At 44.8% G+C, this 72,089-nt stretch overlaps 1 protein-coding gene across 1 annotated transcript; it reads left to right on the top strand.

Annotated features, from left to right (window-relative positions):
* The first annotated feature begins 28,127 nt into the window (after positions 1 to 28,127).
* Positions 28,128 to 41,460, top strand: Grp (gastrin releasing peptide). Its single transcript, XM_059246683.1, has 3 exons — positions 28,128 to 28,355; positions 34,552 to 34,778; positions 41,214 to 41,460. Exons 1-3 carry the CDS (start codon positions 28,211 to 28,213, stop codon positions 41,265 to 41,267), a joined length of 426 nt encoding a protein of 141 aa, XP_059102666.1. The 5' UTR covers positions 28,128 to 28,210; the 3' UTR covers positions 41,268 to 41,460.
* The last annotated feature ends 30,629 nt before the right edge of the window (positions 41,461 to 72,089 follow it).

Genomic DNA, 72,089 nt, shown 5'->3' on the forward strand with positions numbered 1-72,089 from the left:
GTGTTTGTATTTTTTATTTCTGTGAGTGAAATGTATATGAAGGAATTAAAAGAAAAATATGCTACGGATCAAAGCATTTTGAAGTGGAGAGGGAAATCCTGTCCACCCACCCACAGCCGGGATGTCTTTTATAGTGTCCCTGACAGGAGGGTGACAGGTGTGCTCAGTCTTTCATGGAGCACTGTGTTCTATGGAACAGTGTGGAAAGTGCCCACCTCCTGCTGAGCGGAAGTCCCCGTGACTCTCACCCACGGAACTCTGCTTCCAAAGCAATACATAAAAAGTTTACTCACTTTCTACATGACAGCCCTTCAAGTGTTTGAAAACAGCAATCTGGTCTCTTTTTAGACTCTCTTTTCCTGGGAACACATCCTCAATTCCTTGAGGAAGGGAAGAATCTGCAGCTCTCAACAGTGTGCTATGAACACCAGGTGCTTGTCTGCATCTGATTTTCTGTCATCTCCAAGCTTCCTGCCATTATCCACTTCACAACCAGGAGAATGGGGGCTCCTGGGACTGAAGTCATCCATCCTAAGCAACCTGGGCTGGGAAAGCAGAAAGCTAGTGGTTGTGACGAAGTCCGTGCTGTCTGTGGGTGTGGAGTCCACGGGACACCAAAGCCCTCCTGTTTTTCAACTCTCCCTGTGTGATTTACCCTGATTCTGAGACATGATGTGCTGTGATGATTTACGATCACTCTTTGGGATATTCCCGTGTCTATGATTCTCTCTCTTTTTCAGGTACGCAAGGAATGCATGAGAACGTGCCTTCCTTGCTACATATTACAGACTAGGAAACCGAGGCTTAGGAGGGCGGACATGTGGACAAGCCAGTCAATCACTCAATGGAAACACAAATCTTCACGTGCCTTCAAGATGTCTTTCCAAGACCCAGCATCTTATCAGCCCCATAAGAGTTCTCTTGGACATGGCTGTCAGGGAACACAACCTCAGCCGGCCTTGGCTTGCTTGGTGGCCTTAGCTTGTTTAACTAAGACATTATTACATTACATAGATTCTTTTAGTGAGTTCTATCCCAAGCTCTCTCTTTTTTTTTTCACAAAAATTTCTGCCATAGGGCCAGCAAAATGGCTCAGTGGGTCCCTTCTCTAGGTCAAAGGACCGGAGTTTGATCCCCAGGATCCTCATCATGGAAGGAGGGAACCAACATCCGAAAGTTAGCTTCTGATCACACACACACACACACACACACACACACACACACACACACACACACCATGGCGTACATGAACGCCCACACATACAAATAGACAAATAAGTGTCATACAATTAATTTAAAATAAGCAAATAAAAACTTCTGGGATGGGACTGGGGAGATGGTCCAGCGGGCAGGCAAAGGTATCTGCTGCCAAGCCTGACATGCTTTGTCCCAGGGATCCAGGAAGTGAAAGGAGAGAACCGACTTTCTCAAGGTGTCCTCTGACCTCCACATGAATGTTATGTCAAATAAATCAAAATGTAATAAAAAACACTTTCAAAAAACACCTTGCGGGACATCCCGTGTTCTCCTGTAAGCCGAATTTGCACTTACCCTTGTAAACTCCTTTCTCCCACCTTCTGTGCTGGCTCCCCAAGGTACCAGTGCAGGAAGGTCATTGGAACGATTACTTTTTCAACAATGGTGGTGACTCTTTCTGTTAGAATTGGTCGCCATAACCCTTGATATGCGTGGGCTTGAGCTATCATGCTGTTATTGCTAATGGCTGGACTCATGGACTAGAGATGGAGCACTGTGGTGTAGATTTCAAGTCCTATGTCCTGAGGCAATCTTATGGTGGAGAGGGAAGCCAATAGATGCTCAGATGCCAGAACTGTGCCATGCGATAGCCATAGGCATGGGAAGTGGAGCAACATGCATCCCACTCTCCTGGAGGTAACAGCTTCCAAACAGTAGGAGGAGGCTGATGGCTTTGGAAGGAATGAGTCATGTGTGAGGACATTCCCCCATTTCTATCTGTCATAAACTGCTATTCAGATCCATTACAAACTGTATAACATTCCAGTGAATGTTATTCAAACCATTGATCTTTCCTATCTCTACCTCAGTGATACGATTCAAGCTGCATGGAAAAAATCCCATTGCCGTGTTCTTTATTGTGAAGCTCTCTCTCTCTCTTGACTGAAGCAGATCTTTCCCTCTGAATGAACACACACACACACACACACACACACACACACACACACACGCACATACATAGAGAGGGACACACACAGAAAAAGAGAGAGGGACAGACAGAGACTACACAGATGCACATACGTAGCTTGCTTCTCTCTAATTGCTTAGCACCCTCTCCTTATCCTGTTACCATTTTCTCCCAAACAGATGGTGTTTGTAGACAGGAAAGAAATTTGAGTTATTCAGCTGTAAGTCTGATAATCAATACCCAGAAACCTCTGAAGATGTTAGCCCACAGAGGCACCAAGGATTACAGCAATTGAGAAATACCCAAGCAGAGGTCAATCAATGTGCTTGGCCTGACCTAGTCCCGGGACAGGGTGACACCTTGGATATTATAACTGTCTGTTCAATGTCATGCATCTATATGCCCAGACAGTTGCCCTCTTCCCTGTGGACTTCAGGCCTGTATGTGAGTTCTGTGTCCCCGCAGCATCCAGTAGCAAGCAGAGACCTGCTTTCCCTGAACCATGACAGTTCTTGCTGCTGCGAGGAATTATGGAGCACTTGCTAAGGTTTCCCCATTCTTCTCTCTACTTGCTGCTGTGGGAGACCCAGGGACAGGTGCTGAGACCCTGAGGCAGATGAGGAGCTTGCTCTGTCATGGTTCGTGTCCCTCCGGAAGTGTCCTGGCAAAGGTAAGTTTAACATGAAAATCAGCAAGGGACACGAGGGACAGTCTGCATTGGTATGTGGGGGAACCATGGGAATACAAACCCATTCTCTGGTTCTCACAGATGGCCATGTCCTTCAGTATCTGAGGCTAGTCTGTGCCAGGTATCTCAGCCCGTGCCTTTGGAAATGGTCACAGCTAGCCACCCTGTTGTAAACTGAACGATGACAAATAGGTGGCAGTTTTAATCTTATTTTTGCCATTTTCAGAATTCTACTTTCATGGCAAAGCAATGGACCCCGGGTTTCAATGCTTTCCTGTCCCCAGTATCCACTGGATTATTTTTGTCTGAGGCTGGAAATGGATCGGAATAAACCAGCAAGCCCTCCTCTTCCTTTGAAATAGGTCTTCCTATTTTAAAGGTCAATTAAAATTAGTTTATCTGGTTTCTTTAGAAGATAACAAAGTTAAAACATGATGAGGATGACCCAAATGAAAGAATTCACTCATGATTCAACCTGCTTAGTTAGGATATTTAAGTCCTTGGATAAAAAATAAAATCCAGATACTAAGGGGGGATTAGTGGCTGATTTGTGATTAAACCCACACCTGTGTTCATAAATTATAGATGGTAATTGGGATCCCTTTGTGCCACACCAAAAACCAATTTGATCCCTCCCACTCTGCTCATAGAGACTAACAGTTAATTTGCTCCAGAAATTTCAATACAGCCAGGTACTGTGGAGGTGCCCCAGGGAGCCCCCCAGCCACACTACAACCTCCACACTAATTTGCTAGAAGCCATTAACCAGCTTAGCCTGAGACCTCAGGTAAAAGTAAATCAAGCTAGGCCTTACCAGCCCCTAGGCACACAACAATATTTAAAACTGTCCCATGGGTCATTTTAAAATGACCAGCGAAAATCTAAATGCACACGAGTTTCTGTACAGTGATTCCAGCTTCAGCATCAGACCCTGTAGAGATATGGACAAATATGCACAAAAATCACGTGATGTGGATGCTCATCACAACTCCGTTTGTAATATCAGGAAGTACGCAATAACTTCCCTAAATTGCCATCATTAGGGAACAGGTTGGAAAAGTCTGTCTTTGCAAAGGGGTAAAGTTCCTTTGAAAGAGTGAGGGGGATTTATGTATGGGTAAGAAAACATCCTTGGCTTATTGTTTAGTAGATAAAGCAAGCTGGCTCCCTAGTCTCCTCCCCCTGGGGGGGAAAAACCATGAAAATGAAAATGAAAGCGTCCAAGTGGTTTACATTGGTCACTTTTTTTTTTCTTTTGTGACAGAATTCCCAAGAGAAATAGCTCCAAAAATGTCTGGGACAAAGTACTTAGAGCACAGGAGTGAGACCTAATTTTGAATCCATCTGTGATCCTACAGGTGTGGTGGTGTTCATCTGTGATCCTACAGGTGTGATGGTGCCCATCTGTGATCCTACAGGTGTGATGGTGCCCATCTGTGATCCTTCAGATGTGATGGTACCCATCTGTGATCTTCTAGGTATGGTGGTGCCCATCTGTGGTCCTACAGGTGTGGTTTGTGCCCATCTGTGGTCCTACAGGTGTGATGGTGCCCATCTGTGATCCTACAGGTGTGATGGTACCCATCTGTGATCCTACAGGTGTGGTGGTGCCCATCTGTGATCCTACAGGTGTGGTGGTACCCATCTGTGATCCTACAGGTGTGGTGGTGCCCATCTGTGATCCTACAGGTGTGGTGGTACCCATCTGTGATCCTACAGGTGTGATGGTTCCCATCTGTGATCCTACAGGTGTGATGATACCCATCTGTGATCTTCTAGGTGTGTTGGTGCCCATCTGTGATCCTACAGGTGTGATGGTTCCCATTTGTGATCCTACAGATGTGGTGGTACCCATCTGTGATCCTACAGGTGTGATGGTGCCCATCTGTGATCTTATAGGTGTGGTGGTGCCCATCTGTGATCCTACAGGTGTGGTTTGTACCCATCTGTGATCCTACAGGTGTGGTGGTTCCCATTTGTGATCCTACAGGTGTGATGGTTCCCATCTGTGGTCCTACAGGTGTGATGGTTCCCATTTGTGATCCTACAGGTGTGGTGGTACCCATCTGTGATCCTACAAGTGTGATGGTGCCCATCTGTGATCCTTCAGATGTGATGGTACCCATCTGTGATCTTCTAGGTATGGTGGTGCCCATCTGTGGTCCTACAGGTGTGGTTTGTGCCCATCTGTGGTCCTACAGGTGTGATGGTTCCCATCTGTGATCCTACAGGTGTGATGGTACCCATCTGTGATCCTACAGGTGTGGTGGTGCCCATCTGTGATCCTACAGGTGTGGTGGTACCCATCTGTGATCCTACAGGTGTGGTGGTGCCCATCTGTGATCCTACAGGTGTGGTGGTACCCATCTGTGATCCTACAGGTGTGATGGTTCCCATCTGTGATCCTACAGGTGTGATGATACCCATCTGTGATCTTCTAGGTGTGTTGGTGCCCATCTGTGATCCTACAGGTGTGATGGTTCCCATTTGTGATCCTACAGATGTGGTGGTACCCATCTGTGATCCTACAGGTGTGATGGTGCCCATCTGTGATCTTATAGGTGTGGTGGTGCCCATCTGTGATCCTACAGGTGTGGTTTGTACCCATCTGTGATCCTACAGGTGTGGTGGTTCCCATTTGTGATCCTACAGGTGTGATGTTTCCCATCTGTGGTCCTACAGGTGTGATGGTTCCCATTTGTGATCCTACAGGTGTGGTGGTACCCATCTGTGATCCTACAGGTGTGATGGTGCCCATCTGTGATCCTTCAGATGTGATGGTACCCATCTGTGATCTTCTAGGTATGGTGGTGCCCATCTGTGGTCCTACAGGTGTGGTTTGTGCCCATCTGTGATCCTACAGGTGTGGTGGTGCCCATCTGTGATCCTACAGGTGTGATGGTACCCATCTGTGATCCTACAGGTGTGGTGGTGCCCATCTGTGATCCTACAGGTGTGGTGGTGCCCATCTGTGGTCCTACAGGTGTGGTGGTACCCATCTGTGAGCCTACAGGTGTGATGGTGCCCATCTGTGGTCCTACAGGTGTGGTGGTACCCATCTGTGAGCCTACTGCTTGCTTCTATGGAGAGATGGGAGATGGGGATCAGGAAATCAGAAGCTCATTGGCTAGCTAGCCTGGTACCCTCAGTGGTAAATGATGAGATCCTGTTTCAAATGAGGTAGGTGAGGACCAATTCCCACTGATGCACACACAAGTGCCGTGGCATGAGAATACAAGATGCCAAAATGGTTTTTAAAAGGTAGAAAGATTCTGGCTCTCAGTTTCAGAGATTTAGGTTCCCTGTATGCTGGCTCCATGTTTCTGGGCCAGTGACAAAGAAGGACTTCTGGGAGTGCTGGATGTCAGCAGCTTGCCTCCCTGCAGTCAGGAAGCAGAGGCCAGCATGCCTGAGTTAGGCTCCATCTTTCCCTTTGTTACATCCTGGTCTCCGGCCATGGGATGATGCATTTGGGGCAGGTCTTTTCCCCAGAGCCCATCTTCTCCTCAAACGTCTTCTCTGATATACCAAGAGATATATTCACCAATCTCCAGGGCCTTCTCAAGACAGAGGAGTTGACAGGCAAGCTTAACTGTCACATGCCTTGATGCATCAGGACATGTATTCTTCAGGCAGACTGCCCCGGTTCCAGGTCAGGCTATAGTACCTACTAGCCGGTTACCATAGGAATATGAAGGAGGCCTTGGGTTCCCATTCTGTAAAATGAGACTAATGAGAACCTTCTCAGAGGCACATGATGAATTCTTATAAAATCAGACAAACCATTAACTGTCAACCCTGGAGAGCTGGGCTTGAAGGAAAAAGAGAACTTTAATTTTATAATAGTTCCTTCCCGACTACTTTGTATTTTTGATGAGACCACTTTGATGGACTTAAAAAATCTTTTCATCCATGTGTGTATGGATGGATCTATATGAATGCCCCATGGCCTTCCCGGGATTCTTCTGCTTCTGCCTCTTATCTCCTTATAGGAACACCAAAATAACAGATCAGTGAGTTGCCACAGTTGGCTTTCTCATGGGTTCTAAGGATACAGACCTGTGTCCTTGCTGAGTCTCAACTAAACTATCTCCTCAGGCTCTGAGTAGATATTTTAAAAAGATGTTTTCTGGCCGGGCAGTGGTGGTGCGTGCCTTTAATCCCAGCACTCGGGAGGCAGAGGTAGTCGGATCTCTGTGAGTACAAGGCCAGCCTGGGCTACAGAGTGAGTTCCAGGGCAGGCTCCAAAGCTACACAGAGAAACCCTGTCTCGAAAAACCAAACCAAACCAAACCAAAACAAAACAAACAAACAAACAAAAAACCCAAAAACCAAGAAACAAAACAAAACAACAACAAAAAAGATGTTTTCTGGGCTGGGGTTGTAGCTGAGTGGAAAATCCCTTGCCCAGCATGCTCAATGCACAGCACTATAAAAACAATATAACATTTCCCCCCTCTGAAGGAGAATTTGTGTATTAGTAGATGATAACCATTGCCATTCCCTCAGTAGATGGGGAATATCCGTAAACTCTGGCACCCAATAAAAACCACTCTTCAGTGTATACAGACACTCTTCCCAGGGGAGGGAGGACCACAAAAAAGTGATTCCTGCCTGGAAAGAGAACTCTATCCACAGGAGGCCAGGGCCCACCACAAACTGCAAAACCCTTGGCACAAATGACGACTTCCAATGAACCCACACTTAGAGACTTGACAAAGCACCATGGCTTTTGTCAGCCGGAAACTGTGTCCCTGGAATGATGGAGACTGTGTCCCCGGAATGATCCTTTCAAAGCTTGAGCATTGTCAAAAGAAACATTGTTTGTTCCGGTTGAAACCTGATTACAGGTCCCTGGTCTCCTTTTCTCACAATGGTTATTTCACAAAGTTCAAGTCTGAGACCTTGCTCTGCCTGCTTTGAAAAGCAGGTCTTTCTCCAACAACAATGGTGGCAACAACGTTTCGTGGCAGCCACCTCTTTTCAAAGCAAACAAGCATAGGCTAGCCCCCTGATTTCCTCGTCTCTATGGGAAAAGTCTAACCTGGGTTAGCTACCTTACTTCAAATTGAAAAAAAAAATGACCTCTTAGCAAAACCATAGGAGAAGGAAGACGCAGTGATAAATACCTAAATTCCTACCAGGGATGGAGGCAGGAGGATTGCAGGTCAAGATCTGCCTATGCTAGGTGCTGCACTGTGTATTGTCAGGTGACCTGTCTCTGTTCCTCCCTGCTTGAAGCTGGTAGTATTGCCGTTGGACATTCCAGGGGTGACAACCAAAAATATCTCTGAGCATTGTCAAATGTCCCTTAGGAGTGGGGTGTGGTAAGAGTGAGTGGGCAAACTTGTTAAAGATGGAGAAAATTTTGATTAGAAGATAATGTTATAGCTGGCCACTAACTAGTTAAGGGGTATCTAGAATTCCGTTCTCACACAGAAGTGGGGCGTTTCAGGCTCTCATCACTCAAAGCCATGATGGCACTTGCTGAAGACACAATAGGACCCTAGGACCTGGCATACTTCCAAACTTGAGACACAGGAGAAGATTAATAAATACAGGGACTCAGGAAATGAATGTTGTCTTGGTCATCCTGCTATTCCAGGTAAGAAGTTAAGAAATTTAATAAGAAAATTGATCTCTACGCACATGGCAAAAGAGAATCTAATGAGCAACAAGCCAGGCAGATTCAAAGCCTCCAATTATTCTCCCTAATATAGGCTCGACCATTTTTGAACACAATTATAGACTTGAAACCCCACAGGGGAATTCAGTGGAAATCATTTAAACATTTATTTGATGTGAAATCTCTGACCCAAGCAATTCATAGAGCAATTAAAAAAGTGGAGCCTGGAAGATTTGACAGTAACATCATTTTGGGTTTTGTTGACAAATGGTCAATATAAATAATCACCGGCGGCATCTTAAATTAGATCCGAATTCGAATAAGAACGGAGAAAGCTCCCAGAGGGCGCAAGACCGGAAACTGTATTATCCAATATACAGTGCTCATTACCAACCTGAAAGTGAATTTGACTTTGATTAAATTTGTAGATAAGACAAAAGCAAGTGAGAAATGGAAAATACAGGATGTAAATTAAAGTTAAAATGATTGAGTCCAAAATATTTGAGAACTTTGATCAGAATTCAGTCGGGTGAACTTTAATGTGAGAAGAGCAAAGGATTCCATAGTTAGGGTTGGTTACTCGTGAGCGCCTTAGTAATCGGATAGCGCACACTGGGGGAAGCTGGGTGGAGGTGGGATAAGCACCAGGGAGCCTTGCTATCCCACCCACGCACCTTGGAAGGTGGATTAATAACAGCAGATCGTGTTGAAGGAGGTTTTGTAGCAGAGGAAGTAAGAAGTGGCAGATCAAATTCGCTATTTCTGAAATCCTCAGTGAGAGCCAAGTTTTGCTTCAAGAAAATGGAAACGCCGGTGACGCCGGTGTCCTAGTGTGGCTACAAGACAACACGATGCTTTGCCAACTACCCTTTCTTCCTCCCCACCTCCCCCGCCCCACCATCAACCTCACCTACTGAGTTTCCACACACAGGCAAAAGAAAAATACCGTTTTGCTTTTAAATTTCCCCTTTAGCTCTTCGCAGCAACTATTTTCGCCCACCCTTTCCACACGAAGAAACTGGAATGCAAAGAGGTTGAGAACTTTGTCCAAGATCCCACAGTCAGTGGCAGAGGATTACCAACTGTATTCTTTGGGAAACAGCCTGCAGCATAAGGAACTTGGAGGAAAACCTCGGAGATTTCAAGAGATTTGAGAAGTGGTGAATTCTATTTGTAGACAACGCCGTCCGAGTCAAGGAGGAGGATATTTGTTTTCCATCTGCTCCAACCTTAGTTTTCAGAACCTCCCTGCATAATCTAGGAACCTATTTAGCGGCAGCAAAGACCTTTTAAACAGCGGCTTAGACGCGTAGGGGTTTGTTTGTCTCGTGTACCAAGAGAACAGAGTGGGACAGAAACCAGGGGTGCCCTTGCGTGTCAGCAAAGCCAAGCCTCTGCACGTTTCCAGCTGCGTCTTCTGCCAGAGCTCCGTTGGAGCACTCACATTCAAGGGAGTGAGCAAGGAGAAAGAGAATGTATTTTGTATCTTATCCCCTAGTCCAGTGGTTCTCAACCTTCCTAATGCTGCGACCCTTTAATACAGCTCCTCATGTTGTGGTGACCCCCCAACCATAAAAGCATTTTTGTTGCTATGTCATAACTGTAATTTTACTAGTTATGAATCGTAATGTAAATATCTGTGTTTTCTGATGGTCTTAGGTGACCCCTGTAAAAGGTCATTCAGCCCCCAAAGGAAAACAACCCACAGGTTGAGGACCATTGTCTCAGTCAGAAAGGCAAAGGCTTTCCCAGGAGGCACTGCGGTCTTACTTAAGTTCTTTGGGGAGCCATGGACAGCAGGAAGTGGGATGTTGCCATTGAGCATAGGCCTTTTCGCTATCTGAGCCTGGGTTTCAGGGTTTCTTTACAAGGATGAAAGAAGTGGAATATGTGGGTGCTGGGTAAGCTTATGATATCAACCACAGCTTCTTAATCCCCCACTTTAGCTGGGAAAGCTGAGTCCTTGATCTGAGCCCCAGCTGAAGCATGGTCCACAGAGAGCCGACTAGAACCATCTTTGTGGTTGACACTCAGTAGAGTGCAGTATAAAAAACTGAAGCTACAACTCCGGAGAATCAAGGACACCCCTTTCTGGAGCAGGAGTTTGAGTATTTACTGGAATAAGGACCTATCAACCGTTGCTATTTTACAAGCAATGCCAGAATCAGAAGTCTCCCCCAATATATGGGAATAAAGGGATGGATTCTTAAGGCAAGGAGAACAAACTTGTGTACCAGGAAGAGACTCTGGTCAATAATGACAAACAAACAAAAAACCAAAACAAAATCCAAATTTGAAAAAGTCTGGAAACAGCCCAGCTATCCATCAACTGGTGAATGAGTAGACACATTGAGGGAGAGCCACACCAGGGAATAGGACTTCAGAGGAAGGAACAAGCATCTGACACATTCGACAGTGTGTCTGAGTCTCCAAAGCATATGGCAAATGAAAGACGCCAGATGGGAAGGATTGTATACTGTAGAACACTGCTAATGTGGAATTCAAAACCCCAACTGGTCCTCTGTAGCACAAGCTGAAGCTGGAGGAACTATCTGAGGTGACAGGGAAGTTCAATGTCAACTGTGGTGATCATATACATTTGCAAAACTCAATGGGCGCGCTTTAAGATGCAAACCACACCTCAGCAATGTTGATCTGTGTTTTTTTGTTACTGCTGTTTTTGAAAGTTGTATTTAAAAATTTTTTTCATGCAATATGTTTTGGTCATGTTCTTTTCCTTCCTCCAACTACTCCTGGATTCTCCCTACCTCACCAACTTCATATTCCTTCTCTCTCAACAAAACAAAACAGCAACAAAAAATCCCCAAAGGAAATAAAAACAGACAAACTAAAAAACTACCAATAAGACAAAAAGCCATGCTCACACATGCACACGCACTCATACACACACAACCATGGAGTCTATTTTGTGTTGTCCAACTATCGGGCATGAAGCCTGCCCTAGAGTATGGTTGATATACCCAATGACGATCCATTGGGGAAAACTGATTTGCTCTTTCTCACCAGGTATCAATTGCAAATAGCTTCTTGGTTTGGGGTGAGACTTTGTGTCCACTGCCTTTTTGTAGTGCTGGGATTTTTCTGGTTTGAACCTGCGTAGATCTTGTGCATACTGTCAGTCTCTGTGAGTTCCTATGTGTATTCATCCTGTTGTGTCTGGAAGACACTGTTTCCTTGGAGTCATCTGCCACCTCTGGCTCTTAGAGTCTGTCTATCTTCTCTTCTGATGAGCCTTGAGAGGAGGGGTTTGATGAAGACATCCATTTAGGACTGAGTGCTCCACAGTCTCTCACTCTCTGCACATTGTCCCATTGTGTATATCTCCTTAATCGTTATCATCTACTGGAAAAAGAAGCTTCTCTGATGGGGGTTGAGCAATGCCCTGCTTTATGAGTATAACAATACATAAATAAGCATCATGCCAGTGCTATGTTCCTTTAGCAGAACAATAGAAGTAGATTTCCCCTAAGCCTATGACCTATCTAGTCTCAGGTTCTTGGTCACTTTTGCAGAATCGTGTATGGGTTCCATATCATACAGTGGGCCTTAAATCTGATTTTAAAATGGTTGGTTACTTCTATAACATTTGTGACACCATTGAACCAGTAAATCTTGCAGGCAGGTCACTGTTGAAGGTCTCAGGGTTTGTAGCTGGGTGATATTGATGATTGGTATTCTCCTCTAGTAACATGTCGAGTGCCTTCCAGCACCATGAACACTAGTCAGTAGAGGTGAAGCTTCACTTGGGCATCAGCTTGATTTCCTCATGTTTGATGACATAAGGAAGTTGTGCTTTCCGCAATATGACCTTAGATCAGGTTATAGAGAGTAACCAATGGTCTCGGCAATAGCCTGTGATGTTTGTGGGGTGGGAGTGGGGTCCATGGGACTCATTTGACAAATGACTCAACAAGTTGTAACCTATTCCTGGAACTGAAGGTTTTACCTGGTGACATAAGATGTCTGCTTGGGACATTGTCTCCCCTATTGTATGGTAACTCCATCTAAATTCCTTGCAGATATTTAAGTTTTCAAAAGTCCTTCAGTGTTAGTATTCTCTCCCATGTCCCTTTCTTTACATGGCCTTTCCTTCTCCTCCCTGCTTAATCCTATTCTACTTTCCTCTTTATCACTTTCTAAACACTATACTGTATTCCTTTTCTATTGAAGATTTCCCCCTCCCCCACTGATGCCTTAACCTCTGTGGTTATTTGTTTTGAAACTCATAAACCTAAACCTTGAAAGCTGACATCTACATATAAGAGAATCCATGCAATGCTTGCCTTTTTGGGTTACCTCGCTCAGGATGATTGTTTCTTGCTCCACCCACTTACCTGTGGATTTCAGCATTTTGTGTTATTGATTTTTAAACAGCTGAGTAATATTCCATTGTGTAAATGGACTACATTTTAATTATTCATTCATAGTTGAAGGACATCTAGCCTATTTCTAATTATGAATGGAGCAGCAATGAACAGGAAAGAGCAAGTGTCTCTGTTGTAAGATGTGGAGTCCTTTGGGTGAATGCCCAAGAGAAGTACAGCTGGATCTTGTGGTGGATCAACTTTAAACCTTTTGAGGATGCCCCAGAATGACTTCCATAGTGGCTATGCCAGTTTGCACTCCCACCAGCAATGAATATGTGTTTCCCTCTTCCAGCATATTCAACAGAATGAGCTATCATTTGTTTCATTGGTTTTGGCCATTCTGACTGGGTAAGATGAAATCTCAAAGTGGTTTTGATTTGTATTTTCCTGATGGATAAGGATGTTGAAAAACTTGAAAGTGTTTCTGAGCCATTTGTGTTTCGTCTTTTGAGAACTCTGTTTAGTTTTATATGCCATTTCTCAGTTTTCAGTTGTCTTCTTGATGCTCATTTTTTTTTTTTAGCATTTTATATTTACTTACTCTCTATCAGATGTGTAGTTGGTAAAGTTTTTTTTCCCCATTCTGTAGGCTGCCCCCTTTGCTCAAATGATGGTGAATTTTGCTGTCCAAAGCTTTTTAGCTTCGTGAGATCCTGTTTACTAATTGTTGGTCTTAATGCCTGTGCTCTTTAGTGTCCTGTTCAGAAAGTCCTTTCCTGTGCCAATGAGTGCAAGCCTGTTCCCTACTTTATCTTCTATGATGTTCAGAGTATCTAGTCTTATATTGAGGTCCTTGACTCACTTGGAGTTGAGTTTTGTGCAGGATGATAAATATGGATCTATTTGCATTCTTCTACATGCAGCCATCCAGTTTGACCAGCACCATGTGTTGAAGATGCTGTCTTTTTTTCCAGCATTCATTTCTAGCTTATTTGTAAAAAATCAGGTGTCCATAGGTGTGTGGAGTTATGTCTTGGTCTTTAATTCCATTCCATTGACCAACATGTCCATTCTTATACTGATACTATATTGTTTTTAATTACAATAGATCTGCAATATAACTTGAAATCTGGGATGGTGATACCTCCATCAGTTCTTTTATTATTCAGGATTACTTTAGCTATTCTGTTTTAGTTACTGTTGTTTGTGTTTCCATATGAAGTTGAAGATTGTTTTTATTTCCCATTTCTATAAAGAATTGTGTTGGATTTTTGATGGGAATTACACTGGATCTGTAGATTGCCTTTGGTAAGATGACATTTTCACATTATTCTTATCAGTCCATGAGCATGGGAGATCTTTTCATAATCTGGTGTCTTCTTCCATTTCTTTCTTTACTGTCTTAAAGTTCTTTATTATACAAGCTTTCACTTGCTTGATTAGAGTTATCCCAAGATATTTCTTTTTTTTTAAATTTTATTGTGCATAGTTTTGATTTCTTTCCCAATCCATTTGTCGTTCCTATATAGGAAAGCTACTGATCTCTACGTGTTTAGTTTGTGTTCTGCTGTTTTGCTGAAGGTGTTTCTCAGCTGCAGAAGAGTCCTGGCGGAGTCTTTAGAGTCTCCTGTGTAAAAAACCATATAATCTGAAAATAAAGATACTTTGGCCCCCTCCCTTCCTATTGTGTCCCTTTGGTCTTTTTCAGTTGTCTGATTGCTCTGGCTAGGACTTCAAGTACTGTGTTGAATAGGTATGGAGAGAATGGACATCCTTGTCTTGTTCCTGATTTTAGTGGAAATACTTGAGTTTTTCTCTGTTTAAGATTATTTTGACTGAGCTTTCTGGAAACTGCCTTTATTGTGTTGAGGTATGTCCCTTGTATCCCTAGATACTTCAAGACTTTTATCATGAAGGGATGTTGAGTTTTATCAAAGGTTTTTTTTTTTTTTTTTTGTATTTGATGAGATGATCACGTGGTTTTTGACTTCTAGTCTGTTTATATGATGGGTTATATTTATTGACTTAAATATGTCGAGCCATCTCTGTATATCTGGGATGAAGCCCACTTGACCATGGGGTAATCTTTTTGATATGTTCTTAAGTTCAATTTGCAAGTATTTTATTGAAAATGTTTGCATCTGTGTTCATAAGGGATATTGATTTGCAATTTTCTTTTTTGGATGGGTCTTTGTGTAGTTTTGGCACCAGGGTAATTGTGGCTTCATAAAAATAATTGGAAAATGATCCTCCAGTATCTACTATGGGAAATAGTTTGAGGAATATAGGATTAACTCTTCTTTGAAAGTCTCCTAGGATTCTTTGATGAATCATTTGGTGCTGGACATTCCTTGGTTAGGAGATTTCTAATTACTGCTTCTTCACTAAGGCTTATAGATCTTATTAGGTTGTTTATTTCATTTTGATTTAACTTTGGTAGGCTGTATATGTCAAGAAATTTATCCATTTCTTTGGAGTTTGCTAGTTTGGTTGAACAGAGATTTTTAAAATATGTCTTTATGATTCTCCAACTTTCCTCAGTGTCTGTTATAATATCTGTCTTTTCATCTGTAATTTATTAATTTGGATCTCCTCTTTTTGTCTTTTTGTTAATTTGGCTAGAAGCTTGCCAATCTTATTGATTGGCTCAAAGAATGAACTCTTCATTGATTCTTTTGTTTGTTTTTTGGTTTGTTTCTCTTTCATCCCTAATTTTCATTATTTCTTCCCATATACTCTTTGTAGGTATTATTTCTTCTTGTTTTTTAGAACTTTCAAATGTATCATTAAGTTATTAATATCTGATTTCACCAGGTTATTGTTTTGTTTTGTATGTGTAGGCACCTAGTGCTACGAATTTGCCTCTTAGAACTGCCTTCACTGTGTCCCAAAGGTTTGGGGATATTGTTTTTTCATTTTCATCCACTTCTAACAAAGTTTTAAATTTCCTTCTTGACCCAACTTCCATTCAGTAGTGAGTTGTTCAGCTTCCAATGAATTTCTACAATTTTTGTTGTTTCTATTGTTGTTGATATCCAGCTTTAATCCATGGTTATCAGACAGGATGAAGGATGTTATTTCATTTTTTTTTTTATATCTGTTGAAACCTGCTTTGTGTCCTAATATGTGGTCAGTTCTGGAGAGACTTCCATGAGCTGCTGAGAAGAAAATGTACCATTTAGTGTTTGGGTGTAATTTTCTGTAGATTCTGTTATGTTCATTTGATTTACAACATAATTTACCTCCAGAATATCTCTGTTTAGTTCATGTCTGGATGACTTGTCTATCGGTGAAAGTGGGGTACTGAGGTCACCCATTATCACTGTGTCAGGATTAACACGTGATTTTAGCTGTAGTAGTGTTTCTTTTATGAACATGGGTGCCTTCTGTTTGGTGCATAAATGCTTAGAATTGTGATATCCTCTGGGATTCTTCCTTTGATGAGTATGTAGTATCCTTAGAATTGTGATATCCTTTTGGGATTCCTCCTTTGATGAGTATGTAGTATCCTTCCCTGTCTCTCCTGATTTATACTCCTTTAAGAATCCCTGACAATTTACAGAACAGCTCTCTACCAGGAACCCACATCGGCCACATTTGGCTGGGACCCAGAACTACTCTTTACTGGGGACCCCACATCACCACACTTGGCTGTGACTCGGGGACCCTATAGCTGTCACACTTGGCTCAGACCCAGCTTGAGCAACAGCAGCCAAAGAACCCACCTAATTAAGGATGATACGAGCTACCTACACCAAGAAGCACCTTAAAAATCGTGACTCCAGATGCCTTCATCCACTTTCCATGTCTGACCAGTTGAGGGCTGAACAGACAAAGACTAACCTGTCCAAACAGGAGTGTATTTGGAAGCCTGACATTGGATTTAAACTGCAAATTAACTCTTCCCCAAGCCTCAGCTGCTGCTGTGCAGTTTGGTGGGCCTGATGTTTTAGTTAGGTTTCCATTGCTCTGATAAAACACCATGACCACAATTAGGGGAGGAAAAGTTTTATTTCAGCTTACGTTTCCAGGTAACAGTCCATCACCGAAAGAAGTTGTGGCAGGGAGTCAAGGCAGGAGCATGGAGTCAGGAACTGAAGCAAACGCCACAGAGGAGTGCTGCTTGCTGCCTCCTCCCTCATGGCTTGCTCAGACTGCTTGCTCATATACCCCAGCACTACCTACCCAACGGTGGCACCACCCACAATGAAGTAGACCTTTTCATGTCAGCTGTCAATCAAAAAATACCTTACAGGCTTGCCTACAGGTCAGTCTGATGGGGGCATTTTCTCTGCTGAGAGTCCCTCTTCCCAAATAACTCGTCATTTGTGTCAGCTGGTGTCACGTCGACAAAACACCAGCCAACACACTTGTCAAGTTTCCAAAAATCACTTGGGTCAGTTCCTTAAAATAAACTTTCCTCAAAACAGATATATGGATGAATAGATTATAGATAGATGTATGGTAGATAAAGATAGATACATATAGACATATAGACAGAAAATAGACATTCATTTCCTGTTGATTCTCTTCCTTTTAAAAAAAAGATTTATTTATTTTATGTGTGTGGATGTTTTCCTTGTGTGTATGTCTGTATACCATGCACATGCTCAAACTGGATTCCCTGGATATGGAATTACAGACAGTTGTTGGTCATTATCTGAGTGCTGGGAATTGAACCCAGGTCCTCTGGAAGAGCAGCCAGTATTCTCAATCACTGAGCACCTCTCTAGACCCCACCATTGATTCTTTTTCTCTTGGAGACCTGGAATAATTCAGAGAGGTTGAAACTAGACAGAGTAGTGAAGCTCTAGACAAGTAGTTCTCAACCTGTGGGTCGTGACCCTTTGGGGTGTTGAATATCCTTTCACAGGGGTTGCCTAAGACCTTCAGAAAACACAGATATTTACATTATGATTCATTACAGTAGCAAAATTACCGCTATGAAGTAGCAACAAAAATAATTTTGTGGTTGGGGGTCCCCACCGCATGAGGAACTGTATTAGAAGGTCTAGAACTGCTGCTCTATACCTTGCATGTGTAAATTGTCCCTCCAAAGTTTAGTGTCGAAGAGGAGTGGGTTGCACCTATAGGAGAGCCCAGTGGCCCCACCATTAACACAGACAGCTGAGAAAGGAACTATATCCCTCATGATTAAAAATTAAATTAGGCACCAAAACAATTCTGATTGCGCCATAAATGATAGTTGCCATCGGAAAGTGACTTACTCCAAGTTCCAGAGAGTTCATGAAACCTCCCTACTTCTAAACAATGCTCTGGATACCTACAGGTACCTCTGTTTTGTCTCAAATGACGACTGAAGTGGGTCGTACTACTGTGAACCTCAGAGGGCCAACACCAGTTTGAACTTGAGTTAAAATCCTGATGTTGGGGTTGAGGAGATAGATTTATTGGTGAAGTGCATACTGTGCAAGCTTGAGGACCTGAGTGTGATCCCCAGAACCCTTGAAAAAAAAAAGCCAGGTATGGTGGCGCTTATAATCCCAGCACTGGGGAAGGGGAGATGGGAGGAGCCATGTAGCCTGCTGTGCAGCTGCCCCCCCCCCCCCCCCCCCCCCGCTTGGGGAGTTGCTGGCTAACAATAGACCTTGTCTGCAAAAGGGGGAGGGGAGGTGGATCATGCCTGAGTAATGACACCTAAGATTGTCCTCTAGCCTACACACACACACACACACACACACACACACACACACACAATCATGCACATACCGACACCCACACACATATGTACACACATAAATAAAGATTCTGGTGTTGATGGGATGGACTGTTGAGCCGTTGCCAGATCGTGTGGGACAAAGGGTGGTTTTAAGTTGTTTTCTAATAGGTTGCTTGCACTGACCTTATTTGCTCTATCACCGCGGTAAGCAGGCTGGGAGAAAGCCTGTTCATACAACATGATGAGGCTTCAGCAGCTGGACCCAGTGCTTTTGGAACATCCCCAGGGGCCCTGTGTAGAGGCTTGCATATCCTTGGCCCTTCCAGATACCCTCATTTCTGCTATAATACAATATACTGGTCTGAACTCCTGGGTGCCATCAAGTGCTAGGCGCCATCAAGAAGGAGGGCAAGAGAGATGGATAGATGTCTTCTTGATTTAATAAGTCAAATCAGATTCAACTAATAGCATTTCAGAGATTTTTTTCTGAATAATTTTGTCGTTGGGAACTTGCTATAGAACTTGCTTGGCAACTTAGCCTGGCCTCAGTTGAGAGACCACAGCGGGAGAAGCTGGCCATTGGGAGGGTGAGCCTTCGGGGATAATCATGTTTTGTGGTTGTGTGGTCAGTTCTTAACACAGAGTCTGTGAAGCGGTTTCAGAGCCTTCTCTGCAGAAGAGGCCTTAGCAAAAAGAACCAGAGTTGCTCAGTCCTGGCGTGGTCCCATCCATGCTCTTCAAATTATTACCAACCCCACTCAACCTCAAGGTCACCTGAATAATGATTACCTTAGTTAGCTGAAGTGTGTTCGTTACTTTTGAGACCTCTCAGCCTTCCGGGCAGGGTTGACTCAGAGTACACAATGATTCCCAGGCCTGAGAGTCCTTTGGCCAGAAGTTTACTGACATCAGTAAATGTGGAAAGTTCTGGAAAGGCAGTTTTTTGGTTCACCATATCCCTAGGTCACTGATCACTTCCTTTTGGGTATGAAGAAGGGGATCATGAGTTTGTAGTCATTCACAATGCTCCCTCACCTTCCCTATTTTAAAGAGAAAAGAAACCATCCTGGGAAGGTGCTGAGCATAGATGGGATGGAGATCATTCCATGTGAGGGGCTGTTGATGGGCTAGGTGTCTCTAGCCCACAGAAGAACTGAACCATACAACATTTGTGAGTATTCAAGACCCTGCCATAAGGGCAGGAGGGAAGGGCAGAATAGGTCTGTGACTTAGAGGAGCATGGAGAGACACAGAGGTCTCTGGAAGATTCCCTCTGGGGAAGAGCGTTCTTGATTTAGGCTTGTCCAATTATGAGGGAGTGCATTCCCTAATCCTGGACAAGTCCGAGGATGGACAGGAGGAGAACTCAGTAAAGATGGAGTTACAGCGGATGGCTGGTTAGAGAGGAATAGGCTTCACCTGGAGACACCTGATAATACTTGAAGACCTTTCGATGGTTACAGTCTCAGGGGGGCTGTTGACATTTAGTGAGTAGAGGCTGGGCCGCTGCTCAAATCCTACAACGCACAGACAACTCCCACCACAAAGAACCATCCAGCTCTAATTATGCACAATGTCAAGGCGGAGAAAGCTGGTTTGGGTAAACTATAAGCATGGTTCCAGGTAATCACCCCTTCCCATCTGTCTGGTGCTCCAGAAGACTGTGGAAGTTAATTAATGATATACGAGGACTATCCAGAACCTCAAGGAGCTTGTGTGGTAAGATTCTGAAGTTGGTGAAGCTCAGAAATGTGTTTTCCCCCTTTGGACTATATTTTGGGATTCTGGCCATCTTTACTGTCGCCAAAACTATGAGTCTGTTATTCTCTAAAAAGCAAAATTTTTGTTCCCACCACTTCCACCTACTACTGCATACAAGTTGGGAGGTGAGGCACACAAACCGAGGGAGGTATTGTGTGTGCGTGTGTGTGTGTGTTTGGAACAGTGCAAAATAAGCAAACTGAGGGGTTTGTGGCAAAATTTACCTCAATGGCTTCTAAAAATTACCCCCATATCACTTCTAAAATTATCTTTCGTAATTCTTTTTATGTCTTCTGGGTGGTGAAATTCACCAACTCCCAAACAAGCTACAAAGGAGCTTGTTCCTGCCACATCACTCATGCTCAGAGTCCAAGGAGCAGATGGAGCTGAGGTTGCCTCTTGGATCTGCTGATTGCCATCTAGGTAATGGACAAGTGAGTTATTTAGCCTTTCTGGGCCTCAGGTTCCTCATTTATAAGATGGGATGAATAACCCCGGACTCAAAGGATAGCTGTAAAGATTACATAAGCACATCCATAGAATCACAGTAGCCCCTGCTATATAGACACAAGTGGCAATTATCACTTGCAGAGTCACTTCCTCAGGAGACTTAGATAACATTTAACAATAGGATAGATACTGAAAAGGGAATTACGTCATCTCGAAACACACGCTAACACAGAAATCAGCTTGCCCTAGAGATGATACTCCTCTGTTAATTACAGAAACAAAGCAACCGTTAGTAGATACATGGGCTGTCCACTGACTCTTCTGATACCACAGGGAGGGAGGTATTACCAGCTCATTTGCAGATAGAGACCCTGAAACTGCAGCTTGGTGAGTGGACTGAGATCACACCATACCTCCTCAACGGCAAAGGTGAATAGGATTCCAGGTGAGATTGAGCCACGAGCCCCCAGCCTACTGCTTCTGATCCTACTGCCCCCTTCTCAGCTTCATACCCTGCTGTGGCTTGAGCCCAGGAATCTTGGAGCATCTTCCTGTAGTAAGTCTGGCCCATGAACTCTTTATTAGCAACTAGTATGCACACTGACTGGTATCAGTTTATGGTCATCCTCCTCAGTAGGCTCCATTGATTTAGCAAAACTAGCCCCTTAAGGTCCCGGCACTGAGAGGGGAAGTGGACACAAGCTTTCATCCCTAACCCAGGGGTCATCTTCCATTGATGACTGGTCTCAATAGACTTAAGGGCAGGCCTCATGCCCAGAAGTAGACGACCAACACAAAAGGAACTCAATGGTATTTTTGAAGGCTTTCTTTCTTTCTTTCTTTCTTTCTTTCTTTCTTTCTTTCTTTCTTTCTTTCTTTCTTTCTTTCTTTCTTTCTTTCTTTCTTTCTTTCCTCTCCCTCCCTCTTTTCCTTTCCTTTCTTTTCCTCTCCCTTCCTCCTCGTCCTCTTCCTTTCCCTGTCCCTCTCCTTCTCCTTCTTCTTCTTCCTCCTCCTCCTCCTCTTCCTTCTCTTCTTCCTCCTTTGCAGGCTATTCCTTATATATTCCAGTTTCTGGTTTTGTGTTTTTATGGGATTGCTGTGCATGTGCCTCTGCATCTCTATGTATTTCTTGTGCTTTTTCCTTGGCTCTTTTTTGTCTGTTTGTTTGTTTGTCCTATTCTGGTTTGTTTGTTTGTGTTTTATCTTATAATTATTATGAAGTTTTTTTAATGTCTGTTTTCTAATAAAAAAGAGAAAGAAATGGTATGGATTTGCATGGGGGGAGGTGGGGAAGATCTGGAGGAGTTTTGGGGGAGGGGAATCATAATCAAGACATATTGTATGAAAAAAAGACTATTTTCAATTAAAAAGGGGAAACAAACAAACAAAAACAGAAACTAGTTGCTTAAACTTACACAGAGACCCCCAGCCTGGCATCTCCCACAGGCAGAGGGGTACAGATACACAGACACCCCCCGCCTGGCATCTTCCACAGGCAGTGGTATGGATACAGGAGTTATTTTTCTGTTTGAAGAAGTCCATCTGAAAACATACATTTACCCCAAACTGGCTAAAAAGGCTAATTAAAATCTGCTTTTTTTTTTGTTGAATTGGCCTGAGACACACTGATTCTCTGTGAGGATGCAAGTTATTTAACTGGTTAGACACTCTTAACAGTTAGTTCTAGTGTCCTGGGTAAATTGAAGTAGGGAGTTAAAATAAACAGGGCCTGTTTCACAGTAAAACGTTCACCAAAACTCAAGGTTCCTAAGAGAAAATAATAACCATGGAGAAGAACTAACTGAGACTCATCACATCAAAAGTCATGGAATACCAGGCCTAAGATAACATGCCTCAGGGTCTAGGGCAGGAGAGACATGTGTATGTGATCCCTGGGTTCCTGCCACACCCTTGAACAGGAATACAGCTCCACCCAGAGCCTACAAGGTGGACACTGCCCCATATGCATGTATTCCTAAACCCTGAGCAGGTACCAGAGCTGTGTAGTGGAATGAAGATCAGTATATAAGGTCTCGAGGAACCTATAACCTATGTGATGAGACCAATGCAGAGTGATCACGTTTCTCTAGGAGACTGGGAGTTTAAGAGCTGAGGAACAGGCAGTTTGCAGCAGGGGCAGATGTGAGAGGTGATGTGAAAGCTTCCCTCTGAGAGAAGGAGCTGGGGTAGCTACAGCGGGCTGGGAAGCAGATTAACGTTCCATGGGGATGGGGATGCATAGTGGACACAGACTTCAGTCACAGAGAGGAGACTGGAACCGTCATGCAGAGGAGGAAGCTCTTCAGGTGGCATATGTGTGGGAGCCACCACAGTCACCATGATGCTTAGATGAATGACATAGCCTCTCTCTTTGGGTTTCTCCATGTGCCCACTGTGGTCTTACAACACATCACATCCTACTTTATTGAGCCAGCTTAGGCCGGTGTTTCTTCCCAGATGGGCCTGATTAGGTTATACCTTTTAAACCTTTGGGGGATTCTCCCTTCAAATCATGTCACCCAGCCACGCTTTCTTGAAGCAGAACATTATAAGGCATAAACTGGCCTGACATCTTATGTATCTAAAAAGACATATATCATATGCTTTACAGGGAGTAGCAGTCTAGTGCAGGAAACAGCTGTTAAATTCCCCCAGAAAATGTCACCTGGTAGTAGAGAGAAAGTTCTGCAGGGCTGTGGCCCTAGTCGTCTCCCACAGAGATGCTGAGATGTCCCCAATAGTACATGCTAGATGTCCCCTAACGTGATGCTACGTCAAAGGTGAGCTAGCTTCTTGTGCTGTGTAATACTCTGTCTTTTTTCTCTGCACTGCCGTCCAATGGAGCATTAGCCCCATTCTTGACTTCTCTGCGTGATGAGTGGTCTGTACTTTCCCATACCTTGACTGGGCCTCACACATGTGGCTTGCATGCAACTCCCAGTGACACAGGGTATAAATGTCAGTGTATGGTCTTCAGTAGCCCTGGCTGGTTCTATCTCTGTCCCGCCATGAGACACGGCTCTTGCCGGTCTGGTGATTACAACAGAGTGACACTCAGAGCCATCTAAACCAACCCACAGTCAGGATCCAAGACCACTGGGCCCCCACAAAACCGGCAGAGCTACCCCAGCCTTGCTGAAGCACAGAAAGCTGCTAAAGGCTATGTTGTTTCTTGCATAGCACATCTGTAGATAATAGCTAAAGATAAAATTCCTGTTGAGAGATTCAATTACCGGCCTGGAGGCTCATGCTTTTCATACCAGCTATATATGAGGTGGAGGAAGGTGGATCATGAGTTCGAGGCCAGCCTGTCTTGAAAATTTTTAAAAGGACTGTGGGATATAGTTCAGTGGTAGAGTATTTGACTAGTATGAGTGAGACTCTGATGTCAACCCCTCGTACTGAAGGGACTACAGTAATGCCGTCTTGTCCTGATTCCTCACTGTATATGTTCAGACACTTCTCAGCCTTCTACAGCCGTGTCTGCCCTGGCAGCACACTTGGGATTTTTCATGACCCTGACCATGGTCCAGGTGTATTAACTGAAATAAATAATGTTTATATAAACTAAATACAAATAAAATAGCTGATAAAGGTATAAATCAAAATAAATTGTCATGCTGTGACTGAAATAACTACCATGTTCTGTCAAAACAAATGTCGAAAGGTTATTCTAGACTTCCTCTAACACTGACGACATTGTGGGTTTTGCCTGTAAGAAATGCTGTACCCTTAGAGCTTGAGTACCGGGAGTCTTTCTGAGAAGCTAGCCCACTCTCAGCCACTATCAAAATAAAGGATACATTGTACTCTTCATTGGTTTAATAAGTATAGTGATCTGTCATTTTCTTCCATGAATCCTTTCAGGACCACCCACCCACCCACCCAACAAATAGCAAATGAAATGTTCTTGGATGGAATGAAGATTCAAGAAAAGGTGTCCTAGTCTGGCCAACAGCAGCCCCAACCATGAGGGGTGTTGTCCATGGTGGTAACAGGAGAGCCCCCAAGGGACAGGTGCTATTGGGAAGAGGAGATAGTCTAGAAGTGCACTGTGTCTCTCCAGGAGAGTCCCCTGCTGGCCAGTTCTGCAGAATTCAGTTGTATTTTTACAGAATAAAGTTTGCAACACTCTCCGAGTACCCCAGCCGTTCCAAACACTCAAGTTCTTAGCTGCCGATCGCACTTCATCTGCCCCCTTTGCAGTGATGCGGTCGGAGCTGGAACGTAACTATCAAGACTGCCACCTCCAGCCTCCCTTGCTGTTGCCTGTGACCGTGTAGCTGACTGACCAAAGGGACATGAGCAGAAGAGCACGGTGACATCTCAGCTGACGTGAAGAAGAAAAGCAGGGCACATCTGCTTCATTTTCTCTTTCCTGCCAACTGCAACCCAGGCCCTGCAGATCGGGACGGTGCTCCTCATGTATGGTTCAGTGATCAGGATTTGTTATCCGTCTACAAGTCCCTAGTAGTAGTAAATAGTGTTTAGTTCAGTGGACATTTTTCTTCTAGATGAGAGTTAGTTTTTACTGTCACCATGAATAACAAGAAGCACCTGTGAGCATGCCTGGGAGGACGTTACCAGAGAGGAGCGACAAGAAGGAAGAGCACTATGGAGATGGGTGGTACTGCCCATGGTCTGGAGACCTGGATAGAATGAAAGGGGAGCTAGGAAAAGCCAGTTAAATGCCAGGATCCCACATCTCTATGTTTTCTGGCCCACTAGGACGGGGTGAGCTGCTTTTCCCACGATGGCAGACAGAAACCCATAAAACTCTGAGCCAAGCCAAGCTCTCCTCCTTCAGGTTGTTGCTGTTGTATATTTTGTCTAAGAGATGCAAAAGTAACTTAAGACACAAGATGTTCTCCATAAAGGGTGTGCTGCATTAATGTATGCTGAGGCAAGCTTCCAAGCTCTTCCATGCCCTTTAGGTCTCCCTGCATTACAGAGAATGGAGGAGGTACGAAATGACAGGGATCCTGACTCCTAAATACCCATATGGAACAACTTTATTGGACAAAACAAAAACAAAAAACAAAACAAGAAGTTATATTTCACATGGACCATTGCCTGGTGAGAGCTTTCTCACAGTTTAGTTTTCTCCCTTAGTCAGTGGGGTTAATTATTTCTAGAAGGCAGACCATGGGCATGGCTTTAAAAGGCACCAAGGAAGTCACACAGTCAGGATCTACTGGGGCTCATTCATATGTCTGAACCAAAGACACAATGGCCTCACCCTCTACCTGGCAACCAGCCAGTCTCTTTCTGGTGCGGAGACCGACTCATCTCTTGTACCGGCAGGACGTTGTATCCACTCACCTCTTCAGCATCCCTTCTTTGCGGGCTGAACAAGATGCAGCCATGGACAGGAGGGACACCAGGGCTGCCTGAGTAGGATGCAAACATAACCACATGGCTCTCTGCGCTAGGTGGCAGAAAGTGTGCGGGCTGGGGTCTTCAGAGAACAAGCTCCAGGCAGGGGACACAGAAAGCGAGGTGTCCTCGGGCACAGAAGAGCTGTGCTCTTTGTGCGCCAATGTTTTGACTGTGGTTTCCCCTCGGAGTTGTAAGGAAAACGTCATTTAAAAGGAGTGCATTGGCTAATTGTGTGTTGCTGGGACCAGCACACTCAATAGATAGAGCTTAGGGGGCTCACATCTTTCAGAGGCTCTCCGAGGGAAGGCATACATATTGGGGTTCACAGTGGTGAGAACAGGAGTGGGTGGGAGTAAGACATGGACTGTGAGACCGAAGAAACAATCTGAGACGAGTATCACACCTGACCTTCAAAAGCCATCCAGGTCTCCTCTCTTCTTCTTCTTCTTTTTTTTTTTTTTTTGGTTCTTTTTTTTTTTTTTTTTTTTTGAGACAGGCTTTCTCTGTGTAACTTTGTGCCTTTCCTGGAACTCACTTGGTAGCCCAGGCTGGCCTCGAACTCACAGAGATCCGCCTGGCTCTGCCTCCCGAGTGCTGGGATTAAAGGCGTGCGCCACCAACGCCCGGCGCCTCCTCTCTTCTTAATGGCTACATAATCTCCAATGCAATCTGCAGAGGAAAGGGTTTAATGCTCCTCCACAGGTGTAGAAGGCATTAGACCTGCCGTTTCTTGGACAAGTCATTCACTCATCAAACATGATGAGCAGCCTGTGATCCAGAGCTCTACAGGTGCATAAGGAAGCAAGACCAAGTCTCTGACAAGTCCCAAGGGTGCTGCTTGAAGGTATAATGCCTGCTCGTAGACAGCCTGGGGATGGGCTGCAGAGGCTGGGAACCCAGGAGAGATAGAGTCCAGACCCACTATAGATTCTTCTGTGTATGCATGTGTGTGTGTGTGTGTGTGTGTGTGTGTGTGTCTATCTGCCACCCCACCCTTCCCTCTTCCTTTTGATTTTCCCTTGGATCACTCCCTCAGGATAGTATTACTGTATTTCCTTGGCTTCTAAAAACAATCTTAAAATCAGCATTTTCTCCTTAGAACCAGACACATGCACAAAAATACGTTTCCAGTCCAAGAAAACTGCCATGCAATGTGTTGTGTGTGGCCACTTAAGAGAGGCACAAACGTAGTATGCTGCCAGAAGCTCAGACCAGAGACGCCACCAACATGTTCGCAGGGAACAATCAGGCCCCCAAGAGGGAGGCAGTTCGAGGCAGTTCACCAGCCCTCGGTGAGAAACAGGCCTCACCTATTACAAGCATAACCACAGAATCAGTTCAGTTCGGGCAGCCAAACCGTGGGCAATTACTTCCTACAAAGCTTCTATTTATTGTCCCATTGCTATGGTGCACGTCCCCTCAGCATCGATGGAATTGCGCGGGGTGCGTGACCAGTCTTCAGAAGTGAGAACAGACGGGGCAGGGGGAAACTGAGCAATTTTGCAGAAGCCTTGCATGTGTGAAGTAGCTAAGGGACAGTGAGTTATTGGTTAGGTGCTGGCAAGGGAAATTGGCAGGAGAGCGGTCTCTCCCCCCCGCCCCCCCCCGCTCCCGGTTTATTGGAAGCAGTATGTCTGCCAGAGGGCCAGTGTTTAATCGAACTAGCTTAGTTCTGTACACAGAGCGTATCTTCCTTCTTGCTCTGTTCTGCATCTGGCAGAGCGAGTGAGGCTGCTGGTGGTGGTGGGAATGGACCGAGGCAAAGCAAGGGTTCACCGTACCGTGTTGGAGAAGACGTCTGGGATAGCAGAAATTAATCGGATGGGACTAGTAGAGAAAGGGGGATGGGTCAAGGTATACTCAGCCTTTCATCCCTCGCCATAGATGGATGGTTTCCCGGACAGGCATCCTGGAGCCTGGTTCGCTATAGGGAGACGTCAGTGCGCTCCGGTCCCGGGTGGAAGAGCCCCCGGCCCCTCCCGCGCAGGCTTCCTTTATATAAAGTCCGGGGCCTCGTGGAGTCGGCAGCAGTGGCGCTCCAGCTCCTTGGAACCATCCCTCCTGTCGCCGCTCCGCCCGGGACAGCGCGCTCTCAGCTTCACCGAGAGAGCTCTGAGGGCTTCCCGCCGGGACCATGCGAGGCTTCGAGCTCCCACTCTTGCTGTTGGCGCTGGTCCTCTGCCAGGCGCCCCGGGGGCCAGCTGCCCCAGTGTCGGCAGGCACGGGCGGAGGGACTGTCCTAGCCAAGATGTACCCGCGCGGCAGCCACTGGGCTGTGGGTAAGTGTCCTGACAGTGAGATCCCCGCGCTCCTGTCCTCAGAGGGAGGGAACATCAGCAGGAGGGAACCTCTCTCCCCAACTCTTCATTTGGCTTGGGAGTTTAGCTTGGTTCCTTTCCTTCTACTGAAACACCCAGATCTCCCGCAAACTCCATCCCACCGTCTCTTGTTCTGGGAAACCTGATAGGTCCCTTGCCAGTGTCAGCCCGGTCCCCAGGTCCCTTCCCTCCAGCTTCCCACCTGTGAGCATTTCTCTTCCGCGGGGCGTCTGGGGCACCCAAGCCAGCTCAAAGCTCTCTCGCCAACACTGCTCAACCTCGCCTGCAGCTCACTTTCCCTCTACACCTGCCCCCTGCCTCCTATTGTTCACCTAGCCTCGCCTCCATCTCAAACAACTTTGGGGAGAGCAAGGTCCCTTACTGAATCCGGGATCCTGATAGACTGGACTCCCATTGGTGTGGGCTGGAATCCAGGCTGCGGTGGTGCACCAAGCAGAACCACCGGGTGTGGGGACCTGGGTGCAGCGTCCCCCACCTTGGATTCAAGGACTCTGCTGAGTTTTCTCACCTCTTCCACTCTCTCAGAAGCCAGGCTCTTTCCCTGGTCCTTATGCCACCTCCCCCACCCTGACTCCCTGCCTTGGCTGATTTCAGAGATCATGCCTGCCTGCTCTCCAAGCTTACCTGGCCCCTGCTGCCCAAACCCCAGGCTTTTGTCTGTCTCTTAGATCCACAACAACACCCTCTTCCCTCTCTTCTTTCGGACTTCTGCCAACAAGTCCTGTTTTCTAGGCGCGGGCTTCTGGGCTTGCTGATTCCAGCCTAGGTGGAGAGGTCTGACATACAGGGAGGTGAGGAGTGAGGCTGGGTCCAGGCTCTGAGGAACACAGGCTCCCAGAGCTTTCCTGAAACGGGGAGGCCAGTAGCAGCTAACAGCTTGGCGCTATCATTCCCAGCATTACCTGGAGGTGCTATGCCTCCCCAAGTAAACACAGCCTCCATGAAATGCTGAGTCCAAGGTCTCCTGATCTGCACTCCAGTTAATTGTGACTACCTCACATTTCCTGGGCAATGGGTCCTTTCCCTAAAGAGCGTGAAGGGCTCTGTGTGTGTGTGTGTGTGTGTGTGTGTGTGTGTGTGTGTGTGTGTGCGCGCGCGCGCGCGCAGTGCGTGTGTCCCTAGTCAGGTACTTAGGAGCAGGGAACAGTGTATAGGAAAGGAAATTACTCAACCAAGTCTCAGATACTAGGTACCAAAATGAGGCTGGATTTGGGGGAAGGAAGGAAGCAGGCTGGAAACTCTGCCTCTGGACTTTCATGTTCTGTTTTTGCCAGAGAGGTCAAGAGCACTGGGTTGCCATCTTATAGTTTTGGAAGGTCTTGCTAAAAGTCCCAGGGAGGAAAGAATTTGTGGCCTCAGAGGGCCACTAGAATTCCAGGAGTCTGGACAGAGAGTGGAGCGCAGGTTGGCATGGGAGAAGCAGAGAAAGGGGTGATTCCTGAATGAAGAATATTGAAAAGGTGCTGAGGAACCCAACGTTAGAGCTGGCCATCCTCAGAAAGGGATTCTCGGGGTTTAGATTAAAAGGTATTGTCTCGCTGGGCGGTGGTGGCGCACGCCTTTAATCCCAGCACTCGGGAGGCAGAGCCAGGCGGATCTCTGTGAGTTCGAGGCCAGCCTGGGCTACCAAGTGAGTTCCAGGAAAGGCGCAAAGCTACACAGAGAAACCCTGTCTCGAAAAACCAAAAAGAAAAAAAAAAAAAAAAAAGGTATTGTCTCATCCAGCCACCAGTCAGTGGGCAGGGAGCGAGAATGGGTACTCCCAACCCCATCATTTTTCTCTCTTTATCGTCACATGAGAAGAGACCATGAACTACCAGCTAAGCCTTGAGGACCAAAATCACCACAGGTGGGTGAGAATCTAGTGTCCCATCTGTGGTGCATGCCCAGCTGAGGCTGACCCACAGTCATTAGGGGGCACACCTGCCCTGGAATACTTAGTTAGGGTCCTTCCCTCAGTCACCCTCCACGGTGGTCCCACAAACATCATTTACAATTTTATTCTCAAATGCACTCTTCTCAATTCAGTATTTTTAACTGTGGGGGATGGGATGCAGGGCTTATTCACATAAGCAAGACCTCTCTACTGAGCTACAATCCCAGCCCTCCACTGGGACTCTATATAGTTTAGGCAAGAGTTTGTCTAAGGTGCCCAGCCTACCTTCCAACTTGCTACAAAGCCCAGTCAGGTCTCACACTTGTGTGTGAGGAAAAAAAAAAAAACCAAACATCCGCATTTTGGGTAGGTACTGTTGGAAGAAGAGCATCAACAGGATGAGGGATGGGAGATTTAATTTTAGTTTTAAAATATCCTAAAACAATGCCCTTCCTCCCCAATTCCCAAAGACAGATAGCTCAGGGTTTTTTTTGTTTTGTTTTGTTTTTGCTTTTTTTTTCTGTTCTGTTTGAATTTTGGTGATGCTGAGTGAGACAGACCTTATGATGTAGCCCAGCCTAGCCTTGAATTTGTGATCCTCCTGCCTCAGCTTTTGTAGTGCTGGGATCACAGGCATTTGCCATCATTCCATGCTTAGTTCCTCTACTGCTGTCCACAAGGAAACTGTCAGGACAGCTCTCTCAGGGAGTGACTCTTCCTGGCTGAGAGAAGCAATGGAGAACTTGGAGACTGCCCACACTTCTCCTGCAGGGCTTCGTGTTCATGAGACTATTTTGTGTGTGTGGTGAACATACAGTCAACACAAAAACTAGTGACTATTCTCTGTGCTTCCCCAAAAGGCTCCCAGTTTTGGCTCTAGCTTTGATGTGGAGCAGGACTTGGGAAGCTGAATTGGGTGACATCACTGTTTGGATGCAGAGCAGATTCACACTCACCACAGGGCTACATCAAAGACTGAAATTTACAGTATGTGCTTATAAAGACTATTTTTCCATCTTCCATTTTCGTGTGTGTGTGTGTGTGTGTGTGTGTGTGTGTGTGTGTGTGTTAGGAACTGAGGTGTGTGTTCGTGTTTGCATGTTTGTGGGCATGTGTGTGTGTGTGTGTGTGTGTGTGTGTGTGTGTGTGTGTAGGGGGAATGCCTAGAATCATCCTTGATTGCTCTTCCAACTTATTCATTGAGGCAGGGGCTCTCAATCAGATCCAGAAATCTTGAATGTGGCTTGTCTAGCTAGCCAGCTTGCATCTACCTTCTGAGGCTGGAGTTACTGGCAGGCCACCAGGCCCACTCATCGTTTGCACAGGCTCTCAGGATCTGGAGTCTGGTCCCAACGCTTGCACTGGCAAGTGTTTTAATCACTGACTCATCTCCTCTACCCCATAAATACTATTTCTTGGAAGTACACAATATTTTATATCTTAATGATGTTTTCTCAAATTAGGATAGTTTTTTAGTTTCAACTCCGAAGAAATTAATTTATGTTTCAAGCCCACCCTTTGGTGGTATATTATGCAATTTAAAGGCACAAAAACTTCTCTTTTATTTCCATTCAGAGCAAAGCTTTATTATTATTATTTTAAATACTTGTCTTTTCTCTGTATTGAGATCTCCATTATCTTGATATGGATGTGTGACAGACGATAGAAGATGAAGTGGAAGTGGGTATCTTGTCCATGTTGCTATGGAGATGATGATTTGGTTGACAGTAGCAAGCTCAAAAATGAAATAGGACCCAGGGAATGTGTGCTTCTCTGGGATGTTATAGATGGCGCACTTCCTGTAATAACTGGTGTGTGTGTGTGTGTGTGTGTGTGTGTGTGTGTGTGTGTATGTTGAGAAGTGGGCAGTTGAACAGCACATCGCTGGCAGGCAAGGACTGACATTCAGTCTGGTGTCATCAGGATCTATGTTAGATCAATAATGAGATGGGCAGTGGCTCTATTTTCCCATTAGAGAAAAGTCCACAAATGTATTCCAGCGTAGCAGAGTGGAGGTCTTCATAAAATTATCTCCACCACCCCACTGCTTTATTGGCAATGACTCGTTTCTCATTTTCAGCATCCTAACTAGATGACAGGCAATCAGAGATTCCAAGAGTGACTGAGGTAATTACTGTGAGCATCAGGGTTCCAATGCTGTCTTCTAGTCATCATGATTCAATTTCCTCTATGTAACTAAAGCTGACGGCACATCAGCTTCCTGGGAAGTTGTACAACATAATCACCACGAGGGCCGAATGCATGGCTATTTTGTGGACAGCTGGGCCACAGTTGACCCAGCAGATGATTGAAACAATGTAAGAGTCTAAGCCTTCACTTGGGACAGTGTCCTTAATAAGCTCTTCAAGCAGCATGGTCTCTTCTCCTGAGTGGCAAGTCCTCACTCAAAATCTCATTTGAAGACTGCCTAATACTAACAGAATTCATTTTTTTTTCAATTCACAAGATATACTGATATACGGTCCTTGCTCCTCTTTAGGACATTAGCTATTTGTAAATCATATTCTTATTTGCAGATCCGAGGATGATGCTCTGCTATTTTAAAACCCCAGGAACTTAAAAGACTCTTCAAAACAGTATAATGTATTAGAACCTGGACCCTAGCCTTGTTATAATCCTAGAGCCTTTGCTTACGTCTCGAAGGTTTCAGTAAATCCCCTTTCACCACCCGACTATGGTGTCAATCAAATTGAAGTATCCACGCTCAAGCGTTCTGCAGCCCACCAATTGCAGCTCACGCGACAGACAGAAAGAAGGTGGACAGTGCTGCTGCAAAGGGTCTGTTTCCATTTTAAGCCACAGACAATCATTCAAGTTTTATTCCTGCAATGTTTCCCTGGACGGTGTCTAATGTCAGTTAGTGCTGGAACCACGAGACCTTTATTTTCCTGTCCACTTTAAATCAAAAGCACCAAAGGATTATTAGTAGAATAAAGCTCTGTGTCCAAGAAACTGAGAATAGAGAACTACCCAAGAGTGTCCATCCAAAGGATGAAAGTGTTAAGAACTCAGACCTGGCTGGGTGTGGTGGTGCACCTCTTCATCCCAGACCCCAGTCGGCAGAGGGAGGCAGATCTTAGGGAGTTTGAGGCCAGCTGGGACTACATGGTGAGATGTGCTGTTCAACTGCCCACTTCCCAACACACACACACACACACACACACACACACACACACACACACACACACACACAAATGAACAAAAAACAGAAAACGAATGAATGAACAAACAAAACAGAAATATGTACATTTGGGGTTCGTGAATTCCACCAAGTTAGACAAGCTGAGTTCAAACTCTGGAATCCACATGGTAAAAGAAGAGAACCTCCTCCCACAAGTTATCCTCTGACTTTCACACATGCATTGTGATGTTATGTGTGCATGCATGCACGCACGTGTGCCACACGCACACTAAATGTAGAAAAAAAAAGTGCAGACCTGGGATTGGTCACCAACTACTTAGATAGGTGAATATCCCTGTTTTTAGTACTTTGGCCTCCTTCATAGGATTAACTAATTAAGTCGTTTATAAGGCAGGCACATATGCCTAGAACTACTGAGAGATTCTCAAAGACCCGAAAGAAACCTCCAAATTGATGTGGCTGCTGAATATCAGTCAGGACTTGTTTTTCATTACTCTCCTAATCCACCATCCCTTCCAGGTGAGGTTTTCTAGATTCAATTTCAGCTAAAATTCTGAGAAAGTTTAAATGAAAGATTCCTTTGGTACAATTGTATTACAGATAAGAGAAAGGCAACATTAAAAAAAATCATACAAAGGAACACATCAAGACTTTGATTTTCAGCAGAAACTTGAAATTGGTGGTGGGAGACGTCGGGAGCTTGCCTTTCAGTTGGACACACAGAATTGATAGGACTTCCCATTTGGAAGCTTTTTAGGTGTGATTCGGTCTGCCCTCTTCCTTTCATAGTTGACAATACTGAAGGCTAGGTGCTACAGTGCTTGTCTGAGGTCACCCCACTAGTCAGCAGAGGTGCTGGAGCCAAATCCAGGGCTCCTGAGTCACACACAGGTCTGAATTTTGTTCAGTTTACTCCCCATTTTGAACAGAAAGTAAAGTTTGTGTGTTGTGTATAGACTAACTCCTAATAAACAATGCCGTTGCCTTTGCTGGGAAGCAGAACCCACCTCTACGGGCGTCCATTTCAGTGGCTGCTTCTTTCATTCCCCTTGGTCGAGTTTGTGGTATCCTGGTTTTCTTCTGTTTTTTTTTTACAGGACACTTAATGGGGAAAAAGAGCACCGATGAATTCCCGTCCCCGTATGTGTCTGAGGGAGATGGCCTGAAGGAGCAGCTGAGGGAATACATCCGCTGGGAGGAAGCGGCAAGGAATTTGCTGGGTCTTCTAGAAGCCGTGGGGAACAGAAGCCATCAGCCACCTCAGCACCAGCCTACTTGGGATTCCGAGGATGGCAGCTACTCTAAAGATGTTCCAAACGCAAAGGTGAGACAAACTCGCTTCGGACGCGGGGTGGGAGGTATTTAGGGAGAGTTGCGGGGGCGGGGGGCCGGGATCTGATGGGGGGACCATAAACTGCTTATTATTATTATTCCTTTCCCCGTTGTTGTACAAGATACCTGACCAAAAGCGGTTTGAGAAAAGCTGGCTTTGTCACAGCCCGAGGGTACGGTCCACCAGAGGGGGGGAGGTGTGGCAGCAGGAACGTGAGGTGGCCGGACATGTTGTGTCGCAGCAAGATAAATGCTGGAGCTCTGCTCAGTTTCTCTTGCCTTTTCTGTCCATCCAGGACCCCAACCCTCGGGGCAATGCCGCCCACATCCAGCATGGGTCTTCCCCCCCGTTAAGCTTTTTGGAAAATAGCCTCACAGACACACCCAGAAGTATGCCCCTCGGGTGATTCCAGACCCAGTCAAGTTGACAAGGCAGACTGACCATGACGGGAAGTCTGTATGTCAACACGCTAAGCCGACACCCACGTGGGCCGAGCAAGCTACTATTCAATTTTCATGCTATCTTTTCTTTCGATAGAATAGTTTTTCTCTTAGAAGAAAAAGCTAAGGTCCAAAGTCCAGTTTAGGAAGTTTTTATTAGTAATTATGCTCATTTGAAACAATGATTATGGTTTTCATGAGTATTTTTGTTTATCTGTAGCCCAGGCTAGCCTCACCCTGGAGATTATCCTGCCTCAGCCTCCGAGCATTTAGGATTACAGGCGTATGTACCACCCCTACTTCTTACCAGGATATTTTGACAGTAAGCTCACAGACAGTATTCCAATAAATTCTTGTGGGTTTATAGATATGTTAACTTTTGATATGCACTAGAGAAAGAACGGTCCTTTTTGCAGATGTTCTCTTTTCAGAGGAGAGAGTTCTTGTTTGTGTACAAAGCTGTATTTTTTTCTACTTATTCCAAGATTGAATAATTGGAGTTCCATTCCAATATTCAAAACTCAGTGTGCATATCTGAAGCCAACTGATTTATTGGTACATAATAACACTACTGTGGTAATGTTCAGATACAAAGTCAGCAAACAAGTGAGGCTGGAGTTTATGGGAAGCAAGGCAGCTGAAAGTGAGGTAATCATCACCAGCTTTGAAGACACATTCAGTAGAAGGTAAAAGTAAACAACAACAACACGGTGCAGGCATCCTTTCTCTCTACTTCCTGGTCCACTGCTGCTCTGCCACGCGCTCCCATGATGGACTAAAGCTGTTGAAACCATGAACCAAAATCAGTATGTCCTCTGTTAAACATGATGACGTGAGGGGAGGGAGATGGCTCGGTGATTAAGAATACATAGTACTCTTGCTAAGGACACAAGTTCAGTTCTCAGCACCCACACCTGGCAGCTTACAATTGCCTTTAACTCGGCTCCAGCGGATGACCTCTTGTGGTCTTCGTTCACGGGACCAAACTCATACACTGTAATCCAACTCCTAGGATAAGTAATTGACCTCATTAGACATTCACACTCTTAGGGATTCTACTTAGTTATATTTTTTGATGCTAGAAATGAATCCGGTGCGTCGTACATGCTAAGAGTATGCTCTACTACTCAGTGTAGCCCCAGCTCCTGGATTTTGAGGGTGAGGAAACTAAGTCACACTACTTTTCATTGATGATACCAATAACCTGAGTTCCATCTGCTTCGGACAGTATTGCCCTGCAGGCCCTCTTCCAGGGAATGGCATCCACTCATCTTAACACATGGGATGCAGAAGGGAGAAGGGGGCCTTACTTTGCTCTGTTCTGAAAATGGATAATGCTTGCTTGTTGTTCACAGAGCTCAGAGACCTCCCTGCTTCACTCTGTCATGCTGGTTAGCTCTTTGATGGCCTTTTCCAGGGCTCAGGGCTAACCATTTTGGAGGGTTGCTTTCTGTCTCACTTCCTGCCCAGCCATTGGGGCAGTTTTGATGTTAAGTGCAAAGTAAAATCTCTTTTGTTGCATGAAACACCTGGAGAGAAAGCCTTTAGTAGCTTGAGGGAGACCAGCTCCCACTCCCCCCCCCCCCCCCCCCCGGGTACTCTTGAGGAGGGAGAAGTGAGAAATATGTAGATATCTATATGGAGGAGAGAGACAGAAACACAGAATAGCCTCGGGAGGGCCTGGGTCAAAACCCACTAGCCCCTTCTACTAAAGGGCTTTTAAAGGAATGCCAAGGGGTGGAGCAAAAGACCTCCCCAAACACCTGGTGACCATGCACATGGTCAATCCATCCCTTAATTCAGCCCTGCTGTGTAAAGCAAGCTCAGCTCTCACTAGGAAACCTCTGTGGGCTCCCACAGTAGCTTTTATTCAGAAAAAAAAAATCTAGATCAAATCAACCAATACAGAAATCAGTACCAAAATTACGCAGATCTCTGAGTCAATCTCTTGTTGTAATGGGGTTACAGGTGGTCAGCTTCCTTTTCTGTCAAAGGCTCATTGGCTCCGAGGGGGCTGTGAACTTGTAACTGACTGCTCAGCCTCTACCCAGCCACACTTCTTCTTGGTCAAATGTTTTCCTGGAGTGGATATTTAATAACTGCATAGTTCTCATTTATTCGAGGAATACCAAACTCACGAAAGCTCTACAGCCCTCAAAGATAACTTTCTACAAGGATGAAAATGCACACGCTCTTGTAGCTCATTCATAAAACACTCTGGACACACACAACTGTGTCGTTCTTCTCCAGCACTTAGTTTTCTTTAGAAATTAAAGATATATTTATATTTTAGGTGTACGGGTGTTTTGCCTGCCCGTCTGCTTGTCCACCATGTGTGTGCCTGGCCTTGCAGGTCAGAAGAGAGTGTTGGATCCCCTGGAACTGGAGTTACAGGTGGTTGTAAGCCTCCGTATGGGTGCTGGGACTCAAACCCTTGTGTCCCTAACAGCTGAGTCATCTCTCCGGCTCCAACAATGCCTCATTGTCCTGAGCAAGCAGCAGAATCCAGTTGAAGTTGCCTTGTCCCCTGAACTTGCCTCTGCCAATCATTGGACTCCTGAAAAATTCATTAATTTCTCCAGGGCCCTCAATGTCCCATATTCAGCAGAATATTCAAAGCTTTGCGGAATTATGAAAGAATAACTTCGCAGAGGTCTCCGTGTGGCACTATTATAGGATGGATTGAGGGGACAGTCCTGGAAAGTGCCTGTTACTTCTCCCAACACTACAAAGGTTCTTTTTTAGTTAGCCAGGCCTTGCTTTCTGATCTATCTTTTTATGCACTGTTTTTCTTTCCCCAAGTCTAAAAGCCCATCCCGTTCAATTCTACCTCAAGCTGAATAATTAGCTATTGAACACATCAGTCCTACTCTCTTGGATGCATTTCCCAGAACCTTGAAAAACAAATTTAACAGTAACTTTAGAGAGCAAACCAGTTTATTGTTTCTCTTGCTTTGGACATTTTGCCTCAGTGAAAATATGTTGTTGTGAAAATTGAAACCGTTTTATAATTATCTTACCCAAAAAGGAAGGAGTGCCGAGAGAACTGGTCTATTAGAAATCCATAGATCTCCCAGTGTCAGAGAGAAGTTTAATAATCTAGCCGAGAACCACCAGAATTAGCTGCAGGAGCTTTCAGAAGCTGAAGGACTCTGCTTAAAATGAAACCCTCTCTACACATGCTCTGCTCTCTCCCGGCAGCCATAAAACACCAAGTCCCGATGCCAGCTCACCCAGAGCTGTAGTTAGAAACTGAGAATTTCCTATGTTTTGATGGCAAAGAGATTTACTTAATTCAGAGTGGTGTGTGGGAATGTGTGCTGACTGCAGACTACTGGCTCAGAGCAGACGGGCCCCAGAGCTTTGCCAGCAAGAACGGCCAGGCGTGTTCGAGTTAATGTTCATCTTTCTTTTACCCATTCTCCTTTCCCCAATCTTTTAATGCTATCCTGAAAATAATGGAATTTCTACTCCATGGTTTCTACAGCATGAGATAGGGTTCAGGTCAGATCCAGGTCCTAACCCATAATCTTGAACATGATTGTGGAATGTTCTAATAATCAAGGAAGGATTTCTTTGTAATGTAGAGCCTGGCTACTGCTCTTTGCAGCCTTGGGCTTTTCCTTTTATCTGTGGACATGAATACAGGGGTTGGGGATGAACTTGCAGAGGCTGATTGGGAAGATATGTAGGTTTACCCTCACTTTTTTTTTTTTTTTTTTTTTTTTGAGGCAGAGTCTTTGCTATGCAGTCTAAGCAGTCCTGCATTGGTGAACTTCCTGCCATCAGCTTTCAATGTAGCTGAGATTACAGGCATGTACCACCATGCCCAGCTTTTGTCCTCATTTTAAAGGGACCCTTCTTATGGTCCGATAAAATCAGTCTAAGGCATAGGAAGTAGGTGGTTTTTGTTTTTTTTTTTTTTTTTTTTTTTTTTTTTTTTTTTAATGTTTGAAAGGTCCCTGTGATGGCTAGCTTTAATTGTCAACTTGACACCATCCAGAATTACTTGGGAAAAGAGTCTTAATGAGGGGTCATCTACACTGGGTTGGCCTGTGGGCATGTCTGTGGGGCATGTCTGTGAACAGCTGTATTGAGTAGGTTAACAGATGTGGGAAGACCCCGCCCACTGTGGGTGTCACTATTCCATAGGAAGGAGTTCCTGAACTGTATAAGAGTGGAGGAATCAAGCAGAACATACGCAAGCAGACATTTATGTCTCTCTGCTCTCGATTGTGGGTGTGATGTGACTGAGATCCCGCCTTGACTTCTCTGCTTTGATGGACTGTAACCCAAAACTGTGAGCTAAAATACACATTTTCTCCCCAAGTTGCCTTTATTTTTATTTTTTTTTTTTCAGTATTTTTCTAGTTTGACTCCTGTTGCTGTGGAAAAGGGAAAGGAAGGGCTTATTTGACTTCCAAGTCATAGTCCATCACTGGGGGAAGCCAAGGCAGAACCCTGCAGGCAGGAATTCAAGGAGAGACCATGGAGGAGACACACAGCTTTACTGGCTTGCTTCCAGGCTCACATTCAGCACCTTCTCTTCTACAGCCCAGGCTCGCTTGCCTAGGTTGCATTGCCAACAGTGAGCTGTTCCCCCTAAAACCAGCAAACAAGAATATGTCCTCTCCCGCATGCACAAAGGTCATTCTGATGAAGGCAGTTCCTCAGTTGAGGGTTCCTCTTCCCAGGTGTGCCAAGTTGACAACCAAGATTGGCCATCACACTCTGTCATAGTAACAGAAACAAAACTCGAGCAGTTCCCAAGGGAGTTTCACATAGAAAGCAACATAAATCAAGAATAACCAATAATCCTCCAATGACCCCAACAACTTCTGTACAGGAGGAGTGATACCTCCCTCAGCATCTCTGTCTGCTGGACCCTGATCCTCACCGTACTCTGCTTTCTTCTTCCTTTTCTTTCTACCCCTTTTTGAGTTGAACTAAAACTTTTAGTTCAACATTTTGAAGGGGTGGGATGGGGTAGGGTTCCTCCTCATCCTCAGCTGGCTCCTTCCATGGCCATTGGGTCATTTGGCAGGAGAGATGGTAGAATCTAAAAAGGCTGGCAGTCAGGTGGTTGCAGTCTTGGTTCTGAGGGAGGAAGGCAAAGCTAATTGGCTTGTGTGGGAATCCATCCTCAGCCCAGGGCTCATTAACATCTGCTGCACATAGCCCAGCTGCCGAGCAGGTACCATTTGCCTAAGAATAGCAGTACTTCCTTCCCTTATTAGAAACAAGTGACCAGTCTGGAAGCAGGGCAACTAAACTGCCAGAGAATCTTGGGAAGAGTAATAAACTCTTGTCTGGGTTAAAAATAATAAGCTCTAGTTTCTCATCTCTTTGGGTAAAACTTGCTGAAGGGGAATAAAGTTTTTAAAAACTGTAATGATTTTTCCTTTATTCTCAGTGAAATTGAGCAGAAGCCACAGCAAGCAAATGGCAATAAATTTAGAATTTGGGCGGAGACCCAGAGGAACTCCTCTTCCTGAGTTGCCCACACTGCTATCATTTCCTGGTTCAGTTTGTAGATTCAGAAACGAGCTTTGACTAGTGTAGCGCAGTGGGGGGAAACAGCATTCCATAGTGCCCTTGTCTCCTTCCCCAGCTCTATTCTAATACCGAATAAAACTTTTAACTTTTAACAATGGTCAAAACACACCCAAGGGATTAGATCAGAAGGCAAGTTTAGCAGGCATAACACGAGGACCCCCAAGTGCACAGTTCTGAGGTGGTGGGAGGAGCTACTTCATTTCTCAGAAGTATGAGTCCTTCTCTAGCACTGTATTTGAATCCCCTAGAAGACTTGTGAAGGCAGAGCACAGGGCTCCTCACCAGAACTTCCAAGTTAGAAGATTTGGGAGTTGACCCAAGAATTTGCCTTTCTACCAAGTGATATTGATGGTCTACTGGAAATGGGTACCACTAGACTCCTCGTCACTCATGTGTGTGTGCATAACTATTTCTAATATTTTTTTTTCAGATGGTAGACTCTCTGCTCCAAGTTCTCAAGGGGAAGGATGGAACCTCCAGCTGAAGGGACAATGACAAGGACAGCTTCCAAGGAGCAAAACAAAACCCTTCAGAGACTTCTGCAAACATCAATTCCGCTGGTCCATCAACCAGATTTTCCTTGTGCAATTTACTTAACGGTTCTTGTGTCTTTCAACCATGACTAAACTCATGATTTTCAAGCAGCATCTTCTGGTTTGAACTTGTTTCTGTGAACAACTGCCTAGAAAGCTTTCCAATGAATGCTTTTTTTTTCCCCCCCCAGCTAGGCTTCTTGTTGATTGGATTCAGGGCTCCAATCTGCTACCATTCACAATAAAAGCTTACTTAATCACATTGCCCAAAGGGCAACTTGTCCTCCTATTTCAACTCCAAATGAAAAGATAGCATGGCAGAACTCAAAAAATTACCTTGACCATATACTTTGGTGCTCACTGATTAAGGTAGGAGGAATCACCAGCTGTCACCTCTGAGGGCTACTTAGTGAATTCTTGTAGTGAGTAACGTCATCAGATGGACTGGGCTGGTGATGGAAGCTGGCCTTCTCCCTCACTTAGTGATTTCCTTATCTTTAGTCCTTACCATGTACAACCCCATGTGTGGCTGATGTTATGATATATTCTTTAGGATGGCCCCAGGAGCTGAAAATGCTCACCCTCCTTTAACAGATGAGGAGACGAAAGATCACAGAGGTCAGTTGACTTTCCCAAGGTTATGAGGCAGATGGAACTGGATTCCAAACATACGTTTTCTGTACCACTCCATTTTAAACCTTCTTTCAGCATATGTAGTAAGCAATACTGCTTTTGTTTTTTGTTTTTGTTTTGTTTTGTTTTTGAGAGGAGTAGTAGCTCACCAGGCCAGATCCACTCAAGCTCCCCATATAACGAAAAGAATGAATTCAGGAAATTTCCTTCCTGTTTTCAAAGAATGTGGCCTGGCTGTCCATGAACACTCCCTGGCCCCATTTTTATCGTGACATTTGCACATGAACAGATTTTGAAACTTGTTGCCATATGGCTCAGACTTTCTTCGTTTAAGAAAAATTGCATTTGAATTTTTAAAAAGATTTATCTCGCCCCAGCTGTATCAGAGAAACATTAAAGAGCTGATGTGTTCTAGTGTCTTTAAAAAACCTTGTTGATTGAAAACTTACCCAAACTGAGAGCTGTAAGACACATCTTCTCTGTGCCATGACTGCTTTCGGGCCCCTACCCTCTGCCTTTGGGCTCTCTGGGCCCTCTTTCACAAGAACCTCACAGGGCTGGGGACGTGGCTCAGTGGGTATTTATGCATGCTTGTTGCACAAGCGTAAATAGCAGAGTTTTGTCCAAACACCCGCATAAAAAGGCAGGTGTGGTGGTGCCCACTCTGTAACCTCAGCAGTGTGGGGCGCGGGGACAGGAGGATTGTTGGGGTTTGCTGGCTGCCAGCCTAGCTCCAGGTTCAGTGAGAGATATTGTCTCAAGGGAACAAGGCAGAGCATGGCATAGCAGGGCAGAGCAGGGCACTGAGTACCCTCCTTTGGCCTCTGAGTGTACCCTCACACACCCATACACATGTGTGGCCCCCACAACCATTTAAACTAAACAAACTTGATCATGAGTTGTGTCGGCTAAAACCTCATATACTGCTAATAAAAGAGGGTAAACTTAGAAGACTCCACCTTCTAACAGGAAGAAGAAAACAGTGTTCCAAGTGAGGCTTTCCCTAACAGGGGCATTGCAGGCAGGCAAGGAGCCAATGGTTGAACAATCCCAGTGAGATTACCATTTGCTTGCTGGTCTCCTGAGAGCAGATATACATCCCGTGGTGGCAGAGGTCACTTTTCTTCATGGGTTCTGGCAGAGGTATAAGAACAGTTCTCTCCACTCTGCTGTCCCTCGCAGAGCCCCTCAATGTTGAGCTCACTGAGCATTCAAATTCCATGATTTGGGGAGTCAGGTTCCTCCCATCCAGTAAGCACCGCCTCTCATCACCTGTCTGACAGCCCAGCACATGGAACCCTGAAAGCCTCTTCCTCTGGAGCTCACCCACAAATCAGTCATAACTGAGTGCGTCCAATTGGTGAGCCCCCAGCACATAACTGTATCTAGCTGCAAGGGCAGTTGGGAAGTGTAGTTTTCAGCCTTCTATTTTGAGAATGTGGCATTAAAATAATGGGATTCTACCAAATAGGAAAAGGGTAAGCCAAAGATGTGGTCAACCGCACATATAACAGATGTCTCAACCACGCATAACAGATGTTTCTTTCTCTTCCTTTTTCCAAAAAGAAAAGAAAAAGGAACTTCCCTACTTGGCTTCTGCACTGTTATGCTGAAGACATGTTAGACTCCAGCCTGATGTTCTGGAAAAGTATGGTGGGGGGTGGGGGTGGAGCCACACTATAGGACAACTGTCTATAGAGACCAGCTGTGTACATAGCCAAGACAATTGTGTCTAACGGGACGATACTGAAAAAATCCTCACAAAGCAGGATGGTCAAGAAGATGCATCTGAAAGGGAAGAATGCAATAACATCCTTCAGGTTTGCCAAGTGCTCTGAGTAATCGGTCACTCTTCACTTGGATTAGAGGTTCCTATGCTAAATAGGCTGCTCAGGCAGTGTGGTATAATTTGCAAACTCAAAACACCCCTTTTCAGTTCACACTGGGGATGTTCCACCCTCACAGAGCATTTTGACCCAGCTCGGATAGATAGGGAATAATCCAAGCAGAATGTGGGAACTGCATTGTTTACTCCTTTCTACTGGGCTGCTCACAGGAGGTCCACAGCCATGAACTCTGCCCCCAACCCACCCACAACCCCTCAACCCTGCATACCCACAATGAGGCGGCTTATGCCTCACCTCTCCAGCTGGTGTCTTCTGGTTAATCCACTTAAATAAGAACCAGTTAAACTATCTCTCCACTTACCCCAGTTTCCTTCTGTATGGGCTGGTTTGTGTGTCAACTTGACACAAGCTAGAGTCATCATAGGAAGGAGTCTCAGTTGAGGCAATGCCTCCTTGAGATCCAGCTGTAAGGCATTTTCTCAATTAATAATCAATGGGAGAGGGCCCAGCCCATGGTGGGTGGTGCCATCCCTGGGCTGGAGGTCCTGGAGCAAGCCATGGGGAGCAAGCTAGTAAGCAGCTCCTCTCCACGGCCTCTGTATCAGCTCCTGCCTCCAGGATCCTGCCCTGTTTGAGTTCCTGTCCTGACTTCCTTCAGTGATGAGCAGCGGTGCTGAAGTGTAAGCCAAATAAACCTGTAGAATGAATCTTAAAGAGTCTTATTAATAAAATCAAACCTGAGCCAGGTATTGGGGTAAATTTTGGAAGGTCAGAGAACCAGAACAAGCCACAGCCACCTCGCCTCGCCAGCTCCTCAGCTGGCCCTGTTTCCTCAGACTGGAAGCCTCTTTGTCCTCATATCCAAATAGCTTTCAGCTGAGCTGTGCTGCTCAAAACCTAAAAGCTTAACCAGCCAAATGCTTCTAGTTTCTGGTCCTCATGTCTTATATACCTTTCTGCTTTCTACCACCACTCCCTGGGATTAAAGGCTCACTTTCTGGGATTAAAGGCATGAGTCACCATGCTTGGCTGTATCCTTGAACACATGGATTTCTGCCTCTGGAATTCTAGGATTAAAGGCGTGTGCTACCACTGCCTAACCTCTATGTTTAATATTGTGGCTGTTCTGTTCTCTGACCCCAGATAAGTTTATTAGCATGCACAATATTTTGGGGAACACAATACCACCACATTTGAACCCTTTCCTCCTCAACTTGCATTTTGGTCATGGTGTTTCGTTGCAGCAATAAGAACCCTGACTAAGACACCTTGCCACTAAACATGTCCACAAACATTATATGACGTACGGTCTATTGGAAAGAAGCAGACCATATTGTTAACACAAAGGGCCTGGGAGGCCATAGACCAACGCCCTACAAAGTGTCATAGTCTGAAGGGACCTCTCATGGCCTTCAGAAAGAGGATGATAGTAACTGTTTCTGATGCTGTCATCATGTCTTAGTTTTCCTGAGTGGTGTCTGGTTGTGTTTTTAAATATTAAAAAAAAAAAATCTTTCCAGATCAAGTTGGGGAAAATGTCTCAGCCATGCAAGCATGAGGTTTCCTGTACCCATGTAGGGAGACGCAGAGACCAGAGGACCCCTGAAGCTTACTGGCCAGCCCACCTAGCCGAATGAAGTGAGAAGATCTTGTATGAAAAAATAAGCTGTATAGCAATTGAGGAAGAATCCTGACATCAATCAATCTTGGTTTCCACATTCATGCAGACATACATGCACACACGGACATAAACATGTACACATACACCACACATCACCGTCATCTCATGGGCTTACAATTTTATTTTCGTATAAAGGATCTTGATTAATGCTTTATGTTGCTGGTTAACAGCTAATGGTCCTCTCTGGAAATTGGTGGTAATTTGCTTGTAAGTTGTATCTATAAAACAGAGATTGTTGTTAAATGAATGCAACAAAACCAAACCAAACAATATCTGTGGTTTAAAGAGAATGGAGGTTGGGGCCTGGAGAGATGGCTCATTAGTTAAGAGCAGTGCCTACTCTTCCAGAAGACCAGGGTTTGAGTCTCGAAACTCACATTGCATCTTACAACCATCTGTAACTCCAGTCATAGGGGATCCAATACCCTCTTCTGGTTTCCATGGGCGCTTCGTGCATGTGATCTACAGACATGCATGCAGACAGAACACCTATACACATGAAATAAATAAAGCTTAAAAATTAAAAATAATTCTTCACATGAATATTTTTTAAAAAGAGGATGGAGGTTTAATTTTCTCTCATATCACAGGCAGTGGGGGCCAAGTGATCCTAGGACTCAGGATGCTTTGTGATTTTAGTCCTAGCATTGCTGCTATGGCTCTAGACAACACAACCCACTTTCAAGAAGAGAACCAGAAAAGACTGGGTCTATGTTATAAAAGCAAAGCTTTCTCAGAAACCTAGTAATTGTGTTTTCATAAGACTTCTGTGCCATGACACTCCTGGCAGCCAGTGAAACAGAAATGTCATTTTCTAGAAAGAGGCATTGCTACTGTACCATGGCCTTAAAAAACAGTAAAAACAAACCCCTTTCTCTTAGTAGGTAAGAGGATGTACGCTGGTTAGGCAACTAATAAGTGTTTTCCATGTCAACTGTTATGACACCGGGTCCTGGAAATGATCCAAGTTGGAAGTAGAGACTGTTGAGCCCACGATGAGCAGGAGGCCCTCAGACAATGAGTTTCTGGGTCTGCATTGGCCGCACGCTTCATACTGCGTAGGGTGTGCCAGAAACTCACAGATTCCAGCGTGCTGTCTTCATGACCTTTGTGTACCCTCTTCTACATTTTTTCCTTCGTTTTAATTTTAGGTGTATAGACGTTGTGCCTGGGTGTGCACACAGTGCAGGAAGAGGGCAGAGGACCTTGGATCCCCTGGGACTGCAGTTACAGATGGTTGGGAGCTGCTCTGTGAGTGCTGGGAATTGAATCTCAGTTCTCTGGAAGAGCAGCCAGTGTTCTTAACCACTGAGTCATCTCTCCAGCCCCATATGCCATCTTTAAAATCTTTTATTATGTGTGTGTGCGTGTGTGTGTGTGTGTGTGTGTGTGTACTCCGCAGTACACAAGCAGAGGTCAGGGGACAACTTGCTGTATTGATTCTCTCCATCATGTGGATGCCAAGGACTGAACTCAAGTCATTAGGCCTGATAGCAGTCACTTTACCTGCTGGCACCTCCCCAACCCTCGTCTCTACTTCTGAAATGAAATCCAAGAAGTGACTCCTTTTTTTTTTTTTTCTTTTAAGATGTTGAGATCTTTATTTAAATAACCGAGAAAACATTGTTTCATGTAACTATTATTTACTTCTCTGCTATAGTGCCACATAACTAACCCTCAGTGTTAGGAGGAAAAGATTTGATAAATCCCAAGATAACAGAAACAGTACAACCAACCGTAAGGGAACACTACAGAGGAAAAAAAACCTTTAGGGTTTTTGGTTGTTTATACATCATAAATCATATTTCCTAAGCTCTTTGATTAAGATTATCCCAAGAAGGAGTCACTAATTATTTTCCACCCATAGTTTTCACACCAGATTATGTTTACAGTTTGGAAGCTTAAACCCAAATTTCCTCCCCCAGAATAATACCAAGATAATGCTGAGTCTTTAGAGAGATTTGATCTGAACATGGGCACAGCAACAAATCAGACAAGGGCACCGTGGAAAGCTTATGGTGCAGGAAGTGATGGAGCTCTCCATACGGGACAGAGGAAGAGTTCCCACTTTGCCTTTAAGGGGCTCCATCAGATAAGGATCTAGGCATCAAGAAATAGTGTGTACCCTTGTCTCCAGGAAGTATCTTGCTTCTAGGTTTGAAATTTCCAAGGCTGTCTTTTCCTGGCTTTCCATTAAAAAAACAAAAAAACAAAAACAAAAACAAACCAAAAACAAAAAAACAACTGTCCAAAGAAATTACATTCCTATCCTCCAACTCACTTCTCTTTTGATCTTACATATTCTTACTTTATTCAAGTTATCTTCATGGCACTGAAAGATCTCTTCAACTTTATTTTAGTTCGAAAGACAGGTCAAGGTTCTAGGCCACTGGAGCAGGGAATCATAGCAGGCAGAATTTGAAGTAGCTGCTCATCTTGCATCCACAGTCAAGAAGCAGAGAGAGGAATCAGAGGTTGAAGCATCTACTCACGAGGGAAAACCAGTCTGCTCTGCCACGCCCACCTGTCCACATGGATGCATGAGCTTATGAATATGTATGTATGGGAGGAAGCACATTTGCATGCCTCTTCCACTTCCCCTCAAGGTAAGACGAGTGCACCCAGGAGAGTAGTCTGGACTCTGCAGAATGTACTTGCAACACTGGTTTTGTTTCCCCTGTAATCAGATTCTTTAATTAGTGGGAAATTAATGAACAATTCCATGAACTCTACATGGAAAACAGACTACTGTAGACCTTCAAAAATAACCATTGTATCAGTTAGAAAGCAGTAAATCAGTGGTTCTCAACGTGTGGGTCAAAACCCCTTTGGTGGTTGACTATCAGATATCCTGCATATCAGATATTTATATTATTATTCATAATGGTAGCAATTTATAGTTGTGGGGTTGGTGAAATCTTTTCCCATTCTGTGGGCTGCCTTTCCTTCCTGTTGATGGTGTCCTTTGCCTTACAGAAGTTTTTCAGTTTCATGAGGTCCCATTTAATTGTCGATCTGTTCAGGAATTTGTCTCCCGTGCCATTGCATTCAAGGCTATCCTCCACTTTCTTGTCTATCAGGTTTAATGTATCTGGTTTTATGTTGAGGTCTTTGATCCATTTGGAATTGAGTTTTGTGCAGGGTGATAGATATGGATCTGTTTGCATTCTTCTACGTGCTGACATCCAGTTATGCCAGCACCATTTGTTGAGGATGCTTTCTTTTTCCATTGTATATTTCTGGTTTATTTATCAAAAATCAAATGTCCATAAGTGTGTAGATTTATGTCTGGTTCTTTGATTCAGTTCCATTGATCAACATGTCTGTTTTTATGCCAATGCCATGCTGTTTTTATTATTACAGCTCTGTAGTACAGCTTGAAATCAGGGATGATGATGCCTCCCGAAGTTCTTTTATTGTATAGGATTGTGTTAGCTATCCTGGTTTTTTTTTTTTCTCCATATGAAGTTGAGCATTGTTCTTTCAAGGTCTGTAAAGAATTGTGTTGGAATTTTGAAGGTCGTAGTTGAACTTTCTTTCGAACTTCCAGTTCCCAAATAACGACACAGAGACTTCTTATTAATTATGGAAGTTTGGCCTTAGCTTAGGCTTGTTCCCAACTAGCTCTTATAACTTAAATTAACCTGTTTATATTAATCTACATTCTGCCATGTGGCTCATTACCTCTCCTTCATATTGCATGTTCAACTTCCTGTGCATCTCACTGGCAAATCCCCCATGTCAGATTCTTTTCAGAGTTCTGCCCGGAAGTCCCACCTATTCTCTCCTGCCTAGTTATGGGCCATTCAGCTCTTTATTAAACCAATCAGAAACTAGCTTAACTGGGCAATAAAGGACAGAGATGCATCTTAACACAGTATGATCAAATATCCTGCAACAGAAGGTGATTGTATTGAATCTGTAGATTGCTTTGGGAGGATGGCCATTTTTACTATGTTAATACTACCAATCCATGATCATAGGAGATCTTTCCATCTTCTGATATCTTCTTCAATTTCCTTCTTCAGAGACTTGAAGTTTTTGTTATGCAGGTCTTTCACTTGGTTGGTTAGAGTTACCCCAAGATATATTATTTTAGGCTATTGTGAAGAATGTTATTTCCATGATTTCTTCCTCAGCCTGTTTATCATTTGTATATAGAAGGGCTACTGATTTTTTGAGTTAATCTTGTATCTAGTCACTTCACTAAAAGTGTTTATCAGCTGTAGGAGTTCCCTCGTGGAAATTTTTGGGTCCCTTATGCATACTATCATATCATCTGCAAATAGTGATACTTTGACTTCGTCATCCTTTCCAATTTGTATCCCCTTGATCTCCTTCAGTTGTCTTATTGCTCTAGGTAGAACTTCAAGTCCTATATTGAATAGACACAGAGAGAGTGAACAACCTTGTCTTGTTCCTGATTTTAGTGGAATTGCTTTGAGTTTCTCTCCATTTAATTTGATGTTGGCTATAGGCTTGCTGTAAATTACCCTTGTGTTTAGGTATGCCCCCCCTTGTATCCCTGATTTCTCTAAGACTTTTATCATGAAGGGGTGTTGGATTTTTTTTTTTTTTGGTTTTTTTGAGACATGGTTTCTCTGTGTAGCTTTGTGCCTTTCCTGGAACTCACTCTGTAGCCCAGGTTGGCCTTGAACTCACAGAGATCCATCTGCCTCTGCCTCCCCAGTGCTGGGATTAAAGGTGTGCGCCACCACCGCCCAGCATAGGGGTGTTGGATTTTTGTCAAAGGTTTTTTTCAGCATCTAATGAGATGATCATGTGATTTTTTTTTCCTTTCAGTTTATTTATATGGTGGATTACATTGATAGATTTTCATATGTTGAATCATCACTGCATCTCTGGGATGAAGCCCACTTGATTGTGGTGGTGGATGATCTTTGGATGTGTTCTTGCATTTGGTGTTTGGGTATTTTTGTATCTATATTCATGAGGGAAATTAATCTGTAATTCTTTTTCTTTGTTGAAACTTTATGTGGTTTGAGTATTAGGGTGACTGTGGCCTCATAATATGAATTTGGCAATGTTCCTTCTGTTTCTATTTTGTAGAATAATTTGAGGAGCATTGGTATTAGTTCTTCTTTGAAAGTCTGGTGGAATTCTGCACTAAAACCATCTGGCTCTGGGATTTTTTTCTTTTTTCTTTCTTTCTTTTTCTTTTGGTCAAGAGACTTTTAAATGCTTCTATTTCCTTGGGGGTTATATGTCTATTTAAATTGTCTATCTGATCTTGATTTGACTTTGGCAATTGGTATCTATTGAAAAAGTTCTCCACTTCATTTAGATTTATAACTTTGTGGAGTACAGATTTTTGAAGTATAACTTAATGGTTCTTTGGATTTCTTCAGTATCTGTTGTTATGTCTCCCTTTTCATTTCTGATTTTGTTTATTTGGATATTCTCTCTGTCTTTTAGCTAGATTGGATAAGGGATTTTATTTTGTTGATTTCCTCAAAGAGTCAACTCCTTGTTTCACTGATTCTTTATATTGTTCTCTTTGTTTTTATTTTATTGGTTTCAGCTGTCTTAGGGTTTTTATTGCTGTGAAGAGACACCATGACCACAGCAACTCTTACAAGGAAAACACTTAATTGGGGTGGCTTGTTTACAGTTTCAGAGATTCAATCCATTAGCATCATGGAGGGAGCATGGTGGCATGCAGACAGACATGATGCTGGCTCCATCTTGACATGCAGCCACAGGAAGTCGACTGAGATACTGGGTGGTATCCTGAGCACAGGAAATCTTAAAGCCCGCTCCCACAGTGACATACTTCCTCCAACAAGACCATGCTCACTCCAACAAAGCCACACCTCCTACTACGCCACTCCCTGTGTGATTATGGGGGCCATTTACATTCAAACAACCACATCAACCCTGGATTTGATTATTTCTTGCCTTCTGCTCCTCTGGGTTGTGTTTGCTTCTTTTTGTTCTAGAGCTTTCAGCTATGCTGTTAAGTTGCTAATATGAGATCTCTGCAATGTCTTTATGGAGGCACTTAGTGCTATGAACTTTTCCTCTTAGTATCACTTATATTGAGCCCCATAAGTCTGGGTATGCTGTGCATTCATTTTCATTGAATTCTTGGAAGTCTTTATTTTCTTTCTTTATTTTTGCCTTGACACAGTAGTCATTCATTAGGGAGTTGTTCAGTTTCTGTGAGTTTGTAGGCTTTCTGTTGTTTCTGTTGTTCTTAAAATCCCACTGTAACCCATGGTGTTATGATAGGATTCAGGGGGTTAGTCCATTTTTTTTTTTAATCTGTTGATAATTGCTTTGTGACTGAGTATGTGGTCAATTTTGGAGAATGTTCTGTGAGGTGTTGAGAAGAAAGTATACTCTTGTGTTTGGGTGAAATGTTCTGTAGATATCTGTTAGATCCATTTGAGTCATAACATCTGCTAGCTCCATTATTTCTCTGTTTAGTTTCTGTCTGGATGACCTGGCCATTGATGAGAGTGGGGTGTTGAAGTCTCCCACTATTAATGTGTGAGGTTTGATGTGTGATTTAAGCTCTAGTAATGTTTCTTTTACAAATGTGGGTGCTCTTGCATTTGGGGCATAGATACTAAGAATTGAAACATCATTTTGGTGGACTTTTCCTTTGATGAGTATGAAATGTCCTTCTCTATCTCTTTTGATTTGAATTCTATTTTGTTAGACATTAAAATAGCTATACCATCTTGCTGCTTAGCGGCATTTGCCTGGAAAACCTTTTCCAACCCTTTACTCTGAAGTAATGTCTATCTTTGATATTGAGGTGTGTGTCTTGTAATCAGCAGAAGGATGGATCCTGTTTTTGCATCCATTCTGTTAGCCTGTTTTTATTGGGCAATCGACTCCATTGATATTGAGAGATATTCATACCAATGATTGTTAATTCCTGTTATTTTGTTGTTGATGGTACTAGCAGCAGCAGCAGCAGCAATAGTAACAGTAATAGTAGCTCTGTGTGTGTGTGTGTGTGTGTGTGTGTGTGTGTGTGTGTGTGTTCCTTCTTTAGGTTTTGCTGGTGTGAGATTATTTATTGCCTGTGTTTTTGTGGTGTACTTAACTTCCTTGGATTGGAGTTTTCCTTCTAGTACCTTCTACAGGGCTGGATTTGTGGATAGGAATTATTTAAATTTGACTTTGTCACGAAGTATCTTGTTTTCTTCATCTATGGTAATTGAAAGTTGTGCTGAGTATAATAATCTGGACTGGTATCCATGGTCTCTTAGAGTCTGCAAGACATCTTTCCAGTCCTGTCTAGCTTTTAGAGTCTCCTTTGAGAAGTCGGGTGTAATTCTAATAGGTCTGACTTTATATGTTACTTGGCCTTTTTCCCTTGTAGCTTTTAATATTCTTTCTTTGTTCTACATGTTTAATGTTTTGATTATGTAGTGGGGGGGGCTTTCTTTGCTGACCCAATCTATTTGATGTTCTGTAAGCGTCTTGAACCTTTACAGGCAAGGCCTCCTTTAGATTAGGGAAATTTTCTTTTATAATTTTATTAAATATATTTTCTGGGTTTTTGAGCTGAATTATTCTCCTTTTTCTATTCTTATTATTCTTAGGTTTTGGCCTTTTCATAGTGTCCCAGATTTCCTGGATGTTTTGTGTTAGTCTTTTAGGCTTAACACTTTCTTTGACTGGTGAATCTATTTCTTTTATAGTATCTTCAATGCCTGAGATTCTCTCTTCCATCTCTTGTATTCTGTTAGTGATGCTTGCATCTGTAGTTCCTATTTGCTTATCCAGATTTTCCATTTCTAAAACTCCCCCAGTCTTTCTTATTGCTTTTATTTCAATTTTCAGCTTTTGAATAGTTTCCTTCACCTGTTTTTTTTTTTTCTTGGTTTTCTTGGCATTCTTTAAAGGATTTATTAATTTCCTCCAATTTTTTGTTTGTCTTTTCTTCTATTTCTTTAAGGGATTATTTTCATTTCCTCTTTAAGGACCACTATAATCTTCATAAAGTTGTTTTTAAGATCATTTCCTTGTGTTTCAGCAACGTTGGAGTGTTCAGGTCTTGCTGTCATGGGATAGCTGGGCTCTGGTGGTGCCATATTGCCCTGGCTGTTGTTAGTTGTATTTTTACACTGGCATTTAGGCATCTAGGTATGGGATGATTATAGGTCTAGGTGTTGATTTCTGAGTTTGTCTTTGTCGGGTGCGTATTTTGTTCCTCGGCTTCTGTGTTGGTTTGAAAGAAAATGGCCTCCCAAGGGAGTGGCACTATTAGAATGTGGCTTTGCTGGAGTGGGTGTGTCCTTGTTGGAGGAAGTGTGTCACTATGGAGGTGGACTTTGAGGTCTCATGTATGCTCAGGCCACACCCAGTGTCCCAGACTACTTCCTATGGCCAGTGAATTAAGACGTAAGAACTCAGTGGTTCCTTCTCTAGCACCATGTCTGTCTGCATGCTGTCTTGCTTTCCACCATGGTGATAATGGATTAAACCTCTGAACTATAAGTGAACCACCACAATCAAATGTTTTCCTTTATAGGAGTTACCATGATCATGGTGCCTCTTCATAGCAATAGAAACCCTAACTAAGACAGGAGTTGGTACCAGGGACTCAGGTAGTGCTGTGATAGACCTGACCATGCTTTTGTTTGGAGAAATCTGGACTTTGGGAGTTTGCATTAGGAAAACAGTGGAGTGCTTTAAACACTGCTTAATGGGCTGTATACCAGTAGGAGCAAGGAAGACAGTGGTACTAACAGTGATTTGAACTGTGGGAGGCTGGTGAAAGGATAAAACGGCGCTGGTTGGTCGGCAGAAGAGTCACGGCCACGGCAGAACCCAATATTAGTTTTAGAGCTTTAATGGAGGGAAAGGGGAGGGGGAGAGAGAGCCAGGCCTGGTGGAGAGGAAACACAGGAAGAGAGGTGGAGAGGGAGGGAGGGAGAGGGAGAGGGAGGGAGAGAGAGAGAGAGAGAGAGAGAGAGAGAGAGAGAGAGAGAGAGAGAGAGAGAGGTCTGGCTTTAAGGCTGGGATGCAGTCGCCCGTTGATGATGTAATAAGGCACCAGACAGGACCCAGAGCTGCACATGTACAGAATCCTAACAGCTGGCTCAAGAGATTTCAAAGGAGAATTTAATATGTTGCCTAGAAATCATTCTTGTGATATTTTGGTGAAGAATGTGGCTGCTTTTTGCTCTTGTCCAAAAAGTTTGCCTGAGGCTAAAGTAGTAATGTTTTTCGGATTAATTCTGTTGGTAGAGGAAATCTCAAAACATCCCATTGTAGACTCTTTTTCTGGTTACTAGTGTTAACTCTAATGAAGATATATAATGAAAAGGAGCAAGCTGAGCAAGGAAAAATATTTGAGGAGGAAAGGAGCACCAGGAAGTGGTGTCCTACATTCAAGGAGATAAACAAATTAAGAACTGGAATAAAGGGAGTGTTGACCTCAGGGCAAGATCCCACCCAGCAGTTTCCAACTTGTGAAAGGAATTAAAGAAAAACTTAGAGCCAGTGTGGTGGCATACACCTTTAATCCCAGCATTGGTAAGGCAGAGGCTGGTGGCTCTCTGAGTCTGAGACCATCCTGGTCTATAGAGCAAGTTTCAGGACAGCCAAGCTTAGGCAGTGAAGGAAACCATGGAAAACAGAAAGCTGGTGAGGGTGCAATGGAATGAAGGGGCCATGGTCTAGCCCCAGCAAATAGCAGAACTTGGCAGCTTTGGCCACATGGTTCTGGCTTTAGAGTTAAGGATAGAGGAATGGGGTTACAGAATTTGCCTCCTCGACTAAGGAAAGCGGCTGAGGCCAGCCGTGTATCAGGGGTGTCCCTGAATAGAGGCCCAGAGAGGCCATTGTGTGAAGCTGTGAAGGAAAAGTCTGAATTGTTTTGGAGAACCCAAGATGTTAAAGGTACCAGAGCTATAGGATACCCGCCAAGGAGAGCTGCTAACAGGAAGTGGAACCAGCCCAAGAGAAGACAGTATGTTGCAGTCAACAAATCTGAAAGGAGTTGAAGACCTGAAAAGTGTTTTGACATCAGACATAGAGATGCAGAGTATGGGGTTTACCCAGCTGGTTTTCAGTCTTGCTTTGGTCCTGTATTTCCTTACTATGCTCCCTTCCCTATGTTTTGGAACGGTAATATATATCCTGTGCCATTATATGTTGGAAGTATGTGATGTGCTTTTTTATTTTGATTTTGTAGGAGATTACAGTTAAGAGTTTGCATTAATCTCAGAAGAGACTTTAACCTTTAAACATTGTTGAGACTGTAATAGACTATGGGGACTTTTGAGGTTGGACTGAATGTATTTTTGCATTATGATATGGCTACAAGACTTTGGGGGATAGGGAGTAGAATGTGGTCGTTTGAAAGCAAATGGCCTTCAAAGGGAGTGGCACTATTAGAATGTGTGGCTTTGTTGGAGTGGGTGTGGCCTTGTTGAAGGAAGTGTGTCACTGTGGAGGCAGGCTTTGATGTCTCATATATGTTCAAGCCACACTCAGTGTCCTGTTGCCTGTGAGTCAAGATGTAAGGACACTTAGCTCCTGCTCTAGCACCACTTCTCTGCTTGCACGCTGCCTTGCTTTCCACCATGATGATAATGGACTAAACCTCTGAATTGTAAGCGAGCCACCACAATGAAATGTTTTCCTTTATCAGAGTTGCCGTGGTCATGGTGCCTCTTCACAGCAATTAAAAACCCTAACTAAAACAGCTTCTGTTTCCTCTTTGTTTTTTGGGGTCATTTTGGCCTGGATTTCTCATGGCCAGTGTGACTTCTGTTCTAGCAGGGAGTCTCTGTCTAAGTTGGGGGCTGGTCTCCTGGTGGCTAGCTTGGCCTTTGGTGCGGCAGGAGGTCTCCGTTCTTCTGACTGGTACAGCCTGCACCTGTTCTTCTGGTTGGTGTGGCCTGTTCCTCTGACTGGTGTGGCCTGCACCCGAGCAGCAGAAGTCTGCTGGTGTTGGAGGCAGGACCTGGCAGCAGAGCAGGCGATGAGCGGGGAGGGTGTCGATTGTGGGATGGATCTCTGGGCACAGAATCTAAGGAGTGGGGCAGTTCAGCTGGCAGGCAGGTTGCTCAACTGTCCTTCTGACAGGTGTGCCCTACTCCTGAGCGGCAGAAGTCCACTGGGTTTGGGGGAAGGGCCCAGCACAGGGTGGGCGATGACCTGGGAGATGTTTTGGCTCTTTTTTTTTTTTTTTTTTTTTTTTTGAGACAGGGTTTCTCTGTGTAGCTCTGGCTGTCTTGGAACTCACTCTGTAGACCAGGCTGGCCTCAAATGCTAGATCCCCCTGCCTCTGCCTCCTGGGGGCTGGGATTTAAGGTGTGCACCACCACGCTCTCTCCTCCATCTCTTAAATTTTGTTGGTGAGGCTTGCCTCAGAGGTTCCTGTTTGAGTTCCTAAATGTTTACTTCCAGTTTTCCTTCACTTGGAGTTTTCTTGATTGATTCCATTTCCACTTTCATGTCTTGAGCTGTTTTTTTCCTTCATTTCATCCACTGTTTGTATTTTCATACATTTCATTAATGGATTCATCCATAGCCTCCTAAGGACCTCTAACGTGTTCATTAAGGCTATTCTGAAGTCCTTGTCTTGGGTTTCAGGTATGTTGCATTTCTCAGGACCTGCTGTAGTAGGGCTACTGAGCTCCAGTGGAGATACATCATCCGAGCTGTTATTGAGCTTGCACACTGCTGTCTAGGCATCTGGGTTTGGGGTGACTATAACTCTAGGTGCTGGCGTCTGGTCTTGTCTTTGTTGGGTGGGTTTTCAGTTCATTGGTTTCTGTTGCTCTCTCTGGTTCTTAGGAGTGTGTGGTGGTTGTGGTAGGGAATGTTTCTGAGATCCTGCTAGGTGTGGTCACTGGGAGAATATATATACCTGTGGTTCAGGTAGAATATGTCTTCAAGTATTAGAGTAGACATTTAGGAATAGGGATGGGCTATAAGGGGGTGTGAAGCTGTCCATAGGAGGGAGAAAATCAGGGTGTGTCATCAGAATCTGCTCAGTCTCCTGGGAATGAGGGCCTCAAAGTAGGTAGGAGGGACCACAGCAGGTTGTCTGCTATGGATCTGGGAATGAGACTGGGGGATTGGATTTGGAGGAGCAGGAGGAGAGTGAAGAGAGCTGTTGCGAGATATTTGATAACACTGTGTGAAGATGTGTCTCTGTTCTACCTCACCTGCCTGAGGCACCTTCCGATTAGTTTAATAAAGAGCTGAACAGCCAATAGCTAGGAGGGATAGGATAGGCAGGGCTTCTGGGGAGAGAGAGGAACTCGGGGGAAGAATCTAAGGCAGGGAATTCACCATCGAGAAAGAAACGCAGGAAGTCAGACGTATGGTAAGGAGGCCAGGTAACGAGCCACAGGGCAGAATGTAGATTAATATAAATGGGTTAATTTGAGTTACAAGAGCTATCTGGGAACAAGCCTAAGCTAAGGCCAAACTTTCATACTTAATAAGAAGTCTCCATATCATCATTCGGGAGCTGGCAGTCCAAAGAAAGACCAGTTACAGGTAGACTGTCTGCTTCTGGCCAGCATGGCCAGCAGGTTCCAAGGGAGTGGCTGTAGGATTTATGGCTGAGACATAGGAGAGGGTGATGAGGAAGACTGAAGGCAAAGATGTACATGATCCACTAGAAATGGGGCAGAGAGGAAGAGGAGACCAGACAGAGCAGGTGGTCTCCTATGGAGCTGGGGATGAGACTGGGGATTGGATTTGAGGAGAGGAGGGAGAGTGAAGTTTGCCCACCTGCTTGCCTGGCTGGTGTAGCTGGTGTTTTCCCAGGGAACCTGACACCTGCATTTTATAATTGGAACTCAAATGGTAGAAGGCTAGAACTCACTCCTGCAAGTTGTCCTCCATACACCATGGTGTGTGTGTTCATCTCCACACACAAATAGATGTAATTTTGCCGGGCGGTGGTGGCACACGCCTTTAATCCCAGTACTCGGGAGGCAGAGGCAGGTGGATCTTTGTGAGTTCGAGGCCACCCTGGTCTACAGAGCGAGATCCAGGAAAGGCACAAAGCTACACAGAGAAACCCTGTCCCAAAAAAACCAAAAAAAAAAAAAAAAAAAAAAACGTAATTTTTAACATTTAAAGGTATCTTCAGAGATGAAAGTCTTTTGATCTTCTCACTCTGCTAGCAGCATTTCAGATTTGTCACTTTAAAATGTTTTTAAAGATTCTTATCTTTAATCACCTGTGTCTCAGTCTTAGCTATTTTCCTATTGCCATGATAAGACATTATGACCATGGAAACTTATAAAATAAAGTGTTGGTGTGGGGCTTACTGTTTCAGAAAGCTAGAGCCCATAACCATCCTTGCAGAGAGCATGGCAGCAGAGCAGCAGTTGAGAGGTCACATCTTGAGACACAACCACAAGCCAAAGAGCAGGGGGGTGGGGAGGTCTTCTCAAACAGTTCCACCAATTGGGGACCGAGCATTCAGAAATGAGAGCCAATGGGATCCATTCTCATTTAAATGACTGCAGCATCTGCATGTCCAGAAGAGGTGCTGGATTCCCCTGGACCCAGAGTTAGTCAATTGTGAACTATTGTGACTATGAGTCATGGATGCTGAGAACTGAACTCAGATCCTTTGCAAGAGTAATGTTTGGTATTAACTACTGAGCAGTCTCTCCAGCCCCTCTTTACAATTTTTGAAAACTTCGCACAGGTACACAATGCATGGTGAAGGTGTTCACCCTGTTCCTTTCTCATACCCCATCACGTCCGCAGACCCCCTTCTTTCCTATAGTCCCTTCTTAATTTCATGTCATTCCTGGCACTGGAGCTTTGTTTTAAAGACCCATGACTCCTGGGAGGAGCATTGCCCATGCATGTGGGGTAACTTCATTCAGACTTTCAAAATTAACTAAATCTTTAGTTACCTGATACATTACGGAGTTTCTATACAGCTTTCCCCATGTCCTAGGTTTTGGTGGATGCCGTCCTCATACACACTTTCTCCCCATTGCCTTGACCCCACATTTTTGTCGTGAAGCTGACTTTCCTCATGGTGACAAGATGGCTCCTGGGGCTCCAGGTGTCATATCTAGAGGAAACGACCAGAGGAAAAGGAGGGAACCCGCCTCTCTTGAGGCATTTGTTCTTTTCCTGTTCTTCCGCCTCCTCAGTTTTGTGGCGATGAGCGAGAACTTGGGTCCTCACACGTTAGGGAAGTGCTCAGCCACTAGTCTTCATCCACAGAGAGCCTTCACCCTTTTAATTCTAATAAAACCTTTCCCAGAGACCTCTCACCATTCCCTACTTGGAGTCAGCTGGGTTACGTGTTGCTGTAGAACCATCCTGAAGGAAGGCGCCCACACGGCAACGTTCAGCCTCCATCTGGGGTGGGTACCCAACAGTGTGAGCTTCAAGTCTGGGGACCTCACACAATCCTGCTTCTATCAGTGTAGCCATTCCTAATGGTAGCGGTTGCTTCTATCGGTGTAGCCATTTCTAATGGTAGCCGTTGCTCTTTGCTGCAAATAGGCTGAGCTGTGTGTCACACTCGGATTCTCACAAAAAGACCTTCTGGACAGGGTTAAGGTCTTGAGACTTTAAGAGCAGGAAGCAGCTGGTTCTCCTTTGTCTGGGTTTCCCTCTTCCCTCCTCCCTCTCCCTCCTCTGTCTTCCCTCCTCCCTTTTCTTCTTCACCTTGCAAGACGAGTGGCCATTACTGTAACAACACAACAGTTGCTCTGACTCCACAGTGGAAATTAACAGAATGAAGAGGAAATGGGGAGCTTCAGGCGGTGCTCCCCTGTGCCAGCCATGTTCCCAAGATGCCTCTGCCACACACAGCCTAAAAGGACAGGCAAGGGTGTTAGGGTGTGAGTGGGGGTGCTAGGGTGTGAGTGGGGGTGCTAGGGTGTGAGTGGGGGTGCTTGGAGCAGGGTAAATGTGAATTAAAAAAAAAAAACCAACAAGAAACATGAGTCTGGATCGCAGAGGGAGCTCCTTGGTCCTGCTTACCTCTAGGGGTGGAGGAGGAGGGAAAATAGCTTTCACTCATTAGTGAGGTATTCAGGAACATCTGCCTGTGCTCAGAGCTGCTCTGGGCTGGGCTGTTTGCCTGGGTAGTGTCTTAACAATTAGAACCAGACATGATGAGACCAGGGAATCAGGTGCCCTCTTGGTGTGCTTCGTTTCATTAATAAAATAATTTAAGAATGGACTCGAACCAAAGCTTAAGGATATTTATTATATCAGAGTTCAAAAGAAAAATGTTCAGGGCTGGCAAGCTATAAATAGCGGCTACCTGGAGAAGAGAATGGAAAAGAGAAGAGGGCAAAAAGCCGTGTCCTTTAAGCCGGCATAGGGATCAGAGTGGCAGATGAGAAGCCTTGTGGTAGGGTGGAGGGATTTCCTGGAAGAGTGGAGCCTAGTGTTGGGGAGAGCATGCTTAGAACACAGACTGAAGGAAATAAAGAAGAAATTAGGTTTTCACAAAAGCACGTGCTTCCTGAATCTTGGCTGTGGCCCTGCAAGCTACTTCCATAGGGGAAAGGATTCTGGGAAGGAAAAATACAGCATCTCATTAAAGGACTAATTATTCCGCCCATCTCCTTAGTGTGGTTTGCCCAACAATATTGCTCCAGTTCCCCTACTGTGGTTCTCTACTTGACCTGCAGTGTCTGGGAGGGATGTGTCAGATTTGCTCCTTAGGTGATTGTGCAGATTCAGTCTTTCCCAGTGGATAAGGAAGAGTGTGGGATACAAAAGCAGACAGCTTGCCAGGGAGAGCATGCTAGCCACCCTGACCTACTGCTACTGATAAGGTCTCAGCAAGCAGACAGAGCCAGGGAGGAAGTGTGGGAAATGGTGAGAACCAACAATCTGATTCCCAAGACCAAGACTGCTGTGTTAGGAGCATTCACAGGTTCTGTCAATTAACCTAAGAGCTGAATCTTGCGGTGTTCCTGGGGGTCTGTGTAGACCTCTGCCTGCACTGCTGGGCCTAACTTTGTGGCACTTCATGTGTTTGTGAGATGTGAGATGACTAGGATATGTGTTTTCAAAGACCAGCAATTGGTGTTCAGGGATACAGCTTCCCACTGTTTTACTCTTGCAGCACTGGGGATAGAACCAAGAGCCTGGACAAGCTAGGCAAGCACTCACCATTGAGCTACATTTCTAGCCCTCAAATTTTGATGCCCATGAGTGTATAGGTCCAATACTAGTCCACCCGGTATATTCATGTGTGGTAGCACACTGGTATGTCCTTGTGTGTTCCTGTCCAGTACTTGCATGCATGCTGATGGCCTATATCCATGAGTCTAGTTGTAGTATTACATTCCTTTGTGTTTCAGTAATAGTACACCTGTGTGTGGCTATAGTTATGCATCCATGTATGCTGCTTTATGAGAACATGCGTGAGCACTTCTGTAAAATTGAATCCATGTGCACCCCTTTTGTTGCATTTCCACATGTGCTGCTGCATTTTATTCCCATGTGGACTGCTGTTCATGCACATCTGTGTATTTTGTGTGCTAGTAAATAGGAGACACACCAATCCTAGGGCATCAGTTTGCATTGCTTTATCTCTGCCCTCGTACTTCAGTGTTTGTGTGCACTACTATAATAATATTCTCGTGTACACTGCTTTCTAGTAAATCTTTGAACAGTGCTGCTTCAGCACATCTGTACGTGGTGCACTCATCAGACAGCTGTTCTTGCTTCTATGCTTTTGCTTCCATTTGCACTGTGCACTTGTCCATCACGGGGCAATGCTCTGTTCCTCAAAATGTGTGCACTGCTGTTCTCGTTAGGGCCTAGGCAGAGCTGCACAAGGACATCCACCCACTTTGTTGTGAATGCACATCTGTTTATACTGCAGAAATAGGACATCTGTTTTTGTAAGGATGCTGCTGCCATTTAGCGCTTTAGTAACAGCTGTGTGGGCTGCTCTACTGGTACATTCACATTCAGTGATGTACAAATATATCCTCGTGTGGCGCTGCCCAGCACTTCCACGAGTGTTGCTGTAGTCTTATATTTCTGTGCCTTTGTGTAATAGTACATCTGTGTACGGCTGTACTCACGCATTCATGTGTACTGATTTACTACAACAGGCATGACCACTCCTGTAATAACTGCATTCACAGGCACCCCTTCACCTGGATTCCCACTGCTTTACTAACATACCCCGTGGATGGACTACTGATCACGGATGTACATGAGGTTTGATGTGCTAGAAGTACATGGAAACGCTGAGACTAGGACATCTATGTGTGTTGCTCTACTTCTGCACTGGTACTTCGACGTCCTGGTGTGTGGCTGTAATAATCTCACATGTGCTGCTGTCTGGTAAACATGTGATTGTGGCTATTACAGTGCATCTGAGCATGGTGCATGCGTAGTACAACTGAACCATTCCTCCCATTTGCACTGTGGATTTTGCATCCTGGTGCTCTTGTCCTCCTAAAATCTCATTCCCTGCAGTTCAAGTTCAGGAATGTTCAGAGCTGTTCCAGTCAGTCCATCTGCTTGGTTGTGAATGCACTTCAGCTTATGCTGCAGTTGTAGCATACCAGTTGTTGCCAAGACACCATCGTGTAGTGCTTCCATAATAGATGCATGTGAGGTGCTCAGTTAGGACATTCCAGTATATCCTTGTAGGCTCCTGTCTAATCCTAATGCACTCTGGTGCTCACATCCATGACTCCTGGTGTAATATTACTTTTCTGTGCGTGTCTGTGATAGCACATCTCTATACGGTTGTAGTCGTATGTCCATGTGTGCTGCTTGATGAGAACATGGGAGTTCATTCTTGTAGTATTAAATCCATGTGAGATCCTTTGCTTTTGTATCTATGCATGCTGCTGCCTGTGAGGACTGCTGTTCATGAACATGCATGTGTTCTGATGTGCTACTAGGCATTAGTGAACATTACTTCTGCACTAGAACTTCAATGTCCAGGTGCACTGCTATAATAATACGCTCACATATAATAATGTGCTGTGCTCTAGTAAACTTATGATCATTATCGTTCCAGTGCACCTGTGTGTGGTGCATTAGTACAACTGTTCTCACTGCTTGTCTTAGTTAGGGTTTCTATTGCTGGGACCACAGCAACTCTTACAGAGAAAACATTTGTTGAGGTTGGCTCGCTTACAGTCCCATTCATGATCAATGATGGGGACCATGGCGACATGCAGGCAGATGTGGTGCTGGAGCTGAGAGTCCTACATCTAGACTCAGAGGCAACAGGACATTGACTGACTGTCAGACTGAGTGAAGCTTGAGAAAAAGACCTCAAAGCCCGCCCCTACAGTCACACACTTCCAACAGAAGGTGTGGCCCCAATTAAACATGTGCCCTCCAGCCTCAAAGTCTGCATTAAAGGCAAGTGTCATCCAGCCTCTTTCAAGAAGACCACACTTCCTCCAACAAGGCCACAGCTCCTTATAGTGCCACTCCCTATGAGCTTATGGGGCCAAATACATTCAAACTACCACACTGTTGTACTGTGACTTCTGTTTGCACTTTGTACTAGTTAAACCCAGTGTACTGCTCTACTGCCAAAACACATGTTCCCTGCTCTTCCAGTTCAGGTATGTTCAGAGTTGTGCAAGTACATCTGTGTGCTTTGTTGTAAATGCACGTGAGTTTACACTGCGGTAGTGGACTGGCTTTTTGCAAAGCTGGCATTGTGTATTGCTTTAGTGTACATTCTACTAGTACATTCGTGTGTGGTGATGTACTAGCATATGCCCGTGTGCTTCTTTCTAATGCTCCCATGAGTACTGATGTCCCACATCCATGTGTCCTGCTGTCCCATCAAATGCTCGTGCTGTTCTGTAATAGTACATCTCTGTACGGCTGTACTCGGACACCCATGTGCACCGCCTTAGAAGAATGTACATGATTACTTCTGTAATACTGAAGGCACGTAAGCTCCTTTCCTTGTATCACCAGATGTGAACTGCGGTTCATGAACAGCCAAGTGTGAGGATGTGCTAGTAAGGACATGGAGGCACCGTTGTTAGACTTTAGTGTGAGGGTGCACAGCTCTTCTTCTGAAGCTCGCACTTCCATGTCTACCAGCACGGCTATAATTCTGTTCTCACATATGCTTCTTTCTAGTAAATCTATGATTGTGTCTGCTACAGTGTAGCTGTGTGTGGTGCTTTAGGGACACAACCGTTCTGGCTTCTGTAATGCCACTTCTTCCATTTGCGCTGTGTCTTCGTCCATCTTGACTCCTAAAAACATGTGCGCTGTTGTTCTAAGGCATGCTCAGAGCTGTTCAAGAACATCTGTGTGCTTTGTTGTAAATCCACACCAATTTAGGCAGAAGTAGTAATACATCATTTTTTTTTGTGTGTGAAGATACCATTGTGTAGTACTCTAGAAAGAGATGCCTGTGTGGGCTCTACTAGCAAATTCATGAGCTAGTGATGTGTTAGTATATCTTTCTTTGCTCCTGTCTAGGATGTGTACAAGTGCTGATGTCTTGTAGCCACAAGACCTGCTGTGGCATTACATTTGTGTTCGTTTCTGTAATAGAACATCCATGTGTACTGCTCTGTGGGAACGTGAGTGGTCACTCCTGCAATATTGAATCCACATGTGCTCCTTTATTTCAATTACCATGTGTGCTGCTGCTGTACAAGTATTTCTGTGAGGACCACTAACAACAGACACCAGTGTGTCCTGATGTGCTTGTAAATATGTGTGCATTGCTCTAATTCTTCACCAAAATTTCAATGTCCAGGTGCACTTATGTAATAATACTCACATGTGTGCTGTGTAGTTGGAAGCCTCTGTCCCGCCTACCAGTTCCCAAATAACCGACATGGAGACTTAATATTAATTGTAAATGCTCGGCCAGTAGCTCAGGCTTGTTTCTAGCTAGCTCTTACATTTTAAATGAACCCATTACTTCTTATCTATGCTCTGCCACATGACTTGGTACCTTTTCTCAGTATGGCACACCCATCTTGTTTCTCCCTCCATCTGCTGGTTACTCTGAGATTCTAACCTTCTTTTTCCCAGTGTACTTAGTCTGGTTCTCCTGTATAACCTCCACCTGTCCAGCTATAGGCCGGTGAGCTTCTTTATTCAACCAATCACAACAACATACATTCACACAGTGTAAAGGAATATCCCACAGTGCTGCTTTCTGGTACAGCCATGGTCACTTCTGTTACAGTACATCTCTGTACTGGGTTGCATTAGTGGTTCAATCTCTCTTGCTGTTGCGTGGTTACTTCCATTTGGAGTGAGTAGTTGTCCATCCCAGTGCACCATGTGATCGTTTTGAGCAGCGTTTATAGAATTCCAGCTCTGTGGGAAAGAAAACAACCACTTTATCTGGCTGAAGACCCTTTTCAGCCAGTGACAGCTGTGTGGCAGGGTGGAGGTCCTGTGGGACCCCAGACCCCAAGTGAGGCCTCACTCATTCCTCACTTGTGCAGAGCCAGCCCTCCAGGAACGACAACCTTGGACCTTTTCCATATGGGCAAAAGATTTCTCTTCAGTATCTGCAGTGCGAGCCCTCTGCTCCAGGGTCTCTGGGCTTGTGGAGGCAGGCTGTCCTCAGTCTGTGTTACATGGCGATGCCCTGTTACACAGTGAGCAGACCTGATTACCCACAGGAGACCTGCACAAGGTTAGACCAACTGACTATCCGTCATGGAGGGAGGACAGACTCACAAATCCTCATTCAAGTTAAGGTTTGCTGGTGTGTGTGTGTGTGTGTGTGTGTGTGTGTGTGTGTGTGTGTAAGGTGGAAGTGAGAAAGGGGGACATTTATAATCAGTTAAAGGTCACTAGGAGGAAGGGCTCATGAGGCCCCGCCTCCACCAGAATGTATGCACAATGCTTGCTTGGATGAAGGGTTTTCCTTCAGTGGTGCAGCTGCGCATGCTTCTCTGAACAACACCGCTGGATTCGTCAGTTACCGTGCTACGTCCGGGTGGAGTGGTTTGTTTCTGTCGTGTCTGTGGGTGAGTAGACCTTCGTTCGTATCTCAGGTGTATGTGTGAGGGTGTGTATAAGAGGGCTTCCCAGCCGGGCGGTGGTGGCGCATGCCTTTAATCCCAGCACTTGGGAGGCAGAGCCAGGCGGATCTCTGTGAGTTCGAGGCCAGCCTGGGCTACCAAGTGAGTCCCAGGAATGGCGCAAAGCTACACAGAGAAACCCTGTCTCGAAAAACCAAAAAAAAAAAAAAAAAAAGAGGGCTTCCCTTCCCCTGCCCCATCCCCTCCTTCTTGTGCCTTGGGCACTATGACCTCCAGAAAGTTGGGTGAAGTCTGCTCAAGGCTCAAGTTTTCAAACTGCCGGGCCCTCGTGGCTTCTGCACCTAGCTTTGCTGCTCTTTGGTGACAGTACACGCTCTCAGGTTCCTGAGAGATAAGCGGCAGCAATGGGGGCGCTTCTCGGCTGCCCACCCCCAGGGCAGCTTTAAGCCCAGTGGTCTCTTAGGGGTGAGGCTCCTTTCCAGGACTCCCAAGAGGACTCTGTCCACCAGGCTGCTGCACTTCAGCCTGGAACCAACTCCTTCGGTAACTTGACCGCGCCTGCCCTCTGATGGTCAGCTTGAGAACTTCACCTGTGGCGAGCGCATCTGGATCCCTTCTTACAAAGGCTCACCTAGCTGCAAGAGAAGGCGGGTCCTCAGCAGGACTGGTATCTTCCCTCTGTGTCTCCCAACACTCTGGAGCTTTGAGTTTCTCTTTGGAGGGACATCTCTCCCTTTACGCTCCGGTTCTCATCCTAGCCAAGTCAATCTAGCCTTTAAAAGAAACCAAATTCAAAAGCTTCTGTATTCCTCTGCTCCAGAGGGAAATGGTTCTACGTTAATTTATTCAAAATGAGAAGGACTCTTACAACTATGTTTGCAAAAATGTTTGCATCTTCAAAATGACTCCAGTGCTGAGGCTGGACCGCTTGGGCCTCTTTTCAGATGCAAGCTCACAGGCCTGGACTTCAACTGCAAAATGAAACCAGAAAATCTAAAGCAATTTACTGGCTGCTTGGTTCAGCTGTGAGATGTGAATATGGATATAATGATGAAAAATAGGAGGGCTAAGTACCTGGTAACACACACTAATACTGCCAACTCAACAAAAACTCACAGCCATTGATCAACCTGGTTGTGATAATCCTGATTTTAAGGCTGGTGTAACGACTCTTGCTGACTTCCTTCAGATTCAGGGTCAGGATGGTTACCTGGTAATGCTGAAGGGCATTTGGGTTTTGGTTCAGGAGCATCTAACGTAGGACACAGCTGCTAAAGCAGACCCAACAGAAGAGGACTTTCCTGTCGCTTAGACAAACACGTTCTTGGTTTTGACATGGAGCTGCGGCTCTCCGTGAAACTGCTCAGATTCTGTGCTTGCTGCCTGTGGAGACACAGACAGAACCTGAGGGAGCCATCCGGCGCTGTTCAGGCAATCATGGCTGAGCCAAAGACAGACCACAGGCTGGAGAGATGAATAGTGCAGGATTTCAGTTAGAAAATGCGCATCCTGGCGTGTGTTTAGAAGTCAAATGAGACATTTTTGATGGAGAAATCCCAGGAAATTGACTATGTACTAGAGATTTATTACCATGGCTTTTTATAAACAAATAAATAAATAAATAAATAAATAAGCCAATTCCAATTATTTTTTTTGAATTTTTTTTATTAAAATTTTTTTTTTATACAATATGTTCTTCTGGTCATGACTTCTCCTTCCCCAGATCCTCCCAGATCCTACCCCCCCCATCCAAATCCACACCCTTTCCTTCTCTCTCTCATTAGAAAACAAATGTGATACATTTATATAATGGAGTATTACTCAGCTGTTAAAAACAATGACATCAGAAAAGAGGCAGGCAAATGGATGGACCGAGAAAAGATCATCCTGAGTGACGTAACGCAGACCCCGAAAGACAGACTTGGTATGTATTTAGGCATAAGTGGATATTAGACGTAAAGTAAAGGAGAACCGTGCTACAGCACACAGACCAGAGAAGCTAGGCAACAAGGAGGGCTGGGGGAGGGGGGATGCATGAGCCTCACTGTGGAGGGGAGACAGAATAGACATTGCCTGTGGATGGGAAGGGATGGCAGGAAGGGAGTCAGGGAGGGAACAGGAGGGATGAGGTCGGGGGAGGATGGAGGGAGAGAGTACTGGGAGAGACAACTGGAATCTGGGGTCATCTCCGGGATAAGCTAGAAATGTAGAGCAATGGGAACTCCCGGGAATCTACGAGGGTGACCCTAGCTAAGACTCCTAGCAACAGGGGATACAGAGCCTGAACCAGCCATCTCCTGTAACCAGGCAAGACTTCCAGTGGAGGGACTGGGACACCAACCCAGTCACAAACCCTTTCACCTACAATTTGTCCTCCTTATAAAATGTGCTGGGGTAAATAAAGATGGCACAGAAACTGTGGGAGTGGCCAACTAGTGACTGGCCCAGCTGGAGACCCATACCCTGAGAGGGAGCTCACCTCTGATACTGCCTGTAGGGTCAGGACCCAGAGGCGGGATACTCCAGAGATCTAAGATATAACCAAACATGACTGGCAACAAAACAAAACAAAACAAAAAAACAGTCAACGAAATGATTCCTAATGATATTCTGCTATTCTCATAGATTGGTGCCTAGCCCAGCTGTCATCAGAGAGCCTTCACCCAGCAACTGATGGGAGCAGATGCAGAGTCCCACAGCCAGACATCAGTCAGAGCTTGGGGAACCCTGCAGAAGAGGGGAGGAAGGATTGTAGGTGCGTGTGAATGCACTAGTAGAGCACTGCACACACACCTACTCCTGATGCACTACACAATGCATCTTTGCAAAAACCAGTGTCCTACCGCAGCATGAACTGAGGCACATTCACAACAAAGCAGATGCAAGTACTTGTACTCTGCATGTGCTTGAACTGCAACAGCCACACATGTTTTAGGAGTAGTGTAGCCTGATGGTTTCTCCGGTCCCGCCTGGCTCTGTGGTCCCGCAGCGGCTTATAAAATAATCATTCCGATGTGTTAGTCTCTTAGTGTTCTATTGCTGTGGAAAGACACCATGACCACGGCAACTCTTACAAAGGAAAACATTTAATTGAGCCTGGTGTCGAGTCCTGCTCGAAGAGGGGATTGTGGAATTGGGAAATGATATCTATGAAATATAGATGTAGATGAAGAAAAAGACAGAGACACAGGATAGCTTTGGGAGAGCTCTGGGTCAATACCACAGACCCTGAGTTTATTACTCACAACCTTTATATACCCAAAGCAAAGGGGGAGGGCAAAAGACCTCCCCCTTTCAAGGACACTAGGGTTCAAGGTACAAAGTACAGTCAAGTGAAAACACCTCCTTAGTACTCAAGACATCTGGTGACCACACCTTACGGCAAAGCATCCTGTAATTAGGCCTTGAAGTACAAGACACCTGGTAACCAGCCTTTGGCCAAAACATCCTATTATGCAGCCTTGCATGGGGGACGGGGGTGGGGGTGGGGTGGGGAAGAGAACAAGCTCAGATGCTCTGACTTTGAGTCAAGATGAAAACAAGCCACAAGTTGGGGTCTCTAGTGGGCCCCCCACAGCCTGGCTTACAGTTGAGAGGTTTAGTCCGTTATCATCATGGCAGGAAGCATGGTGGCATGCAGGCAGACATGGTGTTGGAGAAGGAGCTGAGAGTTCTACATCTGGGTCCACAGGCAGCAGGAAGTGACAGCGACACCCTGGCCAGGCTTGAGCTTCTGAGACCTCAAAGTCCATCCCCCAGTGACACACCTCCTCCAACAAAGCCACACCTATTCCAACAAGGCCACGCCTCCTGATAATGTCCTTCTCCATGGGCCTCTGGGGGCCATTTTTATTCAAATCACCACAGCTCTTAATTTCATGGATATCCTAATATTATGACATCATTGAACACTGCACTATGTCTGCACTCCTACTTCAATGTCCAGATGGGCTGCTATAATAATATTCTCGTGTGCCCTGCATTCTAGTAATTCTGTGATTATTTGTGCCCCAGTACATCTGTGTGCGGGATACTCAAAACACAACATTTTTGCCCCCATGCAGTTACTAACATTTGTACTCTGTACTTTTCCATCCAGGTAGATGCACTGCTCTTCTCCAAGCCTGTGCCCTTCTGTGCCAGCTCACGCATGTTCAGAGCTGTACGATAACAATCCATCTGCTTTGTTGAAAGTACACATCAGTTTGTGATGCCGGAGTGGGACTTTGGATTTTGCAAGGACGCCCTTGTGCAGTGCTATAGAAATAGATGTAGCCGGGCGGCGGTGGCGGTGCACACCTTTAATCCCAGCACTCGGGAGGCAGAGGCAGGTGGATCTCTGTGAGTTCGAAGCCAGCCTGGTCTACAAAGCGAGTTCCAGGACAGCCAGGACTGTTACACAGAGAAACCCTGTCAAACAAAAACAAAAACAAAAACAAAAACAAAAAAAAAAAAAAGAAGAAAAGAAAAGAAAAAGAAATCGATGTGCATGGGATGCTGTAGTAGTCATTCATGTGCGCTGATGGCCTACTCTACACTAATACTTCCATGTCCAGGTACACTGCTGTAACAGTAACCCCCTGTGAGCTTCCTTCTAGCAAATATATGATCACTCCTGTTACAGAATGCATGTGTGGTGCACTAACAGTGCAAGGTCCTTTCCTCCTGTACTGTTATTTCCATTTTCCCTGTGCACTTGTACACACTAGTGTACCTCTCTACTTCTACGAGCCTGTGAACGGATGCTCTAGTTCAAGCATGTGCAGAGCTGTACACGCCCATGCTTCCGCTTTACCGTCAATGCAGACCAGTTTATGCTGCTGTAGGAGTGCATCGGTTTTTGCAAAGACATGATGCGTAGTGCTTTAGTTAATAGAGTTGTGTCTGCGGCTCTACTGGTACCTTCATGTACAGTGATGTATTAGTGTGCCCTTGTATGCTGATGCTGTACTTTCAGGAGCCCTGCTGTAGGATTTCATCCATGTGGGTTTGGGGGTAACTGTGCCTCGGTGTGGGGCTGTAGTTGTACATCTATGTGTGGTTTTACAAGAATGTGAGTGATAGCTCCTGGAATATTTGAATACATATGTGCTCATTTACTTGTATTATAATGTGTGTTGCTGTACTAGGACCATGGGGAGCGGGGCTGCTGTTCTCAGCCATCCCTGTGTTCTGAGGAACTAGTAAATACATAGAAACACTGACTAGGTCATCAATATGTATTTCTCTACCTCTGCACTAGCAATGTCTAGGGACACCACTGTAATAATATTTTCATGTGTGCTGCTTTCTAGTAAATCTACAATCTCTTCTGCTGTATAGTGAGGTGTAATTACTTCGATGTGAGGTGCATTAGCAATACAACTATTCTTGCTGCTAGGCCATTGCTTCCATCTGTCCTGTGGATTTGTCCATCCCAGCACCCACTGCTCTACTTTTTAAAGGGTGTGCACTGGCCGGGTGGTGGTGGCGCACACCTTTAATCCTAGCACGTGGGAGGCAGAGCCAGGAGGATCTCTGTAAGTTCGAGGCCAGCCTAGTCTACAGAGTGAGTTTCAGGAAAGGAGTGAAGCCATACAGAGAAACCCTGGCTCTGAAAACCAATAAATAAACAAATAAATAAACAAATAAACAAACAAATAAACAAAC

Source organism: Peromyscus eremicus, chromosome 19 (assembly GCF_949786415.1).
Source record: "Peromyscus eremicus chromosome 19, PerEre_H2_v1, whole genome shotgun sequence".
NCBI classification, from domain to species: Eukaryota; Metazoa; Chordata; class Mammalia; order Rodentia; family Cricetidae; genus Peromyscus; species Peromyscus eremicus.

Excerpts from the sequence above, each read along its gene's own strand:
- Grp (XM_059246683.1), top strand. The coding sequence starts at position 28,211 with ATGCGAGGCTTCGAGCTCCCACTCTTGCTGTTGGCGCTGGTCCTCTGC. Across the intron at positions 28,356-34,551 it reads CGGCAGCCACTGGGCTGTGG|GACACTTAATGGGGAAAAAG; the intron begins GTAAGTGTCCTG and ends TTTTTTTTACAG. Across the intron at positions 34,779-41,213 it reads AAGATGTTCCAAACGCAAAG|ATGGTAGACTCTCTGCTCCA; the intron begins GTGAGACAAACT and ends TTTTTTTTTCAG.